This window comes from Phyllostomus discolor, chromosome 4, assembly GCF_004126475.2.
Source record: "Phyllostomus discolor isolate MPI-MPIP mPhyDis1 chromosome 4, mPhyDis1.pri.v3, whole genome shotgun sequence".
Classification (NCBI taxonomy): Eukaryota; Metazoa; Chordata; class Mammalia; order Chiroptera; family Phyllostomidae; genus Phyllostomus; species Phyllostomus discolor.
In genome coordinates, this window is record NC_040906.2 from 91200380 (window position 1) to 91272468 (window position 72089).

Genomic DNA, 72089 nt, shown 5'->3' on the forward strand with positions numbered 1-72089 from the left:
GTATGAAATTCCAACTTGACTAATATTTTCTTTCCACACTCTAAAGGTGACATTCCAAGATCAGGAACAAGACAAGGTTGTCCACTTTCAGCACTTCTATTCAACATAGTATTGGAAATTTTAGTCACAGCAATCAGACAAGAAAAGGAAATAAAAGGCATCCAAATTGGAAAAGAGGAAACAAAACAGTCATTCTTTGAAGAAGACATGATAGTGTACATAGAAAATACTATAGACTCCATAAAAGAAACTGCTCAACCTAATAAATGGGTTTGGCAAAACAACAGGATACAAACTCAATATCTAGAAGTCAAAGGCATTTGTACACCAACAATGAAACATAAGAAGCAGAAATAAGGAAAAAATCCCATTTGATATTGTAACAAGAAAAATAAAATACCTAGGAAGGAACATAACCAAGCAGGTAAAAGACCTGTACTCAGAAAACTACACAACACTGAAGAAAGAAATCAAAAAAGACACAAACAAAAGGAAACATATACTGTGTTCATGGATCAGAAGAATTAACATCATCAAAATGTCCATACTACCCAAAACAATGTACAGATTCAATGTAATACCTATTAAAGTGCTAATGGAATATTTCACAGATATAGAACAAATACTTCAAAAGTTTATATGGAATGATAAATGATCCTGAATATCTGCTGCAGTTTTGAGAAAGAAGAGCAAAGTAGAAGGGATCACAATACCTGATATCAAACTGTATTACAAGGCCACTGTAATCAAAACAGCCTGGTACTGGCATAAAAAAAACAGACAGATAGACCAATGGAATAGAACAGAGAGCCCAGAAATAAACCTAAATCTCTATGGTCAATTAATATTTGGCAAAGAAGGAAGAAGCATAAAATGAAATAAAAATAGCCTTTTCAACAAATGGTGTTGGAGATCTGGGCAGCTACATGCAAAAACATGAAACTTGAGCACCAAATTACACCATATACAAAAATAAATTCAAGGTGGATGAAAGACTTAAATATAAGTCGTGACACCATTAAATTCCTAAAAAAGAACATAGGCAGGGAAATCTCCGATAGTTCATGCAGCAATATTTTCACTGATATGTCCCCTAGAGCAAGGGACATAAAGGAAAGAATAAACAAATGGGATCTCATCAAAATAAAAAAGCTTCTGCATGGCTAAAGAAAACAGTATTAAAATGAAAAGGGGACCAATTGTATGGGAAAACATATTTGCCAATGATACCTCAGACAAGGGTTTAATCTCCAAAATATACAAAGAACTTACACAACTCAACTCTAAGAAGACAAGCAACCCAATTAAAAAATGGGCAAAGGACTTGGACAGACATTTCTCCAAGGAGGACATACAGAGGACCCAGAGAAATGAAAAGATGCTTAGCATCACTAGCCATCAGAGAGATGTAAATTAAAACCACAATGAGATACCACCTCACACCAGTCAGAATGGTCATCATAAACAAAGCAACAAACAAGTGTTGGAGAGGTTTTGTAGAAAAGGGGACCCTAGTGCACTGCTGGTGGGACTGCAGACTGGTGCAGCCACTGTAAAACAGTATGAAATTTCCTCAGGAAACTAAAAATGGAACTGCCTTTTGACCCAGCAATTCCACTGCTGGGATTATGTCCTAAGAACCCTGAAACACCAATCCAAAAGAACCTATGCACCCCAATGTTTATAGCAGCACAATTTACAATAGCCAAGTTTTGGAAGCAACCTAGGTGCCCATCAGTAAATTGATGGATCAAAAAACTCTGGTACATTTGCACAATGGAATTCTATGCAGCAGGAAGAAAGAAGGAGCTTCTACCCTTTGCAACAGTATGGATGGAACTGGAAAACATTATGCTAAGCAAAATAAGCCAGGCAGTGAAAGACAAATTCCATATGATCTCACCTTTAACAGGAACCTAATAAAAAAAAAAAAAAAAGCAACATATAACCAAAGACACTGAAATTGAGAACAGGCTGACAGTGACCAGAGGAGAGAGGAGAGGGAAGTTCTGGGGAAAAGGGGAAGGGTTTACAGGCACAATTATAAAGGACACATGGACAATAACGGGGGGGGGGGGGGTGGAAACAGGGGAGGGAGGTGGGAGGGGCTGGGGTGGGGGAAAAGAGCAGAAAACTGTACTTGAACAATATTTTTTTTAAAAAGTGACATATTAATCTCACCTTACTTCCACAAATCCTGTTTAGAAGTCAGCATAAATTCATTTTGTGACTTCTTTGTAGGAAATTAGTCCTTTTCCTCTGGTGTTTGTTTGATTGTTTCAGTGTTCAGTTTTTTTAAATCCTCACCCAAGGATGTTTATTGATTTTAGAGAGAGAGGAAGGTGAAAGAGAGTCAGAGAGAGAAACATCAATGTGAGGAAGAAACAATCAGTTGCATCCCCACTACATCATACGTGCCCTCACCAGGGATCAAACCAGCAACCCAGGTATTTGTCCTGATTGGGAACCAAACCCATAACCTTTTGGTGTACAAGGCAACACTCCAATCAACTGAACCACCTGACTATGGCAGAAATTTTTCTTACTATAATGTGCCCATATATGGGTTTCTTTTGACTTTATAAAGATTCTTGAATCTTTGGAGTTGTTGAGCTATTATCTCTTCTAATGTTGCTATGATCCAACTATTGCTGTCTTCCGTTTTTGTAATTCTGATTAAACACACATGTTCTTTCTCATATTTTCCATCTTTTTTTCTTTATGCTTTTATCTGAGTATTTTCTGCTGACATCTTTCCATTCATGAATCCTCTTTTGCTGTCCCTAATTTGTTGTTATTGAATTAATCATTTCAGTTATTGTATGGTTCAATTTTAGTGTCCCCGTTTAATTATGATAGTAAACCTCCATTTTATCCTTCTGTAACTTTGTGCTATTATCGTACATTTTCCCTCTCCATATGTTATAAAGTTCACAGTACAGTGTTACTCTTTATTTGTGTTAGAGTCAGTTTTTTCTTTTTTTCTTTTTACAATTGTATCGAGGTGTAATTCATATGCCATATAATTCATCCATTTAAAGTGTAATATTAAATAATTTTTTGTGTACTCAAAGATATGTGCAACCATCACCAAAGTACATTTTAGAACATTTTTATCACTTCAAGAGAAACTCTGTGTCCTTTGGCTATTACCTTCCTAGCAGCTCCATCTCCCAGCCCTAAGTGACCACCAATCTGCTTCTGTCTCTATAGATTTGTGTACTGTCTGAAATTCATATAGGTGGAATTATATAATACATCATCTTTTGTGACTAGCTTCTTTCACTAAGTGTAATATTTTTAAAATTCACCTTTATTGCAGCATGTATTGATGAATACTATTTTATCATATAGATATAACATATTTGCTTACCTACTTGTCAGGTGATGAACATTTAAACTGTTTCCAACTTTTAAATATTAATGAGTAATGTTGCTGTTAACATTCATGTACAAGACTTTGTGTGAGCATGTTATCATTTCTCTTATACACATTCCAGGTATACACTTGGAAGTGGAATTGCTGGGTCACATGGCAGTTTCATGTTTAGTTGTTTGCAGAATTGCTAAACTGTTTTCCAGAGTGGCAGCACCATCTTACATTTCCACCATCACTGTGTAGGGATTCTAATTCTCCTATATCTTCCCAACACATCTTATCATCAAACTTTTTAACTAGCCATTTTATTGTCTGTGAAATGGCATTTCATTGTGATTTTATTTAACATGTCTTTATGACTAATGATGTCAGGCATCTTTTTCATGTGCCCTTAGTTATTCTTTAGAACAATTAAAACTAAATAAAAGTGTATTTTGTATTTGTCTTCATTTTTATACTTTTAAGTATATTTTTCATTCCTTTCTGTAGAACAAAATTTCCATCTAGTATTATATTTTTCTGCTTCAAGTAGTTTATTTAATATTTCTCCCATTCGAGAACTAACTAGGCCCCATCCTGCCTAGTTTCAAGATAAGATGTAATCAGGTCCATTTGGAAGAAATGTCCACAGACATACATAATTTAATGTTTTTTAATGTGTACTTCAGGTCAGCTGGTAATAAATTATTTCAGCTTTTGTTTGTGTGAAAAAAATACCTATTATTGTAAAGATCTGTTTACTGAGTATAAAAAAAGTTAACTGTTTTTTCTTTTTTTTTCTTTTTCTAGTACTTTAAACATGTCCCACTATTGTCTTCTGCCTTGTCCCATTTTTTTCTTCCCTTTATTCGCCTCCAACCTGTACCCCCTCCACCATCATTTCCCCACCTTAGTTCATGTGCATGGATCATAAATATAAGTTCTTTGGCTTCCCCATTTCCCATACTATTCTTAACCTCCCCCTGTCTATTTGGTACCTACCATTTTATGCTTCTTATTCACTGTACCTTTTACCTCATCCTCTCTCCGCCTCCTCCCCTCTGATAACACTCCATGTGATATCCATTTATGTGGTTCTGTTCCTGTTCTAGTTGTCTGCTTAGTTAGTTTTCCTTTTTGTTTTTTGTGTTTTTTTTTAGGTTCAGTTATTGATAGTTGTGAGTTTGTTGCCATTTTACTGTTCATAGTTTTGATCCTCTTCTTTTTCTTAGGTAAGTCCCTTTAACATTTCATGTAATAAGAGCTTGGTGATGATGAACACCTTCACCTAACCTTATCTGGGAAGCACTTTATCTGCCCTTCCATTCTAAATGAAAGCTTTGATGGATAGAGCAATCTTGGATGTAGGTTCTTGCCTTTCATGACTTGGAATACCTCTTTCCAGTCCCTTCTTGCCTGCAGGGTTTCTTTTGAGAAATCAGCTGATAGTGTTATGGGAACTCCTTGGTAAGTAACTGTCTCCTTTTCTCTTGCTGCTTTTAAGATTCTCTCCTTCTCTTTCATCTTGGGTAATGTAATTATGATGTACCTTAGTGTGTGCTTCCTCGGGTCTAACTTCTTTGGGATGCTCTGGGCTTTCTGAACTTCCTGGGGGTCTATTTTCTTTGCCAGATTGGGGAAGTTCTCCATTATGTTTTCAAATAAGTTTTCAGCTTCTTGCTCTTCCTCTTGTCTTTCTGGCACCCCTATGATTCAGATGTTGGAACATTTGAAGTTGTCCCAGAGGTTCCTCAGCCTCTCCTCATTTGTTTGAATTCTTGTTTCTTAATTTTGTCCTGGTTGAACATTTATTTCTTCTTTCTGGTTCAAATTGTTGATTTGAGTCCTGGTTTCCTTCCCTTCACTGGTGGTTCCATGTACACTTTTCTTTATTTCGCTTTTCATAGCCTCCACTTTTCCTCTATTTTGTGACCATTCTCAACCAATTCTGTGAACATCCTGATTACCAATGTTTTGAACTCTGCATCTGATGGTTTGGCTATCAGATGTTCATTGCTTAGTTGTGTTTCTTCTGGAGCTTTGATCTGTCTTTCACTTGAGCCATATATTTTTTGTCTCAGTGTACCTGTTATGTAGTAAGGGGCAGAGTCTTGTGTATTCACCAGTGCCTGGCAACCCAGGCCACTGCATTGTGGCACTGTATTTGGGGGAGGGGTCCAAGAAGGAACAATGGTGCTTGCTCAGCACTCCACTGGCTTTCTGTCACTTCCTCCAGTACCCACAAGCAAATTGGGCACTTCTGGTGCTGGTCCCTACGTGGGTGGGTTTTTTACATTCTAGGACCCTGTGGGTCTCTCCAACAAACTCTCCTGTGAGGCTGGGAGTTTCTCCTGTTGCCTCAATGCCCACAGGTTTTTTCAGTCAGAAGTTTTGAGGCTTTATTTCCCTGCACTGGAACCCCGGGTTGTGTGGTCTGTCTCCCTAGTTGTTCCTCCCAGTTTATCTGTATGCAAAAGTGGGACTGCCCACTTTGCCAGCCACTGCCTCACTGGGTCCACCAGCTTCTGCCTTGCTGTGAGTCCTCTCCACCCTGGCTGCTGGTCTCTGCCCCTCCTACCAGTCTGGATGAATGTTTCTTCTTTAACTCCTTGGTTGTTGGACTTCCACACAGTTCAATTTTCTGGCAGTTCTAGTTTTTTTTTTTTTTATTTTAAATTTGTTGTTGTCCTTCTTTTGGTTGTGCAAGGAGGCAAGTTATATCTACATATGCCTCCATCTTGGCCAGAAGTTATATGAACATTTTAATGATGTTAATTCTTCCTATCCATGAACATGGTGATGTGTTCCTTTTATTTGTATGATCCCCAATTTCTTTTTCAGTGTCTTATAATTTTCTTAGTACAGGCCTTTTACTCAACATAAATTCTTATAGTTATTCTAAAGTCTGTTTGTCCCTTTAACATCTGTGTTATCTCTGAGTTTCTGAATACAGTTCTGTCAATGCCTTTACCTCTTAACACAGTCCAAGTGTGGGCATGAGATGGGGATGTTATCTGAATTTGTGTTTGGGTATTGCAGAATAACTACAAACTTCAAGTTTCTCTTTCAGTGGGCTGCTGTTAACCTGTGCTTGGAATGAGGTCCAAGGTATGGAAGGATCTTTCTCAATGTTCTTGCTGCACTCTCAGCTTTCAGCATTCTCTGCATGCCTATACCATTCTCTTACCTCTCCTGTAGGAGTAGATGGACATTGCTTTTTATTTACTGCCTTAGTCTTACATATACTCTGTGCACCTGGGCCTCAGGGGTGGACCATTTTTCTGTGTTGCTAACCCCCACCCCACCAATCCATGACACTAAAACCCTTCCTTGTATTTATGGAGGCCCTTGGACAAGAGATAATTTCTTGCCCCTCCCTCAATGACAGTAGACTTCTGCTTTATATCTATGAAGTATTCTAGGACTAAAAATGCTTTCTGCCTTTCCTCCAGGAAAGACAGCTTTTACTTCTATACCCTTTTTTTTTCCTGGAAGTTATAGATTTTGCCTGAGCCCTGGACAGAAAGTTTTTCTACCTCTCCTTCAGTCACTTGAGTCTTTGCTTCATATGAGAAAGTGGTTCAGGGAAGTATATAGTGTTTCATGTCTGTCTTCTCACTCCACAGCTACCAATAGTTTTCTACATGCCTGCATTATGGAGAGCAGTCCTCTTGTTCTCTTGATCTACCCCAAATCTTTGCTGGGAACACCCAGTGGAGGCTCATAAAATGTTGTTTGCAAGTGAGTCAAGATTCATCTTATGTGTGGGGCTTTCAGTCATTCTAAATTGTCACACTAGCCTACACTTGGCCTTTAAGAGTTAATTAAAATAATAGAGGCCATCTCTTTTTCTCACACTCTGTCAAACACAGTTTGTGTGCTCATCTTCCTTTTAAGAGATTTATCACATTTTAGACTTTAGTTTGCTTATTGTCTTGCAATCTCAGTCTGTAATGGGCTCAAGGAAAGTTTGATTTTGTAGATTATCCAGCTTTTTCTTACTGCCATGTGGGGAGCTATATTCTTCTCTGGTTTCCTACATTTTAAGAGTGGGCACATACTCTGTGCCAGACTTTCTTCTGGAAAAGACTGGTACATATTCTTTTGGCGAATTTATAGTTTAATAAGGGAGATCAACAATATGCAAATAGATAAATAAGTTAAACAAATAGGAGATATATGGTGATACATGGCTGAACTTTAGGCAGTAAAAAAATCTATAAGAGAAAACAAAGCATACAGTCCAATGACTGGGAATGATTTTGAAATGCTACTTTCCATTAATTACTGAAAAAGGGTTTGAGAATTAACCAGCTATGAAAAGATGTGGGAGAATATTCCAGGCATAGTAAACTAAGAAGTGAAAAGTACATGAATGAAGTAAGTCACAGACTTGTTACTTTCAAAGAATTAATGGAAGACTGATATAGATGGAACACAAAAAATGATTGAAAGAGTGGCAGGAGATAAGATGGGAGAAACTGATGGAGGCATGATGTAAGACTTTATAGTCCACAGTAAAATTTATGGATTCTATTCTAAATAAGCTGATATCCACTTGAGTAGTTTAAGTCAATTATACATGATGTTCAGTCACTTGACTAGATACAGCACTCCTAATAATTGGGAATTAAATGAAGTTGGTTTCTTTCTATGATCAGAATCCTTAGCACATGTTGATCATTAATTAATATATTCCTCAAATTTTTTGACATAGAAAAAATCACCTAGTCTCACCTGATTAGTAGAGCTTTTATCCTGTCCCTTCCTATGAAGAAACTGACTTCTCTATTCCACTGAAGCAGTTTCATGCATTTATTTCTGGAAGAAAAAATATCAAAATTTAGTCTGTAACTTTGAATTCAGAATTCTTAGAGATCTAGATGAATCTCATATCCAAGACAAAATGCCTCTAGTGGAATTGCACCACATTCCAAATTAACTTCAAGAACAGTTTCCACAAGGGTAGTGTTCAAAGTTCAATGACATGTATCAAATTTTAAAATGATAATGCATTTTTACCCTACCCCAACCCAGAGACCTTACAGAAATGTGCATTTCCAGGGGATTGTCTGATTTTTCTATCTTTTGAATAAAGAAAAAAGGCATCATTATTTATATATTTGATATTCAAAACAACTGAGACTCAAATGCCAGCTATCTCACTTTTTAAATGTAGCTAACAGTATTAGACACCACTTACAGGCTATATACTAAACTCTTCAAAAATATGAGGAACAGATTTTCAGAGAAGGCACATGTTTCAAATGCCATGAAATCCACTATGGTCATTAAAGGCCATAGAACTCAAAGCTGAGGTTCTCTTACAATAATGTCTTGGCCTGTCCATTTGTTCATTCTTCTATTTCTCTCTCTCTCTCTCTCTCTCTCTCTCTCTCTCTCTCTCTGTGTGTGTGTGTGTGTGTGTGTGTGATTATCTGCTAATGAAGGTTCATCTTTTAATTTAGGAAAAAGTAATCAAAACACAATGGTAAAATACTACTAGCTTTTCTGTTTTATTGAATTTACTGGGGTGATGTTGGTTAATAAAATTATATAAGTTTCAAGTGTACAGTTCTATAATATATCATCTGTATATCATATTGTGTGTTCACCACCCAAAGTCAAGTCTCCTTCCATCACCATTTATCCCCACATACCCTATTTTACCTCCCCCACCCCCTTTCATTCTCCTATTTATTCTTTAATCAAGTACTTACTAAGCATCTACTACAACATTACTATTTGATGTTCTGTGGGCACACAAAAAGATAAGCAACACAATCCCTGCACTGAAGTAACTCACACAGTCTAAAACAGGGGATAAAACAGGACAAATAGTTTTAGCTGTAACATGGGGGCCATTTTCATGTTGCAAAAGCTACTTAGTTTTTGGACACATTAAAGTATGTGGACTCAATTTTTTTGCTGTAAACAGCATTGGAATATTTAGGACTACTTCTTATTGCATGATTCTTCTTAATGTGAGGGTTTTCTTCTTAAAGGCACCATTTACAAAAGAGAATTGAGAGAAAAAGTAGTTTTTGCTTGTGGTGGGAGTTACGTGCTTGGGTAACTGAGATGGTAGAAATGTACTATGCAGCTGACATGGGCCTCAGAATCACTGTTCCACAGATAGCAAAAGATGGAAATTTCAGCTCTGGAAGGCTGTTCACATTGAAGTAGTAATTAAAATCAGGAGGCCAGATGAGCCCTCAGATGGAGAGAGAGTCTGAAATGAAAACACTGAGGCCCACTCTTGGAGCTTTGGGAAATACATATTTTTGCATAAAAGCTGCAGCCATGGAAGAGCCCTGCCTGTGTGGGAATCACATTCAGAGCCTGAAGTCATTAACTCAAGTCTAACTAACTGCACTTGTGCCTGCTACAGACAAATCACGGTACAAAGCCATTATGCACCATTGACTCCAGGCTGGGTGTTTATCTGAAGGCTAGACATGAATTCCAAGTTATTTAATTTGACCTTTTGTATTTAAAAGACCTGTGTCAAAGGTTGACTGTTCATTTTTATTTAGTATAAAGCAGAATTCCCATTGTAAGGACCTCTCCTTCTTTTCACTCCTAGGTAACTTTATCCTCCTGGTCCTCTAGGGAATCACCAGGTAAATTGACAAAGCACATAAACCCAAACTGCCTGAGTCAAGTTTTGGTTTCTGTTCTTTCTTCAATTATAAGTAGCTATCTCAGGGGGGCCTGGGGCTCAGAAGACAGATAGAATTTATCTAACTGCTGCCAGAATGTAATTAAAATGAGTCCAATAGGAAAAGAGCTTTTCCAAATATTCCCACTGTGGGACAAGGAGCGGGAGGGTGCTTGCTAGAGCCAGGCATGAGGGGTAAGGGCTTGTGAGTATGTTTCTGCTAACAGCCTTTCACAGGCTTTGTAAAAGTAGGTAACATTACTAACGATATCTTTTGCCCTTCTATCTTGCAGAGTAAGTTCTTTCTCTCAAACTGACCCTATCGGACATATATTTAGTTCAAATTGTGCAGGATTTTGCAATTTACAGACAGATCCAGTGTTTAGGTATGGTTGTAGCACAACTCTTTCTAAACAGACTTAGTAAACATCTATAAAGACTTCCCAACTGCCTTGTGACTGAGCCAGGACTTAAATCCAGGCTTACACTTTTCCAATGCTCTGCAATTTGACTCTGAGCAACGTGAAGCCTTCGACCTAGAGCATGCAAATTGCTGGTAGGAGAGTGACTGAAAAGTCATTTATTATTTGTCTCAGCCATTGATGGGCCAGAGAGAACAGACAGAAGGTAGCAATCCAGGAAGAAGGTAGAAAGGCTGAGAAAATACAGAAGGAGAAAGCAAGAGGGAAGAGTCATGCCTAAATGGGACCTCAGAGAGTGTTAAACCCTGAACATTTGTGCTCTCCATGGTGGTGTGGAATTTGCATAATCCTGAAGCATGAGGCCAGATGATGCTGTGGACCAGACAAGAAGCTCCTCCTCTTAGTTCACAGAGGAATTTATTAAGGCAGAGCTGCTCAGAGAGGAGTTGACAGTGAGATTTGCACACTTCATTCTCTCTCATGCTGGAGGCAACCCAAATGGGGAGGAGGAAAGGGGGAGGACATCCTAATGGCTTGCTGGAAAAGAAGAGATCAAACCATCCAACAAACAAAATGAAACCTGCCTTCTAGATTTCCCTCTGAGACTGAGGATTGCCAAAATGAGCTGAAGTAGAACTCAGGAAAGGGTAAGTTCCCCTTACCCAACCACAAAGTGTAGGAAATGAGAATGTGTTTTGAAGCCACTCTGAAAGTTTGCTCCTAGAATTGTGTGACTGGGGCACCCACATCCCTACAGACCAAGAGGGCTACCCACAGGGGCCTCCAGACATATATTACTTCCATGAAACATAGGGTGGTCTAGTACTAGAAGAACCTGATGAGAAGCTGAGGGGAGTACAGAGAAGACAAATGTGACCAGCAGGAATTCTAATTGAGAGTAATTCTGGTTTAGAGATAAATTTATATTTATAAATATTTTGTCTTTTTTCCCTTCACAAAACATACAGCAATCACTTAACTGGAAGGTGAGTCTTTATTCTGACACTTTCCAATGGAAGGTGATTGATACAGAATGCTTATACTTACGTATGATCCATATATTTGACTTCAGACTGCAAAACTTTAAAAATATAGTGATTGATCTCTAATATATTTAGAAGTGGTTCATAAGAAAAACTATTAAAATTACCTTTAAAATGAAAAAAATCAGTGGATGGAGGAATTTACAAAAAGTAAAATGTGATTGCTAAGTGTCTTATAGGTATTAACTGAGGGTACAATATTTGCTAGGATAGGAAGACAAAGGGAATAAGATATCACTGTTTTATTTTGATACTATTTATAATAAAATTAATAGTATTTAATAAAAAGGGTATTAAAGGTGTTGTATAAAGATACTTATTGAAAATTAATGAGTAAAACAAAACAAAACAAAATGAACCTTCTTAAGTAGCAAGAGAAATATCAAAAACAGAATGAAAAACAAACAGACCACATACCATAATACACATATACATGCAAAGTGCTAGCCAAGAAACATTTTTGAAAGTACATTTAAATCTCATAGACTTAAATCCAGGATCCCACACAATGTCAAAAAGCTCTTTATCACTTGGTCTAGCTTTGTTCTGTTTTGATTTGATTCTCAGGCAGGTGTTTTCCAAGAGATGGCAAAGATGACCACAAAGGTCTGGCTTGCATTGACTTGATAGTTAGGGATTGAGGCTCTGTCCTCTAACATCCATAACAGACTCTAAAAAGAACTCTGATAAGTTATTTATCCATACCAGCCCAAAAATCACTGAAAACAAAATTCTCCAGTTGTTCAACCTGACTCATATATCAATCTCAAAAACAAAGAGATAAATCCATGTGATTGAAGGCCCCTCCAGCATCAAACAAATTAGGAGAGGAGACTCCTAAAAGCAAAACAAGAGCCTTCAAATTATGAGACAGAAACATTTGAGCAAACAAAAATAATAGTTTCCTGCCTCACTTATAATAAAATGTGATGATTATTATAATAAAGAAATAGGATGCAGAGAACACAAAGGAGTGATTATATTTTAGAAAGGTTTAGCAAAACTTTAACATAAAAGATAATGAGTTAGGTTTTGAAAGATAAACATAAGTTCTTTAATCAGATCAAGAGGAGGAAGACATTATAAGTCAATTCACCCACAATGAAAGAGATTGATATTTAGTAGTTCAATATTGCTGGAGGGAGAGAAGAAGTTGGGGAAATAGTGAAACATGACAATGGAGATGTAAGCAGATTCATACCACAAAGATCTTATAAGTTATTGCACTAGTCACTTTCCTCTTTGCTTTCAGTTCTATTTTTCTTTTTTCAAAAAATATTTTACTTATTTGTTTTTAAAGAGCTGGGAAGGGAAGGAGAAAGAAGTGGAGAGAAACATCAATGTGTGGCCCCCATATGGGGTCTTGGCTCACAACCCAGGCATGTGCTCTGACTGGGAATTGAACCGGCAACCCTTTGGTTCACAGGCAAGCACTCAACCTGCTGAACCACACAAGCCAGGGCTGGTTCTATTTCTACTCTTCCTCCACTCTACAGGGAACTACAGAGTATGATCCTTTGCTGATTGAATTTTTGGGAAGTATTTTTTAATGCTCATCGAAAGATATTTTTTCATTGCTTTTTTTTTTAGACAGAAAGAGGAAGGGAGAGAAAAACATCAATGTGAGAGAGAAGCATTGATTGGTTGCCTCCCATATATGCCAAGACCAGGGATAACTATGCTCTAGGACATGGGACCACACCCACAACCTAAACATGTACCCTGACCAGGAATAGAACCAGCAACCTTTTGGTTAGAGGACAATGCTCCAACTGAGTCACACTAGCCAGGGCCAATTTTGGGGAAGTCTAAGCAATGGATGACATTGGTAGAAAACAGGATGGTAGAAGCAGGACAAAGCCAGGGTATTGCTGCATTCAGTGGCCTCTCCAACATCAGTCCCACTACTTTAATGCCTGAAGCTCCTGCAAGAACCCCCCTCTCAGTGACCTCAGATACCACGTCTAACTCCCACCTCCTTCTTGCTAATGTCTATATTGCCTTATCATCCTCTATTTGGTTTCTTAGCAATTCCGTTAGCTGTATAACCAATTTCTTCTAACAAGACCCATATATTTGAAAACCTAGAATAGTAGCTCTTTACCTCATTGGCCTACAACTGATATAGTAATATTACAGAATGTAGACTTTATTTTGTTCACAATAAGAAGGGTCTTATTCAGAAGATATGTTTGATTTCTGCCTTAGAAAAAACCCTCAGGCAATCATTGGGGGAAATTGGAAGAAGGAAGATTAGTCAGAAAGCAAATGTTATATAAGAGAAAGATGCTGGGTCTGAGCTATAGCAGTAATTGAGAGAATGTATTGAATTAGTGATATATTTAGGAAGTGACATTGTCAATTTCTAATGACTAATTGGATAAGAGAGTGTTTGCACATCAGCATCAGCCAATTTAATGTGAGCCTGTGAGGACTATGAGGGAATGGCACATTCTCTCTTATTCTGCATCTTTTAATTCATATCAAAATTTAGCATCAAGTGATTTGTGCTTGTGCTCACTTGGAGGGCAGCGTGGGAGCACAGTGAATAGGAAGTTCCCAGAGCTTGCCAAGAAGGAAGTTTATGCCTGATGAATACATTTTTTGATGTAATATGTACACAGGGAAGAAACTGGAAGATTAATCAGATGTAAAGATGAGGTAACTAATGGATCATTAGAATATCATTGGATGGAACACACTGAGAGCAAAATCTTAAAGGAAATGAATCAAGCAACTAGGGTTTTATGGTGTCCCCTCAATTTACTATAATACTGTACTCTTTCCATTAGTGCTGATAATTGAGCTTTAGTGAAGAGAAAGAGTGATATCCCTCACTTTCCAAATACAATAGTTTGAGAATTGACTGATAATCAAGGAAAACTACTCTGACCCTTTCAGCCATGAATTTCCTTAACTACTGTCACTTTTTTCTCCCCATATGCAAAAGAATATTAGAGTCTTCTCTATGTTTTATCCAATCCATGGTATGTCTTTAACAGAGGCACCAAGACACTTAGGTAGGAGGGTATGGTTGATTCCTTGATTTCTATGTTAGAAGTTTTAGTTCCATGAGAAAAAATTGTTTTTTCTGTCTTGGCCTAGTACATTCATTACTAAGCAATGCATCCTGCAAGGTATGGCACCCCGAAGATATTCTCATTTCTAACTTGCTCTTGCTTTGATCACACTTTTGCTTAGTGCTAAACCAATGTCTACATTTATTAAACCCAATTAAAGTGCTAATCTTTGGGTGCCCCATATTCTAAGATTTTCCTAATGGGATGTGGTCATTCTAGCTTTAAAATATCTCAGAGAAGACACTCAGGTTTCTCTTTCACACCTAGGAACTCAACCATCCCTGTCCAGGTTATCTGTTGCTATGTAACAAACTAGCCCTAAACTTAGAAGTTTAAATAATTATTTTATTATTTCTCATGATTTTGTGGGTTAGGAATTTAAGATTCAAGCAAACCTTACCTGGGATATCTTTCTACTTCCATGACATCAGATCCCTTGGGGGTATTCAGCTGATTCATAAGCTGAATCTGGTGGATCCAAGATGATTTCACTTATATGCTGGCACCTTGGAGAGGATAGCTGGACAACTGGGCTTCTAGCTCATCATCATTGTAGTCTCAGCATAGACATCTTACATGGTTGTTTCAGACACCAAAAGTGACATAGTAGAATCTACATGAGCATGTATGGTCTATTCACAGTACACTTCTGCTATACTCCATTGGTTAAAGCTGTCACTATCCCACCCAGATACAGGGAAAGTGGACGTAGACCCTCAATTCTTGAAGGAAAGAGTGTCAAAGAATTTGAGGCCATATTTTAAAACTACCACACTCTCTTTAGACACAAATCTTCTATCTAAGCTCAGTCCTAGAAATAAGTTAAACACCTGCACCAACTCTACAATTCAGGGGGTAGTGTGAGTTTGGCAAGATCTAGTTGCAAAATGTTACACAGTTTTCTTAATTCTCCATGATTCTCAGAGTCTTTAAAAGACTCATATGCATTGGAAGTCTCTAAGAGTAGGGTATGATATGTGTCATTTTGCAAAGTATTTTGACATTGGAATGTCCTTGGACTAGTCTTTATAAGACATCTTGAAAAGGCTAACTTAACGATGATCAAAACAAAGAGAAAAAACAATGTTATCACTTATATTCTAGAAGTTTTAGGGGGACAGAAGCAAGAATAAAATTTTAAAGAATAAAGTAGACATCATTTTCAAAGATGACTTAAGGAACTGGAAAGCACTTAAAGCTGAGTGGGCAAAAAGAGTGTTATCATGTGTTAAAGAAGCAAGCTCATAGGTGTTCCAGTTAATATGGAAGTAAAATAAGTACCTGCTTCAAGAAATATTAGTCATAAATTACACAGAATTTTATAGGCTTTTTATTCTTTCTGAACATCTTAATTAAAATTTAAAATGACCAACAATGCTAGCTTCCTTGAGAATAAAGGAAACCCATGGAATGTGCAATGTCTTGCAATCCTTGCTGGAGGCAAAGCAACCACATAAAACAGTAAGATGTTAATTATTTATTATAGGGATATGGAAGAGGCCAAAATATAGGGCTTCTTTCACTTTAGGGAATTGGGTTTCCAAGTTACAGGACAGAATGGAAATAACTTTGAAATTACAGGAAATCAGACAGGAAATTTTGGTTTTGATCAAAAGCCACAATGTCTTTTGGTGAACTCTATTTGACGGACCTCAACAATAACTGAAGGGGGTAGGGGGATCTATTAAGCTGTTTCAGGACCTGGATATATTTATGTGGAAAGATATATGGCTTCATATTACTTTCGGCATATTAAGGTGCCATTCACAAACAAGATGATCTATGATGTTCATCATTCACAACTCACTTCCATACAGATTGGGAACACTATCCCTAAAGGATCCCACCATGTAGCCAAAACTCAACATACAAAGACCTGAAGGGTCTGTTTTTGATTTGAGAATAGGATGAGGCTGCAGGAAGCTGTCCTGACACTGAGAGGACCTCTGTGCTCTTACTGCCTTGATAGGAACAGGCACAGAGGGTGAGGGAAGAGCTAGTCCAGGGAAGGCTGGCAAGCAGCATGGTAAGAAACACAAGCCCTCAGTCCCTTTCTTTCTTTATCCTCATAAAGTGGACATTTTTGTGTTGCTGCTCCCATTCAGATAATGAGTGAAAGCTAAGTAGGAAACCTGGAACAAGCGCTTGCAAAGTAAAGTCTTTGTTTCACATATTTCTCTTTGGTGAAGGAAGTAACTTCTACAAGCCCTCTTTATTATTTGTCCACTTCTCTCCTTCTTCCTAACCGAGTCCTAAGGGATCACTGGGTCAGCATTTCCCAAATGTGAAACAGTACCTGCTCCAGACATTTGCAAGATGATTGGAGACAGTATGCAGGCAAGAAATAAATAACATTAGCTTGAACTGTAAGAAAGTGAGTCCCTTTTGAATACACATTAACCTTCTCATTACATCAAGGGGGTCTGTAGCATTTTTAATCTCCCTTTTGACTTTCACACTCCACAAGACCTTCTTAACATAGTTTTGTTTACATTGTATTTATTGTTACATTTACCTTCCTTTTAAAGCTTATTATTTAATATTTTTTAATTTTATTGTTGTTCAAGTACAGTTTTCTGCCTTTTCCCTGATTCTAACCCTTCTTGGTTTTGTCCATGTGTCCTTTATAGTAGTTCCTGAAAACCCTTTACCCTTTTCCTTCCATTATCCCCTCCCATATCCACTCTGATTACTGTCCATTTGTTCTTAATTTCAATGTCTCTGGTTATTATTTAATATTTTTTGTCACTTTTTAAATTTTTCAATTACAGTAGACATGCATTGTTATAATTTTCAGGTGCACACTCCAGTGATTTGACATTACATAACTTATTAAGAGATCATCCTGATAAATCTCACACCTATCTGGCTTCACAAATAATTATTAGAATATTATTGGCTATATTCTCTATCCTGTACTTTATATCTCCATGACTATTTTGTAACAACCAGTTTGTACTTGTTAATCCCTTCGTCTTTTTCATGTTCCCCAACCTCCCAACCATCTGGCAACTGTCAAATTGTTCTCTATATCTATTAGTCTGTTTCTGTTCTGCTTGTTCATTTATTTTGTTTTTTAGATTCAATTGTTGATATATATGTATTCATTTCAATTTTATTGTTATTACTTTTAATTTTCCTTTTCAAAAAATACCATTTAATTTTTCATTTGATATTGGTTTGGTGGTGATGAGCTCCTTTAGTTTTTCTTGTCTGGGAAGCTCTTTATGTGTTCTTTGATTTTACATGATAGCATTTCAGAGTAGAGCAATCTTGGTTGTAGGTCCTTGCTTTTCTTTCTTTTTTTATTGTTATTCAAGTACAGTTTTCTGCCTTTTCCCCCCACCCCAGCCCAACACTCCAGCCCTCCCCACCTCCTTCCCATTTCCACACCCTCCACCCTGTTATTGTCCATGTGTCCTTTGCTTTTCAACACTCTGAATATTTCTTGCCAATCCTTTAAGACCTGCAAAGTTTCTGTTGAGAAATCAGCTGATAGTCTTATAGGAGCTACCTTGTAGATAACTGCCTGCTTTTCTCTTGCTGATTTTAGAATCCATCTTTGTCTTTAACCTTGGGCATTTTAATTATGATGTGACTTGGTGAAGGCCTCATTAGGTTCATCTTGTTTGGGATTCTCTATACTTTCTGCACTTGTATATCTATTTCCTTCACCAAGTTAGGGAAGTTTTCTGTCATTATTTTTTCAAATAAGTTTTTAATTTCTTGCACTCTGTCTTATTCCATCACACCCATGATGCAAATGTTGGTACACTTGAAGTTGTCCCAGAGGCTCCATACTCTATCCTCATTTTTATTTTTTTTTTTCTTTTTGCTGTTCTGAGTGGGTCTTTTGTTTCCCTATATTCCAAATTGCTGATTTGATTCTTGGCTTCATCTACTCTGCTGTTGATTCCCTGTAAATTATTCTTCATTTCAGTTAGTGTATCCTTCATTTGTGACTATTTTTTATTCTTTTGAAGTTTTCACTAAGTTCATTGAGCATCCTTATAACCAATTATTTTCAACTCTGTATCTAGTAGATTACTTGTCTCCATTTTGTTTAGTTCTTTTTTTAGAGTTTTGTTTTGTTCTTTCATTTGGGGCTTTGTTTCTTCTCATTTTGGCAGCCTCCCTGTGTCTGTTTCTATGTATTAGATAGAGCTGCTACTTCTCCCAGACTTGGCAGAGTGGCCTAATGTAGCAGATTGTCTGTAGAGTCTAGTGGTGCAGCCTACCCAATCACCCAAGCTGGAATCTCAAGGTGAACCCCATATACACCCACCCTCCTTTTGTATTTGAGACTTAATTGTTGTTGGCATATCAATTGGAGGTATTTAACCCCAGGCAGATCAGCTGAAAAGACTGGCTAAGACCATCAACCACTGACCTCTGACAACCATGGGAGATCAGCTGTGCACAGGCCCACCCGACAGAGCAGGACTTACTTCAATGTGGCTCTGGTGCCCACCAAGTCTACCCCTTGGCTCTATTGCTTATGGAGGCGTTTGGATGGTGATACTTTGACATGGTCTAAAGCTGTCCACTAGCTCTGGGGCCTCCCAGAAGATGTAGGCCAAGGTCAGCTGCTGCCTGTATACTGCCCAAGGCTACCCATCATGAACTAAAAAGTGATCTGTAGTTGCCTGCCACTTGTGCTGGGCTTGGAGGTGCCCAGGTGAGAATGGCCATCATAAACAAATCAACAAACAATAAGTGCTGGTGGGGTTGTGGAGAAAAAGGAACCCTAGTACACTGTTGGTGGGAATGAAAACTGGTGCAGCCTTTGTGGAAACACAGTATGGAATTTCCTCAAAAGACTAAAAATGGAATTGCCTTTCAACCCAGCAATTCCACTGCTGGGTTTATACCCTCAGAATCCTGAAACACTAATTCAAAAGAACCTATGCACCCCAGTGTGCATAGCAGCACAATTTACAATAGCCAAGTGCCGGGAGCAGCCTAGGTGCCCATCAGTAAATGTGTGGATCAATAACCTATAGTACATTTACACTGGAATGCTACCAGTGTATATACTGGAATGGAATACCACGTAGCAGAAAGAAAGAAGGAACTCCTACCCATGACAACATGATGGAACTGGAAAGTATTGTGCTGAGGTGAGACAGGTGGTGAACAACAAATACTATATGATCTCACGTGTAAGTAGAACCTAATTAACAAAACAAACTGGCAAGGAAAATATAGCCAGAAACATTGAAATAAAGAAAAAACTGACAGTAACCAGAGGGTAGGGGAGAGGGAAATAACATGGGACAGAAGGGAAAGGGATGTAAATGAATATGAATGAGGGACCTATGGATGGAGCCCAGGTGGGTGGGATTGAGGATGAGAGGTGGGCGTGGGTAGGTTGGGGGAAAGTGGTGGTGGGAAAATGGAGATAACTGTATTCAAACATCAATTTAAAAAGTAAAAAAATAATAAAAAATAAAAAACAAAACCATTTTGGGTATTTCCAAAAAAAATAAAATAATGCTGGGAACCAAGACTGACTGCTGCTAGTGCCAGGCCTGGGGCCATTTAGCAAGAGGTATAATGCTGTGGCCAGGTGCTGCTTGTTTGAGAGATTTTAGGAAAGTCTGAAGCATGAGCAAAGACAGGCCATTTTTCCAGTGAAGAAATCACTGGGAACAGCTTGCTTGGGTGGGCCCACAACTGGGTGGGGTAGGGCTTCAGGGAATCAGGGTAGGCGAAGAGTGTGAGCCAGGTCTCAGACATAGCACCTGCCTTCCAGCTTTGGTGGGGGAAGTCTCATCAAAGAAATAATGGCCTCTGCCAGCATTCTCTCTTGAAAAAAGCTGCTGCTCCTCCCCTACATCTTGTGCTGATGCTAGACAATTCAGTCACAGTTCCAGAGCTGGAACTCAGATGGAATAAGTCTAAGTAAACCTTTTAAGAGGAACTGCCTGGGCCTCCAGAAGCTGTCTCACTCAACCTCAATCCTCACTAGTTTTTACAGCCAGAAGTTATGGAGACTTCTCTTTCTGGCACTGGAACCCTGGCCTGAGAGACCTTTGTGGGTCTGGGGCCCCTCACTCCTTAGTGGGGTTCTCTGCAGCCATGATATCCCTCCCAATTTTATCCACCACATGCGGATATGGGCCCAGCCCCTTCTAGTTGTAGGTCTTACTAACAAGTTCAATGTGGCTTCCTCTTTAATTCTTTAGTAGTAGGACTTGCATTCAGCCTGATTTCAAGAACTTCTCAATATGGTTGTTCTGTAGTTTAGTTGTAATTTTGTTGTAGTTGTAGGAGATGGCAAATACCATGGTTACTTATGCTGCCCTCTTGACCAGAAGTCCCAGTCACTTTCTTTATGTTGTAAATAACTCTGATTTTTTAAATTTAGATTAGTGATATATTTTTCCTTATAAAATAAATTTAAGTTTGTAAAAGGGAATCAATTTAAATGTAAAATAGTGAAGTTCAGGTGGCATGTTTATACAGTCCTGCATTGCTTAATAATAAAGATGTATTTTGAGAAATGCACTGCTAGGCAATTTTATCATTGTGTAAACATCAGAGTGCAATCACACAAACCTAGATGGTACAATCTACTGCACACCTAGGCTATATGCTACAACTCAGCCTAGGGTTTTTAACCAGTGTGCCACGGGAATTTAAAAAATATACAATACCTGACAATTTAGTCAGGGGTACTGACCTCTTCTCTCTTAGGTTGTCAAAAAGTGACAACAGCCAACAGAACAACAGCTGTCTAACGTGAATGAATAAAAATTACACCTATTTTTGTCAGATGGCAAAAAATTATATTTTTTGGTATGTCATAGCATTTTAGTAATTAGTTCATATGTGTCAAAAGATGAAAAAGTTTGGGAATTTGCTGGTATATCCTATTGGTCCTGGGCTACTACCTTTACAGCATTTACTGTACCAATACTGTATGCAGTTGTGACATAATTGTAACTATTGGTATATTTAAGCATATCTAAACACAGAAAAGGTACAGTAAAAATCTGATATGAAAGACTAAAAAAATGGTGTACTTATATAGGATATTTACTATGCATGGAGCTTGTAGAACTGGAAGTTGCTCTGGGTGAGTCAGTGAGTGAGTAGTGAGTGAATATGAAGGCCTAGGACATCACTGCACACTGCTATAGACTTAATAAACATTGTCCCACACACCCTCTGCCTGCCTTCCTGCATCAGGGTTAGAAATACAACACCAAAGCTGTCAATGTTATTCCATGAACAGGATTGAAAATATTTTTTTCAGGCTGGGTAAGGTGTAGATCACCATAATAGTGACTGTCAGGAGGGAGTGAAAGGTGGTCTGAGGATCAGTAGGAAGAAGAAATCCAGATGGAGTGATAAATGAACATCAGAGATAGTCATGGCTTATGTGGTTTTGGCTATTGCATGTTGGAGCAGTGGTCAGATTAAGGAATTTTATGGTATTAATAAAAATGAGAAGAGGGTATTTAACTTGGAAAGGGTGTAGAAATGAGGACTCAATATTTTAATCATTACAACCTGAAAATATTTCCAGAGCATAGGGACAGGCTGGCTCCACAGTATCACAGAAAGCATTTACTAATGTGGCACTGGCACTTAATACTTGTTAAGGTAGTTCCTGTGGATCTGTGTCTTTGTACAAGATTTTAGGTCCCCAACAAAAAATCTACCGCAGTGTAATCTGAAGACCATTAAGCTAGATCAGTGAGGGCTGTTGTGCCTCTGAGTATATAGCATTAGGAGCCACAGTCTTCTCTGTGCTGACTGATTGGATGTAATCTGTGCACTCAAAACTGAGTAAAAGAATCTGTTCCCATGCCCCACAGATATTGCTCCTAACAGAAAAGTAATGCCTTCTGAAACACATATCCTTCCACTTCTTATGAGAAATTCAATTCCATTATAATATTATGAGACCACCATTGGTCATCATTGACCAAAACTTTGTCATGAGGGACATGACTGTGTAACAAATATCGAGAAGATAGAAACCAAATGATTGAAAAAGTTAATATGTATGGAAACTGAAGTCCTTGGAGTACAAATAACCTGCCCAATATCATCTAAATATATTTTTATCTCTTCATTCACCCATTTGCTTATTTGCTTATTTGCTTCTTTTGCTATTAATTTGTTTTAATATAGAAAGGGTTGACACTATGCTACATAGACTGTTAGATTTCAGGCCTCTTGTCTGGGATCCTCTGTCTGCTTAGAATGCCATTTACTACCTCTTGTATAAGGAAACAAATTATCAAAGAGAAAGTGGCTGCTATCTCTATGCAGAACAGCACATACATATGGTGCCTGCAAATAACTGAATAGCCAGCTAAAAGCAGCTTAAATAATATGGGTTTATTGTTTTATAACATAACAAAAAACCTTAAGCAAGGATGTGGATACTGAGCTTTAGAAATATTCTAGGTAAGATCTTAGAGTAATAGATCATCTGTGACATCTTCATCTGTGACATAACATTGCTGTTATGAACATTCAGGTCCTTATTTTTGATGTATGAATATATGTTTTCTTGTGAGATATATACATAGAAGGAGAATGGCTGGATCATAAAATCTAGCCTCATTACACTATTCTTACCCTTACTTTGTTTTCCTTTTCTGGGTCTTCCCACACATGCCATTTTCCTTTCCTGGTACACATCCTCCTACCCTTCACCTGGGTAATCTCCACTTGCCATTGAGATTTGGCATGAAATGCACTTTCCTTAGGGATCCCTTTCCTCCTCTCCTATTTTGCATGCCTCAGTGGTCTTTAGTTGTGCTGCACATGACACAACCACTGTGTAACACCCATTTTATGCCACCCCCTGTGTAGAGTATAAGCTCTATGGCGAGGATGCATGAATGTACTATTGGGTCTCTAGGACCTAAAATAGTGGGTGGCATAATAATGGATACTAAATAAATACTAGGTAAGTAAGTGGTGCTGAAAGTTAGAACCCATGTAACCAACCAAGGCTTCAGCTTATGGAATAGCACATTTGCTGATGCCAAGCTCCATGTTGATTAGCTAGTTCCTCAAATCCCACTAACAATGAGACAGTTTGTTTCCAGGGCCTGAGAAGAGCTATCTATGTCTGCAGGCAGGAGTCAGATAGCTTTTGTGGAGGGACTGTGAGGGGAGGAGCAATCTGGACCTAGGACACCTGAGTTACAAAGCCCACAAAGCAGGGTCTGTCTCTGAGATGAGCCAAATTTTGTCTGAGGGAGGTGGTCCCCAGCACTCTTACTCCAACTTCTTCCTTTTCTCTTGGGATACTTATCTTTCTTCTTTGCACCCCTTCTCTTGCACTTAAGAGTTGGAGAACCCACCACACTTGCAAGTATTAGCAGTTCCCTTCCCCCAGATCACTGACATCTCCCACTCCTTCTTGGCATGAAGACACTAATCCATAAATATATGTTAATGTTTAATAGTTCTTTCATGTGTACAGGAACAAAAATACAATTACAAAAATGCCTTTTCAGAATTATAACCCAACTTCATTTTGAATAGATGTCAGTAACCACAGTAAAACATACTATATAAATGCTAAATAAAATGCTTATTTATTAGCATGTTATATGTCCTTAGATAATCATAGCAATCACTCTTTAATCACAAGATTTTCCCAGGGTGCTTGGGAGCTGACAGCACCAGGAAATTCCAGAAAAGGAAGAAATGGCGGATAGTGATTATTAGTTTGACACACAGTTCTTGCTAATTCCCAAAGCGTAGAAGTGTGGGCAGAGCCAGATACTGGGATGGGAGTGTTTAAGAAATGAGAATGCTGTAGGGAAGCCTCTTTGTCATCTCTTTCCAGCAGTGACTTCCTTATTATGGAGGAATAGCCACTCTGCTACCACCATTAACTATAAAGAAAAAATCAGCACCATGATGAAACCACAATCAAAGTAAGTTCATGGTAGGTAATGCTTTTTCTATTTTATAGGAAATATAGGTATTAGGCTAAGAAATTAAATAATGTATGTATTCCGAATCCATTATACATGCACAGTACAGGGTCTGGCAGAAGTGACACCATTGAGTATGGTTGGTGGGGTACATGAATACCTTGCATGAGATGGACGGCAATTTGAACTTTTCACTTAAAATTTCATATGGTGTGCTTGAGTATGATATTGTTATGCTACAGACTTACATGCTTATGATTTTGTAATAAAAAATTTTATGTAATTAAAAAGGGGTGTGATTTGTGCCAGACCCTGTATTTAAGTGCTGCAATTTTATTATTTTTAAGTTAAACATCAATTCACCAAACAAATTAAAGAGAATAAAGAAGGATTTTAACTTTAAAGAATAAAGAAAGATTTAGCACATAATGACAAAGATGTATGTGTCTTTGTGTTTCTAGCTTAGGAAATCTGTGTTGATGGATTTCTTTGTTCTTGCAAAAAGTAGAATACAAGAGACAAATTTTTCCTTTTTCCCCATCTTTAAGAGTGTATATCCACATCTCATTGAATATACTAGCCCATAATTTAACTATCTATAACATTCTAAGCTTCCAGTTAAGTGAAACAAGTAAAAAAAAGTCATTTCTAAGCCATTTCACAGTGTTCTGAATCACATATATGATTTTCAAGTCTACATCCAAAGTTCTCTTGTTTCCATGTGTCCCTCATGACTTCAGCAAAAAAGACTTACCGATCTTAAATTTAGAAAATTTGATAAATGTCTTATACAAGAAAAATTAATTTATCAATAGAGAAATATTGGCTCACCAAAATGGAACTTTCTTTTTATTGATAAATAGATTGATAAAGCCAGCACAGAACTGGACATACGGTAGCCACTCAATGACAGTTTCCTTCTCCTCTATTCTTATTAAATGATGCATTCATTCACCCATTTATTCACATTCATTGGGTACTTACTACATACCTGTTAGTCCTGCTCTCAAGAACTTGAGATAAAGAGATGACTTCAAGTTTTTATTTTCAAGATGCTCACAAATTTTTTGTTTAGATAATTACTTTTGCCTTCCATAATTTCTCTCCTTGAAGCAGTGAAATGGAGTTGAACTTTCCCAATTGATAATGGGTCCATCTGGCTCTTAGGTAGAGTCTGACCAGTAAATGTATCATAAATCTTAGCCTATAACAACTGCTTGTTTTAGGGTGTGGTATCAATCACATACTTTAAAAGTAAAAGAACACACATGACTTAAACATAAGAAAGTAAGTATAAATGACTTAAAGATAAGAGATACAAGAAAAGAATGCATTAGCCATTGAAAGGTGAGAAGTGTTTCATTTATTCTACAACTATCTGTTGATCTCTTACTATGTTCCAGTCATAGGTCCTGGGGAAAGAGTAGTGAGCAAACAGATTTTAAAAAACCTTGCCCTGATTGGTTTTACATCTAGAACATTTTTACTGTGGTGCACATCCTATTTGCCTGGAACTATATAATTTCACCTGTCCCCCACTAAACTCAGACAGGTTAAGCAGCTTGCCAGAAGTCTCACAGCTGAAAGGTGGCAGTGCTGGAATCAGAAACCAAACAATGCTCTGTCTCTTTCACCTGAATGCTTCCCAGATCATGAGGTTGTTTGGCAACTGGTCTGGGGAGTTAAAATAATCAATATATATCCTCCCTTCACAACTTTCTGCCTTAGTGACTTCTGTTTGAAAATACCTGCTTGAAACCAGGACAGTACCAGGTAACAACTCGAGGTGTCTTTTGGCATCCTGAAGACCTTCCCAGGAGATTGTTATGGGGATGCCTGTCCTGCTATCCTAATTGTCGAACTGACATCTTTCTCACAGGCCTACCAGAAGGTGTAACAACTACTGAACTTATTATGCCTCTGTGGCCCTGGGTCATGACTTTAAACCTCCCCCAAGTTTGTATACATCTGCCAGTCTGGAATACCCACCTGCTCCATCCCTGGTACTACTTTCTGTTTCAATCCAGGCCTTCTTCAGAACCAGGCAAGGACTCTCCTCCACAAAGACTCATGAAACCACTTCTTAGTCTGTCTACCTAGATCCTTTGTTTGGACTCCCCCAAATTTCATCTGCTTTAAAACACATCAAGGTTAGTTTCCTGTTTGTCTGCCCCATTTCATTGATAGCCTCAGAGGCAAGAACATGTCTAATTTGTCCTTCTTTCCCAAGGATCTGGCCCTTGAATCTAATACAAAGTCATGGCAGAACTTCTTTGTCACTGAATGAATGGATACATTAATCAAACAATGGAAGGTATGAAAAATGAATGAGTAATTGAGTAAGTAAGTGAATGGTTGAAGGAGTGAGGAATGACATAGGCTATTAAAGCAGGAGAAGTTCTTATGATAGTGACCCATGTTAATGTGAAGAAGGTGATTCTTTCTATGAACAGTCCCTTTCTAAATTCCTTTGTATTTGTTTTCTTATTTGTAAAGTCAAGTGGTGGGCTGTTTCTGAATAGAGCAGTATACATGTATACACCTAAAGCTGTACCTCAGAAAGGAATACCCAGGCCAAAAACAGTGTCCAAAATATCTTATGTCCTCCATAGAACCAGGATGGGTTGCATTCATTTAAAATATTAAAATATAAAAATAATAAATTATCTTAGACCTAAACAGAAATAGGAACACATTTAATGAGGTCAAGGGCTAAGCTGTTATAGATCCATAATCCTTTATTCACAATTCCAAAACTTTAAAAACTTTGACAATCAAGTTTTGTCATAGCTCACTTAGTGACATTAAGTTATACATAATTGTAATGACCTCACTTAGTGGAAAATAGTCATATGTTTTGCTGCACAAATGCTTCCACATTTGATTGTGGGTGCTGACCAGATCCTGCTGCACAGTTTACTTGATATGAAATATGTGGACAATATTACTTTTCTAAAATCCAAAGCTGATTTCTGAAATACATCATGATGACAGACAAGGGACTGTTGTGAGCCTGTCCTATATTTAGGAGCCAAGGAATAAAAGCCCAGTGGATGTCCAAAGTTAAGAGGTTCCAAATGGAATGGATGGAAAATCCAGGGCTATCTCAAATTGTTGATGCCAGGAGAGAGACCAGGATATAGTGGCACCAAACAAGAATACTGCCCTCCTGTGGATGGACATGAGTATGTGCAAAGATTTTCCCCAGACACTAACAAAAATGGTTTTCCATACACAGGCTTCCAGGTGATCATTGTGACCAGGATCCTCATATGGCCCCACACCCTCCTCACCACTGCTAGTCTTGTTCACTTTCAAATGTCAGCTTATTATTACTCATACTGATGAGAATATTATGAGGATGCACTGTATTTTAGGTGCCTATGTCCCCAGTGCCTAGCTCAGGGTCTGGCATAGAATAAACACTCAATAAATAGGCTCAATAAATCTTTAATGAACATGTACAATGTGTTTCTGTTCATAATGTGTTTTTATATGCATTATCTCATTTAATCTTAGAAATGACCCTGTGAGTCAGGCAAGTGAAATGAGTCCCAGGGATATTAAGGTACTTGCCCAAGATCATAACAAGCAAATAGCTCTGCTAGGACTTGCACAAGAATTGTCTAGTTAAAGAGTCTTATCCTCTTTCATTGGTATCATATGCTTATGTAGACTGAACCCTCAGGATCAAAAATGGTCTAGTAAAAATTCTAGGTCATGGGAAAATCCTGGGAATTAGAGAAGCAGCTAATGAACTATTAGCAGGAGTCTCATGGCATTTAACTAGAGCCATCAGGAAATAATACACTTAGCTGTGTATGTCCTCTTGGGAGGTTAATCTGGTGAGAAGCCCAGGACTGCCAGGAGGAGAACGAGGTGCCATGAATTCATAGATGGAGGCCCTAAAAGTGTCAAACCCTGTCCCAGGCACCCCATATTTCAGCACCAATGCACCTCTGAGCAGCCTGTGAGTGGAGCTGACCTTGGGACCATGAAGGGATGGAGATTTCTGAAGGTTAATGGAGAAAGCAAGGACTACTTTAAATAGACACTTTGGGACCAGCACCCACTTCAGATAATGAGAAAGTTGGCTTGCTTCAAGAACACATAGCATCTATGGCAGATAAACCTACCCATTAGGATGTCTCCTCCCCATGTGAGAACAAACCTCTGAGGGAAGTACTAGTACTGTGTGAAGGCATCTCGACTCTCTTCCAAGGGAAGGATAATTCAGCCTGGGTCCTCATCCCTTCTCCAAAACTTCTGCTTGACATCCTGAGAATATGTGCTGAGTCCAAAGGGAGTGAAAATTGGTAGGGAGGGAGGGGTGCTGTGTATCAGGATCCTCCACATTCCTCAGCAGTAAGCAGGATCCTGGGAGCCACTCTGCCCCTTAACATCTACCCAAGGGAGAGAACAGGTATTCCACACTCAGAATGTCTCTGCTTTTTAGTAATATCACACGAACTCCTTCCTTTCTACAAGCACCTCAAAAGCTGGTCAGAAATGTACTGTGTGAGTTCCAGGTCAGGCATCTAATCCCTTGGTGTTGGCATGTGAGAAACTAGGCTAGGCCTTGGTCTCAGTCTTACCTTTTATTCTTGGCCTGGCCAAGACTATACTTCAGGAGGCACTTCATGGGATCTTCTTGTTTCCACTCCACTTACTGATGCCTTGTTCTGTCTCTTTATCCTAAACTGTGGATCATGTTTGCCTACTGGTGTCGTACTCACCACAGGGCTGTATGCTCCAGAGTAGTGATTCTTAGGATGTAGTGAACATTGTCCCAGGGAGTTTGTTAAATGCAAATTCCTTTTCTATCAGGTCTATTCTAGACTCACTAAACTAGGATGTTAGGATATACATTTAACAAACCCTTCAGTGGATTTTGGTGCAGGCACAGAGAACATTCTTTGGGAAACACCTTTATAGACTTTGGGAGTCAAGCCTAAGTTCAAACCCTAGTCCCATTGGGTGACCCTGGGTGAATTAATTCCTGTGAGTCTCTTATGTAGAAAGAGGCTAATAATATCTACTTTGCATGGTTGTGTAGACTAAAGGGAATACTTGTATGTATATAAAATGGCCAGCAGAGAGTTGGCAATACACAGCAACTATACCAATCCAGTTTGCCTGGTCCAGCAACTTTCTTCAGTTCTTTCTTTTTGAGGTGGCTCCAAGTGCTAGACTCTGCTTCTAGGCTTGAACCCAGTGAGAAGAGCTTGTATATCTGTGTGGTAGACAAAGTAATGCCCCTCTCCCAAATGCCCCTGTCCTATTCCACATAACTGAAGGAATTTAGGGTGCAGATGAAATTAAAATCATAAAATCACTAATCAGTTCACCTTAAGATAGGAAAATTATCCTGGATTATCTGGATGTACCCAATATAATCACAAAGGCCCTTAAAAGTGGAGAAAGTGGACAAAAGAGGTATAGAGTGATGCAATGTGAGAAGGACTCAACCTGCTTTTCTTGTTTTGATGATAAATGAAGGTGGGCAGGAGCAAGGGAATGCAGGAGCCTCCAGAAGCTGGAAAATGCCAGGAAACCAATTCTCCCTAGAGCGTCTAGGAAAGAATACAGCTCTTCTGATACCTGGATTTTGGCCATGACACCCACATCAGATTTCTGACCCACAGAACAGTAAGATAATATTTGTTGTTTTAAGCCACTAAGTTTGTGGTAACTTGTTAGAGCAGCCATAGGAAACTAATATAATACCAAAGGCTGAGCTTCCAAGTTCTGGAAATGTCACTCAGTTCCATGCTTACGAAGCTTTATGACTTTGTAATGGTATCATTATTTCTGCCAACTTTGGGACCCACATGACTGAGACCAAAGACACTAATGGGGCCTCTAGAGGAATTTCTATCCTACCTGCTGATAATAATATTACTGTTCATTATGGTCAAGATGTACTGAGTCCTTGCTATGTTCTCAGTGCTCTATATCTCATTTAATTATTAAAATCATCTCTGCAATGTGTTCTATTATCTAACAAATTTTACATGGGGAATAGGCTGAGAGAGGTAATTTTCCTGAGGTCACAAGAGTCAGAGCTTGAATTTAAAGCCAGGTTTGCTGTTCCCATAGCCCAAGATCCTAAATGCATCATTAAATATCCTCTTTCTGCCCTATGGCCAATGGAGGAGGTAGTGTGTCCTCACTAAATCTCAGGCTGAGCCATCTGTTAAACTTATTAGTACATGAAAACATGCCTCCCACTGGCCTAGCAGCCCATGACCTCCAAGGTTTTGTTATAAAGTCTGGGAGGGTTAGATATAATGGGAGAGTGCTTTGGAGCCACACTCTTGCCACAGTGTATGGCATAGCAAAAGATAAAAGTTAAGAGAAGCAACCTTAGAATTCTACAGCCAGGTACAGGGGAAGCCATGTCTGTCCCAAGTGTTCTGGAAAAGATGAGGAGCTATTAATGCTGGGACCCAGACTCTTCCTCTCTATCATCTTGAGAAAGATACCTAACCTCTCTCCATCACTCCTGGAAATGGAATCAATATCTCCAATGCTTCTCCATCTCATCTGGCTATTGTAGAAATCCAATGAGATCATGTTTGTGAGTGTACTCTGGTAATTACAAAAGTAGCACATCCTTACAGAATCGTATGATGGCTCTTATTTAACTTTTACAACTCAAGGTGAATGTGGTTCATTATTGCAGTGATTAGTAATAATTATTATACTAAACCACAGCATAGAAGAGAATGTTCTCCCATAGCCTTCTTCTGCAGAAGTTGTGTAAGCATTTCTTTAAGAAATATGGATGTGAAGCTGTAATGTTCTGGCACATCATCATGCAGAATGGTTTTTTTTTCATTTTTAAAAAGAATATTTGCAAAGATGACACCTTGAATATTAGGTTAAAATCTGCTCCTGCCAAAAAAGAATTTCTTAAGTGAAAATTTGCTTCCCAAATTGTTTTTTATTAGAGACATGGATGAAAGTTCACCATGGCTGCCACAGTGATTCCAACCGGAAATGAAGGGCAGGTATAGCCTAGACAACAAGGTAGGAGACATCCAATGCACACCCCACATGGAGGAGTGCTCACCACTACCCAAAAGGTTCAGGGCTATTGACAATTGTCCCAGAGTCACCAGGAGCCCCTGAGATCCACTACAAAGCTCCAGACTTTAGGAAACGTGGTCTTCTATGCAGAAATGGAGTTGCTTCCCACCAGGTGCAGGCCAGCCTCTCCTGGAGACATTCTATTTGACTCTGCCACACTATTAATTCATATCTGTAGTAAAGCATATGATCACAGGCAATTACCTGGAAAAGTCACAGTGCTCTTCAGAGCCCCATGGCAAATTATGGAACCAGATTCAAGTCCATTATTCCCTCCTCCAGTCATATCTCCCCTTCTTCTTCACCTCCCTCTCTCTTTCCCTACTTTCCTTTTGTTAGCAATATTTAATGAAAACCTATTATAATACCAGGCACTGCACACAGGTAAGTCAAGTACCATTCCCACTCCCAAGAAATGAGGAGACTAGTGTGGAGACTGACATTCATACACTTGCCTATATATTGGCTTTGTTGTTGTCACAGTGTTAGGTGCTGAGTACAGTGCAAACAGAAGAAAAGGGGGCACTGTGCCAGCCAGGTCAAGTACGAGGTCTTCAACAATCTGTGGAGTGATGTATAAAATCAGAGTAAGCAAAACTCAAGCACTGCGTCAGATTCATTGGATTCAGGACTCAGGTCTGCTCACTCACTCGCTAGTAAGTCTGGGTCTCAGTGACCTTATTAGTGACACAAGGTTTATGCCCCTGATACAATACTGCCTTGCATAGCAATATGAGATAGTATCCAGATCCTGATACCCTGAGGTAAGGCAGACCTCCAGTTAATACAGATTTGCAAATTGTGACTGTAAATTGATTCTCTGCAGTCTCACAGGCTTGGCCCAGTCATTTCACAAAACTTGCAAATAGCAATCTCATACTGGACTGAATTGGATTAAGTTGGATATTTATGAGCTCATTTCTCACACCGTCACCACTAGGAATGGTAATAATAGCAGAATAGTAGTGACACTGCTTCCAAGTCACATCTCTCTCAATTGTTATGAACCAATATTTAGAGGCAAGTGTCTCCCATTTTTCTGAACAGCACCTGGACAAATGTTTACATTACATAGAGTCCTGGGTGTCAAAGAACCTTGTGAACATTTTTAATGAATATGTGCATGATTTCCACCAAGCTTTCCTTGGGAAGTTTTTAGTGAATTATCAACAGAGTCCACACTTAATTTAAAATATAAGAACTAAAAAGGATTGTAAAAATTTTAATGCTAATTTTAACTCTGGAGACTATGTACAGAAATGTGTATCCTCATGGAAGTAGGTTTGAAACAAACTCACTGGAGAGAAATTTGGCCATGCATGTCAAAAGCCTTATCAATGTTTTTATCTTAAACTTTGCTAACTAAATTTTAATTTAAATTTTATAAATTTAAAATCCTACTTGTTAAAACTTATCCTAATAATTATGGATGTGCACAAAAATTAGTCTTCAAGAAGGCTTCTTGATTGATCCTTTACAATAAAGAAAATTTGGAGACAACATAAATGTATAATAATAAAGTATCATTAAGTACATTATGATGTAATAAAAAATGTCATGTACTTTGTAGAAATTATCTTGTAGAGGATTATGTAACAAAATAAAAAGTGTTTATGATATTAGAGAATGAAAGATAATGTAGTCCCCCCTTATCCTCAGGAGATGCGTTCTGAGTCTCCCAGTAGATATCTGAATCCATGGACAGTCCCAAACCCTATATATATATAGGGCCTCATATACAGTGGGGAAAAATTAGGTTTATAGTTATTTTTATAAAAATATATTAATAAATAATAATATAAGAAAACTCTGTTTTGCATACTCACAACTGTAAACCTACTTTTGTCCCACCCTGTACATTTTTTCCTATACATACATACCTATGATAAAGTTTAATTCATAAATTAGGCACAGTGAGAAATTAACAATAATTAACAATAAAATAGAATAATATAATAATACACTAATAAAATTATGTAAATGTGGTTTATTTCTCATAACTGATCTAATAATTGAGACAGCTACTAAGTGACTAATGAAGAGAATATACATAATAATGAAGGGACAAAGGGATGATTCATATCTCAGACACAGCAGAGTGGGACAGCATGAGCTTTCATCATGCTAGTCAGAACAGAGCACAATTAGAAGTTATGAATTGTTTATTTCTGGAATGTCCCATTTAATATTTTTGGACTGCAACTAACCACATGTAACTGAAACCAGGGAAAGTGAAGCCATGGATAAATGGTGACAACTATAATTTTAAAAAAAGTTTTTATAGTCTAATTTGATTTTACAAATTTTTTAAAAAGCTTTAAAAAGGCACTAAAAATATCTAATCTAAAATGTTAGCAGTGGTTATATCCAAATTATGGGTTACTAACCATTTGTGTGTGTATATTCCTCAACTCCCCAAATTTTCCACAATTAATGTTTTGGAGAGTAAAAAAAGAAAAACAGCCCTGGCTGGCATGACTCAATTGTTTGAGCATTATTCTGTAAGCTGAAAAGTTGCAGATTCGATTCCCAGTCAGGGCACATACCTAGGTTGCAGGTTTGGTTCCTGATTGGGGTGCCTATAAAAAACAATCAGTTGATGTTTCTGTCTCACATCAGTGTTTCTCTCCCTGTATTTCTCCCTCCCTCCCCTCTCTCAAATATCAGTAAGAATGTTTTCAGGTGATGATGGATGGGATAGGTAGATAGATATTTTTAATGAAAAACAGAAAATTTAAAATCTAAAGGTTAAAATTCAGGTTTGAATTCAAATGATCACTTTGCTATGTGTCCTATGATAAACTACTTAATTACTCTGAGCTTTATTTTTGCCATCTATAACAAGTAAATAGGCACTGGCCAGGTAACTCAGTTTATTAAAACATTATCCTGATACACCAAGGTTGTGAGTTTGATTCCCAGTCAGGGCACATGCAAGAATCAACCAATGAATGCATCAACAAGTGGAACAAAAGTGATGTTTCTCTCTTTCTCTTCTTTACTCTCTCTCTCTAAAATCAATAAATTAGAAAAAAATTAAACAAAAAAGTGAATAATACCTAGCCTACAGGGTTATAGGAAGTTACATTAGATACTGTGTATAAATAGATGTGCCAAAAAATATAAACTCAATAAATTTATGTTCCCCTTGCTTTCTCCTTCATGAGTTCAGTAACAAGAAAAATGTTAAATACTTACTGTAGGAGATAGGTCTGGTCCTAGATGATATCTAAATGCTAACTCCTTGTCTTTAGCAATCCTGTGGAAACATTTTTTTCACTACTGTACTTGTTATGTGCATAACAAATTACTCCAAGATTTAGTGACTTAAGATAACATTTATTATCATACAGTTTCTGTGGGTGAGGAAGACAAGCAGCTTGTCTTGATAGTTCTGTCTTGGGGAATCTCTCATGAGACTGCAGTTAAGATATAAGCCAGGGCTGCAGTCCCTGAAGTTTTTAGGATCTGATTCCAAGATGGCGCACGTATATGGTTGGCAAGTCAGTGATGGCTATTGGTTGGAAGCCCCATTTCCTAGCTATGTAGACCCCTTCATAGAATCTCTTGAGCATCCTCATGACATGGTAGCCAGGTTCTCCTAAAATGACCGATCAAAGAAAGGGCAAGGAGGAAGCTGTAATACCTTTTATACCATTACCCTGGGAGTCACATGGTCATTTGCACAATGTTCTACTGGTTTACAGGTCAGCTCTATTCAATGTGGAAAGAGACTCCATGAGGATGTGGATACTAGGAGGCAAGAGTCTTCAAGGGTCATCTCTGAGGCTGACTATCACAATTATCCTCACAGTCCCTCTGCCTGAAGGGTTCTTCCCCAAATGTCAGCATAGCCCACACCCTCACTTCATCCAGGTCTCTGCTCAAAAGCCACCTTACCAGACAGGCTCTCCCTCAACTCTGTCCTAAAATGGCACCCCTCCCACCATTCTCCTCCTAGCCTGCTTCATTTTTCCTAGAGTACATATTACAAACTTACTTGTTCATAATCTGTTCTCTGCCACCCACACCCCACCAGTAAACTAGAAGCATCACAAAAGGTCTATCATGTTTCCTACTTGTCCCCAGGAGGTGCTCAGGTAATAAATGAATGAAGTATGACATCACTTGACACTTACAATACTTTTCATTAAGCAGCTATTTATATCATCCATGAAAAAATCAAAAATTGCCTCATTGGTGCCACCACCCTAACTTGTAAATCCTTCTAAAATTGATGAATCTGGTTTTCTGAATGCCATATTTTGCTTTATAGCCCTTCTAACCCAGTGTCATGAGCCATCCTTGCTTGCCCTATCCCTTTTAATGTTTTACCTTCTCAATAAAGACCACACTAGCCAGATATTCCTCTTCTCTGGCCACCTCAGTGTCCTACCCCTGAAATCCACACTGTCCACATTTGTTGTACTTATTCTGGTCCTAACTATCTAAAGGCCTACAGAAAAGGTTGACAACTAAGTAGCATATGTGCACCTACTTCTCTCATATCCATGGTGAATATTTCTAAGAGATCAGGCCATTTCTGACTGTGTCTGGGACAATGAACTACTGATACTTTGTTGGGAAGATAACTTGTCTTTGTTGCTTATTTGGGTGTGGGAAGGACAAATGAAACCATAGAGGTAACACATACTAACACCTGCCACAAGATCGATACCAAGCATCGATCTTAAGCAATTAATGTGAATTATTGCCAAGATTTAATTGTCACAATTATCTATAAGGAAATTACTATTATATTCATTTTATATATGGGGAAATTGGGGCTCAGAGAGGTAAATAACGTATACAGTATCACTTAGTTAAGAATCAGTACACTATTCAACATTTATTAGGCAGCTGGGTCTGGAGTCTTCTCTTTAACCATTATATGATATTGACTTAAGGTCTTCAATGACCAACAACAGGCTTCGCAGAATTTTGGGAATAAAAGCCTAGTTGTAAGTCTAAGTTCCTGGGAAATTTCCTCTATTTGAAATTGTCCCCAGAGAACTATCACTCATCCTTAAAGATTCAATTCAGTTCTTACCACCTCTATGAAGTTTTCATTGATATATTTATGCTAGCACTGCTTGTACATCATCCTATTATTTCACTTCCCAACCTACAGTGAAAGTCTGTGTTTTCTCATAGGTTTCCTTCACTGCATCATGGGAGTAAAGTTCCATGGCTTCCTTATTTCTTATTCTCACAGTTTAACAAAGTATCTGGCCTATGATAAGCCAAGTAGATAAATAAATGCTGTCTCTACTTTGATGATATGCTTCCCCAGGCTAATTTTCAAAACCTAGAACTTCTCAAAGATAGGCTAAGTTGTACTTTGTTTATTGAATGTATAATTATGGTTTTCAGTAAGGACCATTTTCATATCAAAATGAAGAAGTTGAGCAAATGATATCTTCCCAATAAATCCAGCACTGAAATCTTCTCTAGGACTATACTTCATGAAGAGTCCCAGCCCAAATAAGTGAGAGTGAGCATTGTAATTCTGTCCTAGTAAGGAGGTGAGACACTATATTTAAATACCATTTGCCATGCCCCACCCAAGTAGAGTTTCTCTACTACTGAGCTTATAAATTAACTGTTTCCAGCCTTTCTAGTTGCTTTGATAAAAGGAAGTTTAGGGAGTCCCTCTTTGGGAGTTAATAAAACTATACTGCAGCAAGAAATCAGCACTAACTTCTACAAGCTCTTTCTGACCACAGGGTTCTGCAGCACTTGGAAGTGCTCACAGGCTTGCTGAAGGAGTTGACAGGCACAGTGATGCAATTGGAAAGCTGTGAAGGATGAGTGTTACATTCTTTTAAAAAGTTGGAAAATCTTCCAGACTTACTAGAAGAAGGTATACTTAATGCATAAATGAATATGGAATTAGTGCCAACCTGCCCAGGAGGGTCATCAGGAGGCATGATATGGTGTCCTTTAAGTGACATCTATGTGGAATAAAAAATGCTGTGGCCTGGAGAGCAAGAGCTTTGACCTTCTATAAGGCCCTCCTTGTCTCAGGACCTGGGGTCCTTCACTGTAAAGTAAAAGGATGGGAGCATGTGATCACCTTGCTATCTTCCTCCTCAAATGTTCCAATGGTTTTGGATACTGTCTGGGTGGCAATATCCAAATGAGGTATCAGGTTTTACTTGTTCATTTTAGAAGTGTAAGTTGAAAATATCAACACTATAAGAGGTTTAATGAGACATATATGTTTTACTTGCTTACTTTAATGAGGGCCTATAGAATACAGTCAGTCATTTATGATATCAGAGCCATAATTCTAATGGTAGCCCCACTTGGCCATGGTCTGCTTCTCTCTGCTCCAGGATAGGTGTTTGACTCACCTTTGTATGTAGCCCTCACTGTACCTTTGGCAGTGCTTGGCACAATGTAGATGAACCTATCTATCTTATTTGGTAGATTAATAGTGAGCTACTTTGGATTGAATTGAAATCTATTCTAAAACACTCTTTCCTATTGGACACCCCACTGCAGTTAACATGGGCCCAAAATATCTTTGCTAACATGAGCTCCCTCTCAAGTATGAGATGGATTAGATGAAAAAATGTGATGAGGGTTCTGTTTACCCAGAAATATCAGAAGAAATGGATCATTGAGAACACTTAGCTTTCCTAAGGTATCTCTCCAGCAAATGGTAAAACAAACCCAAGAACAGTTCTATTAGACTCCCAAACATGGGGTTTTCTATTGCACAAAGAAAGATCATCTTCCATAGTCATTGTGAGTCCAATGTTCTAAGTGCAGTCTACAGAGCAATTGGAAGATGCTCAATGCTTGAGTGACTCTACAAACAAGTTCTCCATTACAACATAGGAGGGAATTTGCAATACCAAAATGATCATTGGACAGAGTCATGGAACCCCAAAGACCTTTCTTGGCTGCCCCCAATGTCAATAAAATGGACCAGCCATCTCCTCTACACATGTTCAATTCTTTCTTCAGTCTCCCTGGTGAAACAAAGTAAGAAACCAAATGAAGAGCCTTCCAAATGGCTATTTGTCAGAAATGATGTCACCATAATGACCTGTGAACTCTTCATTGCTTTTACTGTATGGCTGTGAAGATATTGATGAGATGTAGACGAAAGCTCTGTATTGGAAAGTGATGAGCTAGCTGGTTGCAGTGAGCAAGCACATGGCATTGAGGGATGAGGACCCTAAAACTTGTTAGCACTGAAATTTGACCTAAAAAATGGTTTCCGATACTTTAAAAAGTTACAGTAACCTTTTGCAAATAAGATTTTAATAGAGCCCTAATATGTAAAACAGATACTAGCAAACCTGACTAAAACTTGGATAGGGAATCTGTGGTTCCACCACCTTATTTGTTCCTTCCCTCCCAGACAGGCTCAAGGCATTTCCTTGAAAATCTAGGACTTTCCAGAGCACAGTATAAAAACTGGCCCAAAAGATACAGCTCTAAAATTACTTTTTTGTCAAGATGTAATTCTATTTTGATTGTCATTATAAAATTAGCAATGTATTCTTTGGTAAACAAATTGACAATATAAAAAAATCATACTTAAGAATGGGCTAAGCCTTTTCAACTTAATGAAAGAGGACAATGTGAAATATTTCTCAAAACTTTTCTTGATCATTGCAAAGTGCCTGGGGATATTTTCTGGTGACCAACAGTCTAAAGGTCCAGGGGAGAAACAACAATGTCAGGTTAGCTGAAGCATACACACAGGAGAGAAGAGTGCTTTGGCATCTAGCTATCTCTCTGCTCAACATTCAACAGGAGGACAGCATAGAATGCCATCTAGTACAGTGTTAACAGAATTAACCAGGTTACACTTTTCATCTTTGTTTTGCTCCCTGGGCTAAGAAATTAGAAGGCTCTAGTAGAATTAGATACATTTTGAGATTTTTCCAGAAACATAGTTTTCCTAGGGAAATAAGGCTAATGAAAGGAGAGGTCAACTATGTTTGATTTCCTCAAAACCCACTGTCTGATTTTATGTGAACTGTCTGATTTCTTTCATACCTTAAGCACATGGCTCAGTGATATTGAATTGCTCGGATAGGACAGAGGGAAAATATTTGTGAATAAACTGAAATACCAATGTATGAATGCTTTGCACATGGATGGCATTCATCTAATGTCAAGCCCTTGCACAGATTATTTTGATAATTAGTAATAAATATCTACCATTTATTAAATTTTATCTCTCATCCTCATTGTGATCAGTGAGTTAGATATTATCCCTCAATTTCACTCAGGAAACTGAGCCAGAACAATAGATGACTTGCCCATAAATGGAAGACTTTGATTTTAAATTCAGGACTTCAACATCTAAGCCCTGAGTCTGATGCCTTTTCAGGCTGCTTTTCAAATGTCAATCCTTCCCTGGCACAATGCAACATTATAAAGTCACCTTCTAAGTTGTGCATCCAGATCTATCCAAGGTACATTCTCTTCAAATAAGAGACTAAAAAAGTGTGTTCCCTTGACTGGTGTGGCTCAGTGGTTTGGGCATTGTCCGGCAGGCTGAAGGGTTGCTGATTCAAATTCCTAGTCAGGGCTTATGCCTAGGTTTTGGGCCACCCCAGAATGGGGTATATGAGAGGCAACCAATGTTTCTCTCTTGCACATCAGTGTTTCCCTCCCTTTCTTTTCCCTTCGTTTGCCCCTCTCTAAAAATAAATGAATAAAAATATTTTTTAAAAAGTGTGTTGATCTTCAGAACTCAGAGTTGGAAGCAAGTATGATCCCTGCTCAGGAATAGGGAAACTGGCAAATTTAAGCTTTTGGGGTATTGGGGAGGAATGGTGGTTGGTGTAAGCACAGTTCAATTTTAAGTATTGATTCTGCAGATCAGGTTAAGAATGGATTAGACAAGAAAGATATAAGAATCAGAGAAACCAACAATGAGAAAGAGCTGCTGCAATAACCTAGAAACTTTGAGTTCTGTGATTAAGATAGAGAAACGGAGTTCAGAAGAAGGCAGATTATGGAGACAGGTGGGGCTGAGTAGGAGCACAAGGCAAAAGATACACTTTCCCTCAATGAGTTCTCACCTAGTGACAGAAGTGAATGAGGAAATGGTTCATGACGACATAGTGTAACGTATGCATGAGGTCAGCAAGGGCAGGGAAGCATAGAGAAGGATCTGCTAAGTTATTCTGAGGCTGAGAAGAGGAAAGTCAAGGAAAATGCTCTGTCAGGGGCAATGCCTGAGCAGAATTTGAAAGAAAATGGAAGGGACTAAGAAAGAGGGTGGGAGAGCACAGCACAGGCAGCATGTGCTCACAGGGAGCTCCAAGAGGTTGCAATGAAGACCCTCAGGCAATGGAAGGAGAAGATGGCTAGTGGGGTAGATCCCCAGGGTGCACAAGAAGAAGCTGGTCTGTTACGCTAAAGGAACAGGGAGGAAGTTACTGTTCTGCAATATTTCACGGAGGTGGGAATCTAAGGCCTGAAAAGGCTTAGCACCTTATCCAAGAGGCAGGTATCAACCCTGACCACAACATGTGGTCCATATTCCTGCAGCATCAGCATCAGCTGGTTAGAAATGCAAACTCTCAGACCCAGACCCAGTGAATCAGAGACTGGGTTAAGCTAGAGTCCCAGGTGATTCGTAGGTGTTCTAAAATATGTGCACTTTCCAGAATGCTGGGCCTCTGCCTGCTGTCAAATATCTGATATCTGGGCTTCTTGCACGTCAAATAGGCATAGGGTGAGAGGGAATACGTGGTCTCATTTAGAGATGGCTGTGTCAACACCCTCAGCTACAGGCCCCGCCCCCGCCAGCCAAACAATTATCAGCTCCAGAGCAGGTGGACCCCCAGCAACCCAGATTGGCCCACTGGTAGTACAATACAGGTTTGATTAATCACTGTTTCCAGAGGTGCCTCATCAATCATCACCTCCCAGCGCCCTGGAGAAAAGTGTCCTGGTAGAGCACTGTGTGCTGAGAAGGACCTAGGCTCCAGGTCTTGGATAAGATGGGCACGTGGAGCTGGAATGAAGTAGGTGGGGACTAAGGAGCATTAGACATTCACCCTGGCTGCTCTGATTGGTAATTAAGTGACTCGTCTACTGGCGGACAGTCCTGCATGTTCCCCCAGGCATCTGTTAGTTCTTGGAAAACCACTACTGACAAAATGAGGTTTGCCCTTGGTACACAGATAATGAGACTGAGCTTGACAGGTGTGGCGCGATTAGAAAATTTCTACATGAAGCTCATTCTGCTAGCCACTCCACAGTAAACAGACTCATTAGGACTTGCAGGTCCCTGGAGGCAAAGCATGTTTGACATTATTAATTGGCTTTTCTGTATAAGGAGTCAAATAGATGAAAAGGTTTATCAAGCTGAAATAATTAATTTTGCCTGAATTCGCTGACAGTTCATTTCTTCGGTAAAAGACCATTTTAAGGTCCTTTTTTTTTCAAATTTCAAAGTTCAAAAGACATAATAGTGACAAAAGTGAAGCTTTTTAGTAAATTATAATTAAAGGGAATTTAATTAACTTAGACCTGGGGAAGAGGAAAAAATGGAATTGCTATCTGTGTCTATACAGAGGTCTAGATGGTTGAACATATCATGACTTAATAATGCATTAATTTTAATCTAATCAGAACATAATAAAAGAGGTAATTATATGTTTAAAAATTACCAGGCTCCAATAGTGGGGTTTTTAAATACTTAATAGTTACCCAGCTTCTCGTTAGCAAAGTTATAATCGTTGTCCTCAGATTCTGCTTATTTAAAGATGGGGGCTTACAGGCAAGAGGTTAATTGAATAAAATATTGTAAGAACCCATGTTGAAACTATGATAAACTAAAAAGTTTGCATTCCCTGGCTGCAAAAGAGTTTTCTTCCCTTTATTCTCTGTCTTTCTGTGTTTCTAAAAATAACAAATTATTTCCAGCATTCCTTCATATGTCCTCCTGAATGCTCCCACGCCCACTCTCTGCCCCACAAAGTCAAAATACAATTCACATGAGATTTTTATACAGTTTTCTCTCATCTTACAAAATTTGCCACTTTCATCTTCAATAAGACATGTTGTAGTTCTACTGCAAGACTTCTCAACCCAAAGCAAGGGATGATAAAGAGAACAGTACTTCTCTTCTTGCTGAGATTGGGTGCTTGGTGAAAAGAACCATGATCTCTCTCAGTGGTCTTAAAACATTGGGATTTTGACTTCCTTCAAGGCCAATGTTTCTGGCCATTTTACTAATAAAAGACTAAGAATTCTTAGAAATGTCTTAAAGAATATAGCTATTTTGCAGCAAAGAAGTATTTAGCCACACAAACCAAAATATTTTGAAGTTCAAAGATTATCCATTATTTCCCAAGTCTCTCTCACCCTGATGAAATAAATAATCTAGAGGGAGAGGAGGTCTGGGTAGATAGATTGTGGAGAGTGTTCTGCCTCACCCAGTAATATGTCTTGGACCAGTTTCTCAAAGCCTTCACCTCCTTCCAGCACAGACTCAGCTCAGGCAGCCTGAACACCCTCAGCCAACTTCCTCCACCCCCCACCCCACCCCATCATGACTGGCCCCCTGAAAACTTATGACAACAATGGTCCTTTTCAGCTTTTCATTGATGTTTTTCTAATCTAGAAATACCTGTTGGCTTCATCCACTAAACAGTTAGGGCATTCATGAGTCACCCTATTTATTCCCCTTCCTCAATTGGAGGCAAGAGTTTGGTTACCTGAGAGTCATTTTTATCATTCCTTCAAGTAGGGTCTTGAAAAAATGACTTCATTCGAGTGAAAATCAACACAGAAAAATCCACATCCTATTGTGCTATTTTGAAAAACACAAGTTCACTTCTGCCCTTTGCTGAAACATACTTAGCTGCATTCTTCTGAGTGAAAGAGGAGAGAGGTGGGGCCATATAGCAGCCACTTTACACATGCCATCCCCATTCTCAGAACAACTAAGTGAGATTGTCCCCATATTAAAGATGAAAAAAATGAGACTCAGAGATAGGAAGAAAGTTACCTAAGGTCACACATTTCAGCAGCAGAATTTGTCTGCCTGACCTCCAGGCCCATGAAATTTCCATTATAAAGGAGTACCCCAAAAAGTAACAGACATCAAATTCCCAAACCATAAACACTTATAACATTTACCAGAGAGTTAACATTTAGGAAGAAATGTCACAACCCAAAGAACAAATATCTACTTCCTTGCATGAAGGACTACTTTTTAAAAAGTATTAAAAAACTGGGAAACTTGAGACCTTCCAGTTCAACACTCACAAACTTATTGCTCATCATATTTCCCACTCCTGCTTCCTTATATTAGTTCCTTAATTAACCACATATTAATGTCCAGGGGCCATTATGATTAAATAAAGTGGAAGACATGACTGTGGAGAGAAAGGGGAGAAAATTGTTAAGTGCCAAGATTCAGGCCTTGAGCTGTCATCACTCACCAGCATGTTTTCTTCTGAAGTCAATAAGTTGTTTCATTTCAAACATGCTTAAAGAAAACAAAAATTGATTTATTTACAATTCAGAACTACTTATCAAATGGTAATGATCACTGCCTGGTAAAACACAGGCTGAAATTATGCCATGCAATGCTTAGTTCTGTTGATGGGACAATTAGATCTTCCCCATTTTTCTTACTCCCTTGTTCTACTCCCTCTCTGTGTCTCTCCTTATTTCTTTCTATAATATTGCCCAATAAGACTTAGCAACCCAGGAGGCATCCTGTTGGTGTGGTCAGTTCTAAAGACTCCAGAGAAAGCCCACATCTACCCAGCACCTCCCTTTCATTCATTCACCCACCAGGGGCCAAGACTAATTAGATCAGCCTGCTCATTTTGAGCCGATAATTGATTTAAATAGGTTGCTCATTTAAAATAGAAGAAAAGCCTGCTAAACATTTGGTGCTTGGATTTTTTTCTTCTTTCCCTGCAACTTTCAATTGCTTGTGCAATGTAGCATAAAATGTAGAGGTCTCCCTTTTCTTTTCTTTTGCTTTTTTTAAAGGGGCCATAAAATTAATTACAATAAGTAGGCAATGGGCTGGGGCAGGGGGTTAACTGATGGCTCTAATGAGCAGCGGAGCTTTGGGAAAGCTAGCCCACTCATGCTGTTTGTTGGCTGTAAGGGTGCTGTGGCTTCCAAGAGAAGCATGGCTTTAAAAAGTCCTTAGTACTGATTCTGTTTTCATGGCAACCAAAGTAACTCTGCTAAGCTTCAAACAAAAGGATTCTTCCTTTCCTAAGGTAGGGATATTCTGGGATTGTTTCCTTACAATTAAGCAAGAAAAGACTTTCAAGACTTCATTCCATGATACCCACCCTGTACCCTGCCCCTGGTTTTTACGCAATTTGTGACTGGGAAAGCTAAGTGAAGACTTGGCCCCACTCTATATTCTAAAGACCTTTCCCTTCTCAAAGGGTCTTTCATGACCTGTCCTGCACTATATTGATTTATTTCAAGTGTGGATCAAAAAAGTTTAGACTAGGCTTCTCTTTGGAAACTAAATCGTCCTGCTAGTTTATACTATTCAGCTGACTGTATCCCTTTGACACAATGAAAAGAGCTTTTGTCTACAGCCTGGAGGGCAAGAGGTGGAAGCCATGCTTGTAATTTGCTGTGTAAAAAAAATATATTTTTTGCAGTGTTTCCTATTGCTGGAAGATGGGAGTCCAGGGCCTGGTGAGGGGTGCTGAGGAACACAGCAAAATTTTTAAAGGTAAATAATATACTGGAAATAGAAAAGTTACCTCCAAACTGCATGTGCACTATTTCAGATCTCTGTAATTGCCAACTCTGCAAAACAACATGATTCAGGTGAGAAGTGGAAGCTTTGGAGTCAGACAGACACACCTGGGTTTCTACCCTGATTCAGTCATGTAGAAGCTCTGAGCAGTCACTCACTCTCTAAAACTCAGTTTCTTTACCTGTAAAATGGAGACACTGAAGGCTATTTGGGAGGCATGTCATAAAGGTTAGAGGTAATGTCAGAGCCTAGCATAGGGCCTAGCTCTGATAAACACACAAGAAATAACTGTAATGCAAACTTGGTTTCCTAATAACCAAGAAGGGCAACTCATCTCTGTTTTGTTGTCTGAGGCTGGGCAGTTAGGGAGAAGGTAAGCAATTTATTACACACAAGGCCAGCCTAAAGGGCATGCAACCTGGATGGTGGTACAGGGTGTTATACTGAGAAAGACACTGCTGCTGCTTTCTTGAAATTCTTAATTTTTGAATAGGTAGCCCTGTTTTCATATTGCACTGGGTCCCACAAAGTATGTGGCTCATCTTGGTGATACATTTGGCCTCTATGAGTGCTGTGAGGCCTTGAAGAACCTAGTTATATGAGGTCATGTCTGTGTTGGTGGCACAATGCTTTCATATTTATAAATCACATTCTTTCTGCCTCTTCCACAAATTAGAACCAGAGGTGTATGTAGCCTTTCAGTTCCTGTAGGCCCAGGGCCTGACTATCAGGAAAAACTATTCAAGAGCACATGCTAGTGGCAGAAGGTCAGAATGGCACCTCTGCAGTCCCCATCGGACACACTGAGAAAGCTCACGTCTCTTAGGTAGGTGATGGAGTGTGGAGCTAGGAGATGATAACTGCACAGAGCATCTCTGTGTTGATTCAGCATTCAAGTGGCAGATCATTTTCACCATTAATGACATACAAATTTAATCCCAGGTAATTTTTTTCAAGGCAACCAGTTGTGAAATATATTGAGAAAACATTGCCAATTTCCAGTCCTAATGACAGAGACACTTGAAGGTAAATAAGATGAATATTTATGGGATACCTGATTGCCTAAATGAGTTCCCTAAGGTATGAATAATTGAACGTGTGTATGCTAATTGAGAAAAGCCAGTAGGTAACTCCTTTTTATTTAAGTTGGCCTCATTTTATTTCATTACTTAGAATTATGGTTTTCAGTTATTTCCTATGCTTCAGTAAAGTTTAGCATCATTGAGAGAATTTTTAATACATGTCATGATTTTTAATTTCAATAACTGTATAAACCAAGATAGACTAAGTAAAAATGGTTTTTAGAACATAGTTATTTGGATTTGCCTAACAGAAACTATTGTGCATTGGTGCCTACTGCTGGTTTGTCTTTTATGTAGATCTCCTCTGTTTAATCCTTACAGCAACCATATGGGGTTCCATAACAGACAACAATCTCTATTTTATAGGTAAAGAAACTGAGACTAACACAGTTAAGTGAGTTGCTCATGGTCATATGGCAGTAAGTATTGGAACCCAGATTAGAATCTGACCTGCTTACAAGGCTCATGTCTTTCTAGAAAGGAAACCCAATCTTTTACCTGGAATAAAGTATTTGAAAAACACAGTCTTTTCCTCATGGTGTTGAAGATCTGCCCCACCAGAATGTTAACCTGGCATTTGTCATCCTTCCCAAATGATGACTGTCAACCCCAGTTGATGAAACTTTTTTTTTAGAGTCTGTGCCTTTTAAATAGATTTTACTTTTCACAGCAGTTTCAGGTTAACAGAAAAACCAAAAGTACATAGAGTTCTCATATACTGCCCCACTTTTCCTCACCCAGTTTCCCCTATTATTAACATGTTGCATTCCTGTGGTAATTTTGTTATAATTGGCAAACCACTATTGATACATTATTATTAAGTAAAGTCCAGAGTTTAGATTTCACTCTTTGCCTTGTACATTCTGTGGGTTTTGACAAATGCATGCCATGTATCCACTGTTAGGGTATCATACAGAATCACTATGCTCTAAAAATGTGTTCTGCTCCACCTACTCATTTCTCCACCCAGCTTCCCTCTCTCTCCCATCTGAAACCCTTGCAACCACAGATATTTCTATTGTCTATAGTTCTGCCTTTTCCACAATGTCATATAGTTGGAGTCATACAATATGCAGCCTTTTCAGATTGTCTTCTTTCACTTGCAAAAATGAATTTAAGTTTTCTCTTTTTATTTTGTGGCTCAATAGCTCATTTTTATCATGTATTAATAATTCATTGTATTAATTACCATAGAGTATGCATTCACATATTGAGGAACATCTTGGTTGCTTCCAAGTTTGAGCAATAAATAAATAAAGCTGCTACAAACATTCATGCATGTGCTTTTGTTTGGACATAAGTTTTTATCTCATTTTAAACACCTAGGAGCATGATTTCTGGATCATATAATAAGCCTGTGTTTAGTTTTATGAAAAACTGTCTTCCAGAGTGGCTTTACTATTTTGCATTTCCACCAGCAATGAATGAGAGTTTCTCTACATCATTCACTGGTATTTCCTGTCATTCTAGTAGCTCAGCAGTAGTACCTTATTGTTGTTTTAGCAAACCATTATTTGTGTTCAACTAAGAGTAAGCAGTGATCTCCAAAGCAGCATGTGTGCATTCCATTATGTGGACAAGATAATCCACTGGAATACATGTGGAAAAAATGGCATCCACTATTTTTATTCATTCATTAAATAACTTTCTATACTTGGTACATATTCCTAATGTATAGAATATATTATTATCATAGAAATTGTGCATATTTTCTAAATAAAAATAGTTATCTGATTAAGATTCATGTCCTCCCATTTTTGAAATTGACAAGTTTTCCATCAAAAGAAGACTCCACTACCATAGAATACCCCAGATCTATGAACACATCAAAACCAGAGACCTAATATTTTCTACAACAAGTGAAGCTTGATTTCCATTAAGTACTGAAATTAATGTTTAAAAAGCATGAATTATGCCTAATATGAAGTTTATTCATTCTATTTTGAACTGTATATATCTACTGGAGTGACAGACATATTGAGTATTTTCCCAGAGATGGAGTTGTCTGAATCCATCTGCAGAAAGAATACATATAGGTATGTATTAGTGAGTGGTCTTAGCTTTGCAAAATATTTTCACCTATACCATTTCACTTCACACATTAACACAATGACTATGCTGTTTTAGACTTCATTCCAAAATTAGTTTTTGAGTATGGCCACAAGGACCAGTGTTGAACTGACAACCCTTATAAAGTTGGTTCTATTGTTATCCTCATTTTATAGATGAGGAAAGTGAATCTTAGATAATTTAAATAACCTATGAAATGTCCCCTCATTTCATAAATGGCATAACCATTATTCACACCAGGTTCAGATGCTGGAGCCTGACTCTTACCCATTAGCTCAACCTGTCTAAAACCATCTATGTGCTATATGAGAAGCCCTGTGTCTACATGACCTAGAAAAAAACCTGCTCATTTTAGTAAAAGGAAAATAAAATTGTGGATAGTAACATCCATGTAGACCTTTGTTTTAAAGTACAAATATATACTTTTTTTTCAAAGTATATGTTTGCAGGGCAGATGCTAGCAAAAATTCTAATTGCTACACATTTTTTGTATTTGATGGCAAATACTAAATATTCTCTGTATGTACAAACTAGATCTGAACTAAGAAGACCATATTTATAAGAACATCACTTGTCACTTCATGGTGAGAACTTTTCAAAAAACACCAAAAAACAAATTGATATAACCAGTAGAAGAAGAAATGTAAGTATGGAAATCATTAATGGGCCTAGTCCTTTCAAATACAATACTGAAAAAGACTATCTTCAGTGTGACAACCAGAGCCCCAGAATACTTTAAGAACAAAAATCAAAAACCTTAAGTAGAATTTTTCCTCCCTTCTTCCTTAATTCTTTTTTCTTTCTTCTCTTCTCTTCCCTTCCTTCTAAAATAAGAAAGGCTAGTAAGGATTGCATAAATAGGATAATCATTTCTAGAACCATTGTTTAACAGCTTTGAAGAAAGTCAAAGAGAAAGATACTTTTTTAAAGTACAGGAGAACATTTTTTCCCCTGAAATATGTAGCTGATAGCAGAGCTAGTCAGTATTTTAGATTTACCTACTCTAGAAAACTCAGTGAAGAAAGGTGATGGTGTGATCAGCATGGTTTTTAATAATTTAGTATTTTCTAGTATCTTTCCTCTGTGTAGACTCTTTAGAGGCCTGCTATTGTGGCCAACAGAATATGGGGGAACTGACGAATTTATTCCTTAGGTCACAGCAGGCATTGAAGCTTCTTCCTTAATCTTTTGGATCTTTTGCTTTGAGGGAAAACAGTCACTATGCTACTAGGAGACTCAAAAGCCCTGTGTAAAAGCCCATATGCTAAGGAGATGAGGCCTCCTCTCAATAACCAATACCAACTTGTCAGCCATGTGAGTGAGCCACCATGGAAGTAGAGCCTTCAGTTCCAGTCAAGCCTTCAGATAAATACAGCCCCAGCTGACAGCTGATTGCAACCTCATGCGGGATCCCAAGGCAGAACAACACAATCAAGCTGCTCATGAATCTCTAACCCACCAAAACTGTGAGAAATAATAAATAAATATTGTTGTTTTAAGCTACTAAACATTAGGGTGATTTTTTATGCAGCAGTAGATAACTACTTCTCCTGGTACACTTAATTTAAAGTGTACCAGGTCAGAAATACGCAGGATCTGAGGCTTCCACTGAGCTAATGAGGTTTGGACTACTTAGTAGAAGGCTGTTTGGTGGGAGACATAAGGCATACATGTATGAAACTGACCATAGAGCAAAAAAGTAAAGTCAAGGATGCCCTGAAGACTAGAAGTCTAAAACACTTGAGGTCAAAAATTAAATGTCAGCATGAAATCAACACTCAAAAAATGCCTGAACTAAAAAATAAGTGACTAAATTAATGTAAAGCAAAGTAGATAGTATTTTGTTTTTCAAATATTTCTTGGAAATGGTAGATTATCAAGTTAGTGAAATAAGAGAAAGGGAAATAAAGAAAGGTAAGAAATAGAACATTCCTAGGAGCATTTTAGTTTTAGCAAGCAAGCATTTCTCCAAGTCTATGCTCTTTAGATAACTAATAATAATAAAGTCATTCAATACTCCAAATTGCAAAGACTTCTAAAGTAGAGAGGAAGCATGACTAATTGAGGATGTCAAAATGAAGTAGACTCATCTGTTGTGCATGAGATACAAATTGTGGAATTAATGTTTTTCCCTGAGGGGGACAACCATTCCAAAGATGGTTTACCAACAGGAGAGTACCAGGACCTAAACCAAGACTTGACAAACACCTTTCTCTAAGAGTGATGAGAGGGATGTTAGGTGAAGCCACATGTCTAAATAATAACAGATACAATAACAATAATAATAATAAGTAACATTTATTTAATGCTTTTTATGGGGAAAAGTCCTGTTCCAATCTTCTTAGAAGCATAAACCCACGTTATTAACTTAGTTAACTTAATAATTCAAATTTATGTCAGTTTGCTATTACAGCTTTCTTCCTTTGAGATCTGATCACATTTCAATGTCTAAGAATACTCCTCTTATTAGAGAAGAGGACTCCTAATTACCATCATTCACATGCTTATTGTGTGCCAAGAATTGTGCTATTTATACAAGAACATTACCACATGCAGTTGTGTAGGTTGTGCAGATACACATATGGACACAAGTCCACATATTAGCATATCTCATCCTCCCAAAAACCCTATGTCAGAATTATCTTCATACAGAATAGTAAACCTTGACTCAGAAAGGTGAAATCATTTAACATAACATCATAGCTTATAAATGGCAAAAATATATTTTAATAACACCCCCAGGTGTAAGAATTTTACACCCCCAAAATGTATGCTCTTTCCTCTCTGGAATATAAATTTAACAAGAAAAAGACATAATATGAGGGAGTGTCATTTTAAACAGGGACTAGTTTCTGAGGTCAGCTACATAGATGAAAATTGCTTATAGTCTAAAGCACTCATGAAGATATATTAAATAATTGTCTGAGATAAATAATGTGGCAATGCTGCATAACCACTCTCCCTCTAACCCCTCAAAAATTCTTAATGACTGAAAACAACAACTATTTTGTTTGCTACTAATTCTACAGTTTGGTCAGAGCTCAGGGAAGGCTAACATAGGTGTCATCAGGGCTCATCTGGGAAGCCTTGGTGACCCTCCATATATCCTGTCTCTCTCCATGTGGTCTCTCACAGTTCAGGGCTTAACCTAAGATTCTTAACACAATGGACAAATTATAGATTAAAAGTGAAAGATATAAGATTTTATAAGGTCCTGGTTTGGTTGCCCAAAACATCACTTTAACTGCATTACAATGGTTCAAACAATTTATAAGGCTTAGGCTAATCAAAGAAAGAGAAAATATACTACACCTCTAGATGGAAGAATGAGTATGTACGTATGAGTAAGACAGAACTTCTTTTTGGCCATTTTTGAAACTATCTACCATAGTATATTCTCTGTCAAAAGCCTTTTATGTTTCTCCCACATGTGAAATACTACTCCTTCAAAAGTCTCATTCCATTATAGCAACAGCTCAAAGTTCAATTCCCCTTGTTTGCATCAGGTGTGGATATATATGAAGCTCCTTGGTGCAATACTCTTGATTTAGAGATCTGTATACTAAAAGATGTTATTTGCCCTCAAATACCTAATATGTGGTGGTAAAACATGGATTGCATAACTACTGGATGCTGTCATTCAAAATGGAGAAAACTGAGTGATGTGAGAAAAATGGTGAATTAAAAAGTATCAAACCATTTCCCCCCACCTCATAGAAACAGTTTAAAAAGCCCAGAAACTGGTGGCTGAATTAACTTTATAAGAACTCTGGAAAAGAGTATAACATCTATAGTAACCAAGCAAATACCCAATAAGGAAAAATTCACATACAAAATGGTAGGAAATTTTGATTTACTTTTATCCAATGTTTTCCATCCCTTCTCAGCATGATATGATCTTGGTCAGAATGAAAGAGTTACATAATTCCCAGTTTACTCCCTTGATCTGGACAAAGCAGACTAGATTATTAACTTGCAATGTTCTAACTTGTCTGGGGGCTGCCTGAAGGACTGGTCTCTGTTTTGCCTAACTTGGATCGTGGGTGGGGAAGTGTGGTGGCCACTGCTTGTGAAAGCTGCAGGGAGATTATAGACACACATATATCTGGAAAAGAGGTTATGGGTGGAGGCACTCAGTAGACCATGTGTAAGGCTCAGAAGAATCTGAGTGAAACCCTTTGGAAAATTAAGATGTTCAAAAGCAGGTACGCATAAAAGAAATTGAGAGTCACATGTAAGCCCAGGCAAGAAAGAGGCTCAGAAAAGACCTGAGAAAACATTAAGATTTCACCTCAGGCAGATTCTTAGACTCACAGCATATGCCTACTTAGTGAATGACTGGCCAAAAACAAATCCAGTGTGCAAAAACTGGGAGAAGTGTTTATTGGTTTTACAAATGCCATATTTTCACCAAGAAGATATCAATGCATATAAAAATGGAAAGTCAAAGTTCATTGAAAGAAACAATTTTAAAAATTGTAAAAAAAAATTCTGAAGAAGCATACACATCATACTAACTAGACAAATAAACTAAAACTTTAAATATACTCAAAGATCTTTTTAAAAACCCACAAAAAAACCCAAAATAAAGTCAGTATAGCAAAACAAGTATGAACAAAGTAAGGATATCAACAATGAGATAGAAATTATTACAAGGAATCAGATTCTAGAACTGAAAAAAAAGCAATAACTAAATTGTAATAAACAGTTTGACAACAGATTGGAGCAGGCACCAAAAAAGGTCCACGTAAAACAGAAAAATTAAAATGATCAAGTTTGAGGGACAGAAGCCAAAAAGAATGAAGAAAAGGAATGAACCAAAGGGTCATGTAGAATACCATCAAGCAGAACAATATATGCATCATGGGAGAAGAAGGAGGAGGAGGAAGGTAAAAGGGGATATAAAGAAAGAGGAGAAAGAAAAGGGGGCAGAGAGGTTATTTGAAGAACTACATTTAATTACATGAATCTGCAAATCCAAGAAGCTGAACTAACTCCAAGTAGGATGAATCCCAAAGAGATCCATACAGAGACACTTCATAATCAAACTGTCAAGAGACAATGACAAAGAGAGAATTTGAAAACAGTAAGAGAGAAGCAGCTTGTCAAATACAAGGGAGCTTCAATAATATTTTCAGCTGATTTATCAGAAGAAATCTTACAAACCAGAATGTAATGGAATAATATATTTGAAGCATTAAGAGGAAAAACAGTCAAGCAGAAATTCTATATCTAACACAACTGTTCTTCAAATATGAGGAAAAATCAAGACATTACCAGATAAACATAAATTGAGAGAGTTTATGAACATTAGACTTGTTCAATAAAAAATACTAAAGGGAGTCCTTCCAGTTGAAATAAAAGGATACTGAGCAGTAACTTAGTCATATAAAGATATAAAGATTTCTAGTCAAGATAAATACATGGAAAAATATAAAAACTGGTATTATTGTAATTTTGACTTATAGCTCCACTTATATATTCTGCAGGATTTAAAAATAAATGCAAAAATCATAAGTCTGTGTTAATGGATATAGAATGTATAAAGTTGTAATTTATCACATTACTAATATAAGTAGGAAGGGAGAAGCTGTATAGAACTAGAATTTTTATATGCAATTAAAGTTAAGTTGGGCCCTGACTGGTATGGCTCAGTTGATTGGGCATCATCCTGCAAAGTGAAAGGTCATCAGTTCAATTCCCAGTCAGTGGTACATGCCAGAGGCAACCAAATGATGGTTATCTCACACATCAATGTTTCTCTCCCTCTATTCCTATCTCCCTTCCCATCTGTCTAAAAGAAATAAAGAAAATATTTTTAAAGTAACTTTAGGATATTATGTATAATTGCTATGATAATCACCAAAAAATCTATAAAATATGTACAAAGAGAAATGACAAGAAAAATCAAAATGACACTCCAAAAATCAACTAAACAAAAAATAAAGCAGTAATTGAAAAAATGAGGACAAAAGAAGCAATGACATACAGAAAACAAATAACAAAATAGCCAAACTAAGTGCTTTTTCATAAGCAATTACTTTATTTTTTTACATTATTTTAATTGTATTTTTGTTACTATTCATCTTCCCATACCCTCTTCTACCTCCACCCATCCACCTACCCCCTACCCCCCCACAATCACCACTTTAAATATTAGTGAATTAAATTCCCTAATTAAAAGGTATAGATTTATATCATGAATTTTTAAAACATGACAAAAGCATATCCTGTCTACATGAGATTCACTTTTTTCTTTTTACATTTTTTATTTTTTATTGAATTTTGAGGGGTCATTGGTTAATAAAATTATATAGTTTTCAGGTGCACAACTCTACAGCATCTATATATTATATTGTATGTTTATCACCCCAAATCAAGTCTCCTTCTATCACCTTTTATTCCCCTTTATTCCCTCTTCAACCTCCTCCCATACCCCTTCTCTCCACTAATTGCCATATTGTTGTCTGTGCCTATGAGTTGTTGTTGTTGTTTTTTTTTGGGGGCTTAATCTCTTTACCTTTTTTACCCAGCCCCTCAACCTCCCTCTTTTCTGACAGCTGTCAGTCTCTTTTCTGTCTATAAGCCTTTTTCTATTTTGTTTGCTAATTTCTTTTGTTCATAGATTCCACATGTGAGTGAAGTCATATGCTATTTGTCCTTCTCCAACTAGCTTATTTTACTTAACACACTACTTTCTAGGTTCATACATGCTATTTCAAATGGTAAGATTTTCTTTTTTTACGGTCAACTAGTATTCCATTGTGTAAATGTACCACAGCTTTTTTATCCATTTATCTATTGATGGACACTTGGGCAGCTTCCAAATATTAGCTATTTAATGACACAATGGGATTGAAAGTGAAATAATAGATAAGGATATTCCATATATATAGTAACCAAAAGAGAGTTTGATAACTATATTAATATTAGATAAAATAAACTTTAAGTAAAAAATTGTTAAGTGGACAAAGAAGGATATTATATGTTTATAAGAGTTAATACTCCAAGAAAATATAATAATTATAACATGTATGTGCCAAATGTCTGAGCTTAAAAATATATAAAGCAAACACTGGCAAAATTTAAGAGACAAATACACATGTACAGTGATCCCTCATCTATCACCAGAGTTATGTTCCAGGGACCCCTGAGATAAGTGAAAATCTGAGCAGTAGTGGTGTTATATTTATTTTATTATTTATATACATTTTAAGGTTTTATAAACCCTTCCCACACTCCTATAAACCTTTCCCACTCTCTTATTAACCTTTCCCACACTCTTATAAACACTTCATATGCTCTTAAACACTTTCTACACTCTTAAACTTACATAATTTTAACAACATATAAAATTCTATGTGGGTACTCACCAGTGAAGTATACTACAACTTGAATGATGAAGATCATGAATTATCTAGCTGTGCAGTACTGATGGCGATGAAGGTGATGATGATGAAAGAATGTACTGCACAGCCAAGAAGAGCATTACAGCTTGATCAGGAGCTTTATCAGGTGGTGCAGTATCTTTGCCCTGGGCCATAACTTCTATTTCCGCTAAAGGCATAGGCATAACTGATCTCTTCATCTGAGTGATGAACATAGTTATGAGGAGTTGCTGGTGCTGCTTTTTATCCACAGAGGCAGCTTCTCCATGCAGAGAAATGCTCTTTAGTCCAAAGCATCTCTGAAATTTGTCAAACCAGCCCTTGCTGGCATTGAATGGGGTTGGTCTGTTGGGAGAAGCACTTGACTGTCCTGCTTCTGTATTGTCATCCTCATCTTCATCCTTATCACTGTCATGAACATCTGTGCATTCTGAAAAATTATCATAAAGTTTCTTGGCCTTCATCTGGATGGTGTTGGTATCCAGTGAGATATTCTTCTTCTTGCAGTCATTTATCCACAGGGCCAATGCAGACTCCATCCTCACAATGGCCTTATTGCAGGAAGTGAGCACCCTCTTTGCAGTCATGTTAAAAGTCATTGTTGCTGTAGACCTAATATTCTTCTTGTCTTTCTTTATGTAGTGAACAGTAGATTGGCTGATCCCATAATGGAGGCCTACAGCCATGTAGCTTTTAGCTTTTGCCTCCCTTTAACATGTTGAGAAATTCCACCTTTTCTTTGATGGTAAACATATTCCTCTGGCACTTGGGTTCACTACCAGAAGCTTAGAAGGCACGGAACGTTTAGGTGGCATCATTGGGCTTCAAACAAATTCAAAGTTTTTCAAAAATTTTACAACACAACACTGCAGAGCAACACTACACGCAGTGATCAGACATCTATGTGAAGTGGACAAGAAGAGATGCTGAATGTATGGGCATAGTGCGGGAGAGCAAACAGACTGATGCTGCGGTCAGTGAGCCAATCAGCATCCAGGATACAGAACACAGTGTTGTGGTTGGTCACCTTCCATTCCATCAGCCAATAATGTGCCATGTACAATCTCATGTTGGCAAACTTGTGAAAGCAATAGTGGTGTACTGCATTTCCATTGTGTACAGTATGGTATTCATCCACTGATGAAATACATACTGTATTTTATTTCAATTTAATATTCTTTTAATATGTTTGAATTAACTTTTAATATTTTTATATTGTTTTAAAATTTTAGGCAAAAATAATTAAAATCATAAATATTATATAAATACCTATATACCACAAAATCCCATGATATAGCGAAAATTCTGCAATACAGAATTAGATGTATATATTTTTTAAAACCCACGATACAGTGAAGCCTCAATAAGTGAACCACAATATAGCAAGGGATGACTGTACAATAATAGTTGGAGACTTCAATACCCCACTTTTAAATAGATAGAACAACCAGCGCAGGCTGGTGTGGTTCAGTGGATTGAATCCTGGCCAACAAACCAAATGGTTGCCAGTTCAATTCTCACTCAGGGCATATGCCTGGGTTGCCAGCCAGGTCCCCAGTGGGAGACACGTGAGAAGCAACCACACATTGATGTTTCTGTCCTTCCCTTTCTCCCTCCCTTCCCCTCTGGCTAAAACTAAATAAAGCCTTTTTAAAAAAATAAATTCATATTTTTTTTTTAAAAAGTGATAGAACAACCAGACACAAGATCAATAAAGAGAGGACTTGAGAACACTAAAAGTCAATAAATTTAACGGACATGTAAGAGGCACTGCACCAAACAACAGCACAATACATATTTTCTTTAGTTTTACATGAAACATTCTCCAAGATAGACCATATGTTAGGCCACAATTATTACTGAATTTTAAAAACTTATAATTATTCAAAGTATCTTTTCCAACCACAACAGAACAAAAACTAGAAGTCAATAAAAGAATAAAAACTAAAAATTTTAAAAATATGTAAAAACTAAACAACACACTATTAAGCAACCAATGGATTAAAAAATCATAAGGAAAATTAGAAAATATCTTGATACAAATGAAAGTAAAACTAAAACAACAAAATTTCTGAGATGCAGCACAAGCTGTGCTAAAAGGAAAATTTATAGTTGTAAACATTCACATTAAAGATGAAGAAAGATCTCAAATCCACAACTTAAATTTACACATTAAGGGACTAGAATAAAACAAATTACCTAAAGCCAAAGCTAATAGAAGGAATAAAATCAAAGCATAGACACATGAATAGAGAATAAAAACAACAGAGAAAAAATAAACAAAACAAACCACCGGTTCTTTGAAAAATGTCACCAAAATAATATTTACCTAGACTGACTAAGAAAAACAAAGAAGTTTCAATTACTAAAATCAAAAATGAAAGTATAAACATTAGTATAAATGTTGCAAAAATTAAAAAGATTATAAAGGACATAACTATAAAAACCATGAACAATTACTACTAAACTACTAGATAAAATAGACAAATTCCTAAAAATAGACAACCTACCAAGGCTGAATCGTGAGGAAATAGAAAATTGGTTAGACATATAATTATGAAAGAGATTGAGTCAGTAGCTAGAATCAAATCAGTAATCAAACTTCACTGGTGAATTCTACCAAACAGTTAAAGAATAATTAACATCAATTAACATCTTTCTTAAACTCTTCCCAAAACTTAAAGAGAACACTTCTAAACTCATTTTATGAGGCCAGTATTACTTAGATACTAAAACCAGACAAAGAAACCACAAGAAATGAAAATTACATGTAGACCAACATCTCATGTGAATAATGATAAGAAATCCTCAACAAAATACTAGTAAACCAAATTTAGGAGCATATTAAAAGGCTTATATACCATGACAAAGTGGGATTTATTTCTAGATTGCAAGAATTATTCAACATACATAAATCAACCAATGTAATATACCATTAACAGAATGAAGGGCACAAAATCATTTCAGTTGTTGCAGAAAAAGCATTTAACAACATTTAACACATTTCAAATTAACACACTGAAACAAGTAAGAATAAAAGTAAACTATTTCAACATTTCATATATATGACAAACCCATAGGAAACATTATACTCATTTGTGAAAGACTGAAAGCTTTCCCTCTAAGACCAGAAACAAAACAAGGGTGACCACTCTCATCACTTTTATGTAACATTTATTGGAAGTTACAGCCAGAACAATTAGGCCAGAAAAAGAAACAAAAGGCATATAAATTGGAGTAGAGGGAAGTAAAATATTATCTGTCTCCAGATGTTATAATCTTATATATAAACCAAAAAAAATCCATCAAAAAAAGTTAATAAATTCATCAAAGTTGCAGGATAAAAAGTTAATGCACAGAAATAAGTTGTGTTTCTGTACACTAATAATGAACAATAAAAAAGATACCAATTCTATTTACAATAGCATAAAAAAGAATAAAATACTTATGGATGAACTTAGCTAAGAAGACAAGAGACCTACATAATAAATACTATGAATCATTGCTGAAAGGAATTAATGTAGACCTGAATAAATGAAAAGGCACCCCATATTTATGGATTAGAAGACTTAACATTTTTGAAATGAACAATACTACCAAAGTAATCTATAAATTCAATGTAATTTCTGTTAAAAATAATTGTCTGTTTTATATTAATAGAAAAACCCATCCTGAAATCCATATGGAATGCATGAAACCCTGAATAGCCAATCTTGAAAAAAGAAAAACAATGGGAGAACTCATACTTCCTGATTTTAAAACTTAATACAAAGCTACAATAATCAAAACAATGTGATGCTGGCATAAAGACAGACATATAGTCTAATAGAATAGAATAGAGAACCAAGAAATAAATCCTCACATATATTGTCAAGTAATTTTTATTTTATTATTTATTTTTATTTTTCCAATTTTATTGAGGTATAACTGACAAAATTTGTATATATATAAAATGTACAACATGATAATTTGATGTATGTATATATTGTGAAATGATTACCACAATCAAGCCATTATCACCTCACATACTTACCTTTTTGTTGTTGTTGTTGTTGTTATTCAAGTACAATTGTCTCCATTTTACCGCCACCACTCCCCCGGTCCCACCCTCAATCCTACCCCCCTTTGGTTTTGCTCATGGGTCCTTTATATATGTTCTTTAACAACCCTTCCCCTACTTTTCCCTGTTATCCCCCTCTCTCCTCCTCTCTAGTTACTGTCAGTTTGTTCTTTATTTCAATGTCTCTGATTATATTTGCTTGCTTGTTTGTTTTGTTGATTAGTTTCCACTTATAGGTGAGATCATAAGGTATTTTTTATTTTTAATTTTTTGGTAGTGAAAGCATGTAAGATATATTAGCTTAGCAAATTTCAAGTAAATAATGTATTTATAATTATATTCACCATGCTATATATTAGATTCCCCAGACTTATTTATAATATAAAATTTTGTACCCTTTGATTTCCCCATGCACCCCAGCCCTTAGCAACAACATTCTACTCTGTTTCTATAAATTTGACTTTTTTAGATTCCATATAAGTGAGATCATATATGTCTGTTAGATGCATTGATGAAGTAAATGTACTATGTAAAAACAATGAAATATTGTCATAAAAAAGTAAACTCTGCCATTTGAAGAACATAAATAAACATGGAGAACATTATCCTAAATGAAATAAGCCAGACATAGACAGTCAAATTATTTTTGACAAATATCTTTCTACAGGGAAAGACAATGTTTGAAACAAATAGTGTTGAAAAATCTGGATATCCACATGAAAAAGAATGCAGTTGAATCTTTACCTTACACAATATATTAACTCAAAGTGAATCAAAGATATAGATGTAAGTACTAAACTGTAAAACACTAAGAGGAAAACATAAAGCAAAAAGCTTCATAACTTTAGATTTGGCAATGATTTCTTACATATGACTCCAAAATCAAAGGCAATAAAAAAATTAGACTCATAGAGATTAAACATTTGGGGGCACCAAAAACATCATGAACAGAGCAAAAAAGAACTCAGAAATGGGAAAAATATTTACAAATCATATATCAGATAAGAGATTAACACAGAGAATACTAAAAAACCTTTCAAAGCCCAATAACAAAAAACAAACAACCTAATTAAAAGTGGGTGAGGACTTAAATAGACAGTTCTCCAAAGAAAATATGCAAATGGTCGATAAGTACATGAAAATATCCTTAATATCACTAGTCATCAGTTAAATGCAAATTAAAATGACAATAAGATATCACTTCATACCTATTAGAATGTGTATTGAAAGAAAAGAGAGTGAGAGAAGGGAAGGGAAGGGAGGGGAAGGGAAGGAAATTAAAAAGTGGAGAAATTGAAACACTTGTGCATTTCTTGCTAGTGGAAATATAAAATGGTGTAGACACTGCAGAAAAAAATATAGCAGTTTCTCAAAAAATATTAACTATATAGTTCCAGCTAAGATGGAAGTGTAAGTAGAAACCCTTTGCTTCCTTGCACAACCAAAGGGAAGATAACAGCCAATCTAAAATTAATAAGCAACCAGAAGTGCCAGAAAATCAAACTTCATGGAACTCCAACAACCAAGGAATTGAAGAAATAGTCAACCACACTAACCAGACCAGTAAGATGGGCAGACAGAAAACCCACAGCAAGGAGGTGGACCATGTGGGTGTGGCCGCCTGAATGGGAAACTGAGACTCAGAGCTGACTGGACTATGGCATTGCCTCAGTGGGAGAAACTCCCAGTATCACATGAGGGATCATTCGAAAGTGGGGTTAGAGCCAAGCAGGTGAGCTGCATTGTTCTCTCTCAGGCCCCTCCACCACAGACAGCACCACAGAGCAGCAAGGAAGGTTGCCCTGCCCAGGTGAATACCTAAGGCCCCATCCCCTTATAACTTAACAGGTACATCATGACAAAGAAATAGGGCTGAAATGAAAGAACAGAGTAAAACTACAGAAAGAGAGCTAAGGGATGAGGAGATAGCTAACCTATCTGATGGAGAGTTCAAAGCCCTGGTAATCAAAATGCTCACAGAACTGACTGAGTTTGGCTGCAAAATGAAGGAACAAATGAAGGATACCCAGAGTGAAGTAAAGCAAAATATTCAGGGAACCAACAGTGACAGGAAGGAAACCAGGACTCAAACAAACAATTTAGAACAAAAAGAAGAAATAAACATCCAACCTGAACAGAATGAAGACAAAACAATTTTAAAAAGATGAAGAGAGGCTTAGGAACCTCTGGGGCAACTTTAAATGTTCCAATATTCAAATTATAGGGGTGCTAGAAGGAGAAGAACAAGAGCAAGAAATTGAAAACTTACTTGAACAAATAATGAAGGAAAACTTCCCCAATCCGGCAAAGGAAATGGACTTCCAGGAAATACAGGAAGCTCAGAGAGCCCCAAAGAAGTTGGACCCAAAGAGGAACACACCAAGGTACACCATCATTAAGTTACCCAAGATTAAAGATAATGAGGGAATCTTAAAAGCAGCAAGAGAAAAGGAGACAGTTACCTACAAAGGAGTTCCCATAAGGCCATCAGCTGATTTCTCCAAAGAAACCTTGCAGGCAAGAAGAGCCTTGGAAAGAAGTATTTGAAGTCATGGAAGGCAAGGACCTACATCCAAGATTACTCTATCCAGCAAAGCTGTCATTTAGAATGAAAGGGCAGATAAAATGTGTCCCAGATAAAGTCAAGCTAAAGGAGTTTATCATCACCAAGCCCTTATTATATGACATGTTAAATGGGCTTACCTAACAAATAGAAGAATATCAAAAACTATGAATGGCAAAGTGACAACAAACTCACAACTGTCAACAACTGAACCTAAAAAAAAGAAAAAACAATGAAAACAAAAACTAAGCAAACAACTAAAACAAGAACAGAATCAGAGGAAGGGACATCACATGGAGGGTTGTCAGTGTGGGGGAAGGAATGGGGGAAAAGGTACAGGGAATAAGAAGCATAAGTGGTAGGCATAAAATAGAGGAGGAGAGGTCAAAAATGGTATAGGAAACAGAGAACTCAACAAACTTATATGTATATGAACTAAGAGGGAGGAATGCAGGAGGGAAAACTGGAAAAACTGTAATACAATAATCAATAAAATATACTTTTAGAAAAGAAAATATATACTAAATATAAAATTACCAAATGAGCTAGAAATTCTACTCTCAGATGTGTATACAAAAGAATTGTAAAACAGGGAATCAAACAGATACTTATATACCAATGTTTATATTGTCATTATTCACATTCACCTTAAAGGAGGAAACAAGCCAATGTCAATCAATGGAAGAATATATAAACAAAATGTAATATATACATACAGTGGAATACTATTCAGCCTTAAAAAGGAATGACATTCTTTTTTTTAAATATTTCAATATACATTTCTTAAGAGGAAGTGAATTTGACATTATTTAGAAATCTACAATCATAAAGTAATGCAAATGAAATCATTGGTTCTTTTTTTAAATTGCTTTTCAAGTACAATTGTCTCCATTTTTCCCCATCCCCTCCCCTCACCCCATCCATTCCAATATTCCACCCTCTATCCTACCCCCCTTTGGCTTTCTCAATGGGTCCTTTGTACATATTCCTTGATAACTTTTCCCTTTCCTTTCTTCATTATCCCCCTCCTCCATCTCCTGTGGTTACCACCAGTTTGTTCTTCATTTCAATGTCTCTGTTTATATTTTGCTTGCTTGTTTCTTTTGTTGATCAGGTTCCACTTATAGGTGAGATCATATGGTATTTGTCTTTTACCAGCTGGTTTATTTCACTTAGCATAATGTTCTGCAGCTCCATCCATGCTGTCACAAAGAGTAGGATCTCCTTTCTTTCTGATGTGTAGTATTCTACTGTGTAAATGTATCACAGCTTTTTGATCCACTCATTTACTAATCAGTATATACATTGCCTCCAACACTTGGCTATTGTAAATTGTGCTGCTATGAGCATTGGGGTGCATAAATTCTTTTGAACTGATGTTTGAGGATTCTTACAGTATAGTTCTACCAGTGGAATTTCCAGGTTAAAAGGTACTTTCATTGAGTTTTCTGAGAAAATTCCATACTGTTTTCCACAATGGTTGCACCAATCTGTAGTCCCATAAACAACATGCTAGGGTTCCCTTTTCTCCACAACCTCTTCAACCAACACTTATTGTTCATTGATTTGGTTATGATGTTCATTCTGACAGGTATGAAGTGGTGTTTCATTGTGATTTTAATTGGCATGTCTCTTATGGCTAGTGATGCTGAGCATCCTTTCCTATGTCTCTGAGCCCCCTATATGTCCTCTTTGGAAAAGTATCTGTTCAGGTCCTTTGCCCATTTCTTAGTTGGGTTGTTTGTCTTCCTGGAGTGGCGTCATGTGAGTTCTTTATATATGTTGTAAATCAAACCCTTGTCTGACGTATCATTGGCAAATATATTTTCCCATATGGATGACTCCCTCTTCACTTTGCTGATGCTATCTTTAGCTGTACAGACACTTTTTATTTTGATGAATTCCATTTGTTTATTCTTTCCTTGATGTCCCTTGCTCAAGTGGACATATCAGTGAAAATATAGCTGCATAGAATATCAGAGATTTTCCTTCCTATGTTCTCTTCTAGGACTTTTATGGTGCCAAGACTTATATTTAAGTCTTTTATCCACCTTGAGTTTATTTTTGTGTATGGAATAAGTTGGTGGTTGAGTTTCATTTCTTTGCATGTAGTTGTCCAGTTCTACCAACAAGAGGCTATTTTTACTCCAGTTTGTTCTTCTGCTCCCTTTGTGAATATTAATTGACCATAGAGACTTGGGTTTATTTCTGGGCTCTCTATTCTGTTCCATTGATATATGTCTATCCTTATGCCTGTACCACACTGTTCTGATTACAGTGGCCTTGTAATACAGTTTATCAGATACTGTGATCCCTCTTACTATGTTCTTCTTACTAAAATTTCTGAAGCTATTTGAGGTCATTTATGGTTCCATATAAGTTTTTCAAACACTTGCTCTATATCTGTAAGGTATGTCATCGGTATTTTAATAAGGATTGCATTGTATCTGAAAATTGCTTTAGTAGTAAGGACATTTTGATGATGTTAATTCTTCCAATCCATGAACATAGTATATGCTTCCATTTATGTGTCTCCCTCAATTTTTTTCTTTAGTGTTTTGTAGTTTTCTGAATAAAGGTCTTTTACCTCCATGGTTAGGTTTATTACTAGGTGCTTTATTTTTCTTGTTGCTATAGCACATGGGCTTTTTTTCCTGATTTCTGTTTTTGATATTTCATTGTTGGGGTATTAAAAAGCCTTCAATTTGTGGATATTGACTCTATATCCCCCTGTTTTGACAAATGCATTTATTAATTCTAGTAGTTTTTTCATGGAGTCTATAGGGTTTTCTATGTATACTATCATGTCATCTGCAAACAATGACAGTTTTACTTCCTTCTTCCCAATTTAGATGCCTTTTATTTCTTTTTCTTGTAAGATTGATGTGGCTAGGACTTCCAATACATGTTGAATAGGAGTGGTGAAAGCGGGCATCCTTGCCTTGTTCCTGATCTTAATGAGAATGCTTTTAGTTTTTGCCTGTTGAGTATGATGTTGCATTTAGATTTCTTGTATGTGGCCTTTATCATGTTGAGATATGCTCCGTCTACTCCCACACTGCTAAGTGTTTTTAGCATAAATGGGTGCTGCACTTTATCAAATGCTTTTTCCACATCTACTGATATGATTATGTGACTGTCTTTCCTTTTGTTTATAAGATGTATTAGTTTTATTGATTTGAGAATATTGTACCATCCTTACATCTCTGGGATGAATCCCACTTGATCATGGTGTATGATCTTTATCATGTATTGTTGGATATGGTTTGCCAATATTTTGTTGAGGATTTTAGCATCTATGTTCATTAATGATATTAGCCTACAGTTTTGTTTCTGTGGCAGATTCCAGCCAGCAGTATCCATCTCAGCTGCAGAAGCTTGTCAAAACATGAGAAAAACATACACAGAGACAACCAGGTCCTGTGGGGAAATAGGGACAGAAGGGCCACTCTCTCTAGTGGGGAGAATGCCATGGCCACTCTCTCTAGTGGAGAGCACACCGTTTCCATTCCCAAGCAGATTTTTATTGAGAATACAGACTTAGTTTGTGGATTCACAGTCTGGCAGAAAAGATCAAAAGAAGTAGGTGACTTACAAAGGTGCAAACAGAACCCCCCCTGTAATTCTGGGCAAAGTTTGGAGTTTTAACATATGAAAGGACTACAGGTTCCAAGGGTTTCCTGTCTGTGCCTTTAAATTCCAAGTTAATAACATCCTCCAGAAAACAGATCTCACGGGATCTTGCATATTCTATGTCCCAGGCCTGATTACCCCAGGGTTCTGCCGTTTCTGGTCTGGGCTTCACCACCCCTGCTATTTCTGCAGGCCTGAGTTAACAGAGAAGACAAAGTCAGCCAGGAGACTTGGATTTCTCAAAAGGACTCAGGCTTTGACAAAGCCGAGGGGGCAGGGGTTGATGTCCATCACCCCTTCATTTTCACAGCCCCAAGTCTCTTCCCTTAGGGCATTCCCAGGTGATCGCATCTGTCTTAGATTTATTCTCTTTCTTAGAGAATTGTTACCTATCTTTGACTGCTAATCATGCAAGGGAGCCAGGTATTAGAACAGGCAGTGTTCATGCCAGGGAAATAAGTTTTGTCTCCTTAGTGGCTCCTGGTCTGGAGGTCTTTCACTCAGCCTAAGTCATGAGGTGTTACAGCTTCCTAAGACCAGGCAGGGCAGTCCTCAACAGTTTCTTTGTTGTGTCTTTATCTGGTTTTGGCATTAGGATGATGCTGGCTTCTTAAAAATGTCTGAAAGTCTTCTCTCTTCTTGGATTTTTTTTGGAATAGTATGAGAAAGATAGAGGTTAGCTCCTCCTTAAGTGTTTGGTAACATTCTTGTGAAACTGTCTGGTTCAGGGCTTTTGTGTGCTGGGAGTTTTCTTAGAACTACTTCAATTTCACTAGCTGTTTTTGGTCTGTTCAAACTTTTTGTTTCTTCTTCATTCAGTTCTGGAGGATTATATTTTTCTAGAAATTTGTCCATTTCACCCAGGTTTTCAAATTTCTTGGCCTATAGTTCTTCATAGTAATTTCTTATAATCCTTTTTATTTCTGTAGTATCAATTGTAATCTCTCCTCTTTCATTTCTGATTTTATTTATTCGGGTCCTTTCTCTCTCTCTCTCTCTCTCTCTCTCTCTCTCTCTCTCTCTCTCTCTCTCTCTCTCTCTCTCTCTCTCTCTCTCTCTCTTATGAGTCTGCTTAAATGCTTGCAGACTTTGTTTATCTTTCCAAAGAACCAACTCCTGCATTTATTGATCCTTTAAATTGTTCTTTCAGTCTCTATATCATTTAATTCTGAGTTGATCTGGGTTATTTCACTCCTTTTACTTACTCTGGGCTTTGCTTGTTGTTGTTCCTCCAGTTCTTATACATGTAGAGTTAGGTTGGTTGTTTGAAATATTTCTATCTTTTTTAGGTAGGCCTGTATTGCTATGAACTTCCCTTTTAGGACTGCCTTTGCTGTGTCTCATAAGTTTTGGACTGTTATGTGTTCATTTTCATTTATTTCCAGAAATTCTTTGACTTCTTCCTTGAACTCATTAACCCATTCATTGTTTAATAGCACACTATTCAATGTCCATGATTTTGAATGCTTTCCAGTTTTTTCCTTGAGGTTGGTTTCTAGTTTTAGGCCCTTGTGGTCAGAGAAAATGCTTGATATGATTTCAATTTTCTTGAATTTGTTGAGGTTTGTTTTGTGTCCCATCATGTGGTCTATCTTTGAGAATGTTCCATGTGCATTTGAAAAGAATGTGTATTTAGCTTCTTTGGGATATACATATATATATATATATAATCAGTTAGGTCCATTTGGTCTAGGGCACTGCTCAATGCTGCAATATCCTTGTTGATATTTTGTTTGGAAGTGCTATCAATTTTGACAGTGGGGAATAAAAATCCCCTAGTATAAGTGTCTTGCTGTCTATATGTTTCTTGAGGTCCTCCAAGATTTTCCTTATATATTTGGGTGCTCCTGTGTTGGGTGCATTTATGTTTATAACATTCATGTCTTCTTGATAAATTCTTCCCTTGAGTATTATGAAGTGCCCATCTGTGTCTCCTTTTACAGCCTTTGTTTTGAAGTCTATTTTGTCTGATATAAGTATCACTTCACCAGCTATTTTTCCTGTCCATTTGCTTGGAATATTTTTTCCAACCATATACTATCAGTCTGTGTAGGTCTTTTTTTTTAAGATTTTTTTTTTATTTAGTTTTTAGACAAAGGGAAAGGGAGGGAAAAAGAGAGGGAGAGGAACATCAATGTGTGGTTGCCTCTTATGCACCCCCAACTGGGGACCTGGCCTGCAACCCAGGCATGTGCCCTTAGAATCAAACCAGTGACTCTTGGGTTTGCAGGTCAGTGCTCTGTCCACTGATCCCCACCAGCCACAGCTTCTTCTTCTTAAAACAGTCCCTTTAGCATATCTTGCAGTGCTGGTTTGGTGGAGGTGTATTTTTTCAGCCTGCTTTTGTCTGCAAAACTCCTTATTTCACTTTCCATTTTAATTGAGAGCCTTGCTGGGTAGAATAGTCTTGGTTGCAGGCCTTTACTTTTCATTATTTGGAGTATTTATTGCCACTTCATTCTGGCTTGCAACGTTTCTGTTGAGAAATTAGCTGCTAGCCTTATCAGAGTTCCCTTGCATGTTACTTCTTGTTTCTCCTTTGCTGCTTTTAAGATTATCTCTTTGTCTTTAAAACGGGGTTTTGGACTTCCGGCAAGATGGAGGCATAGGTGGACGCACCGTACCTCCACGCACAACCAAGATTAGAACAACAATTTAGAGGCAGAATAACACCCAGAATTTATCTGAATAAGAGAATTTATTTATTCTCTAAAGAGAATAAATAAGGATTTATTTATTCTCTAAAGAGGATTTATTTATTCTCTAAAGAGAATTTATCTGACAGAGAATTTATCTGAATGGAAGTCAGACAGCCAAGAAGTTGAAGTAGACCCTTACATCCAGACCAGTAAGAGGGGTGGAGATGACCGTGTGGGTTGCAGCACATGGAGTTCAGAGTTTGGGGAGAGCTGGGCCCCTAAGCCAACCAGGAGCGAGTAAGCCATCCGGGGCACACAGCAGGTGGACCCTGAGTATGCAAGCGGCAACTGGAGGACCCAGTGAGGCTGCGATTGTGGACCAGGACAGAGCACGCAGCCCAGAATCCCAGGGGAGGGATTGAGATCCCAGGAGACTGGGGCTGCCGCCATTGTTCCCTCCTGCCCCCAGCCCCGCCCCCACATACAATGTCACAACCTAGCAACTGGGGTGCCCAGCCCCGGTGAACACCTAAGGCTCAGCCCCTCACCGTAACAAGAGCAACCAGACTGGGGAAAAAAGAGAGAGTGATAGCTCAAATAGAAGAACAAATCAGTGCCCCAGAACTCATCCTTTTGAGCGACCAAGAAATAGCTAACCTATCAGATGCACAGTTCAAAACACTGGTGATCAGGAAGCTCACAGAATTGGTTGATTTGGGGTGCAAATTAGATGAAAAAATGCATGTTACCATAAAAGAGATGAAGGAAGATGCACAGGGAAACTGGGACTCAAAACAACAGAGTGGACCAGAAGGAAGAAAAAAGAAACCAAACAGGAAATAATGAAAAAATAAGAATTCTAAAAAATGAGGAGAAGCTTAGGAACCTCCAGGACATCTTTAAACGTTCCAACATCTGAATTATAGGGGTACCAGAAGGGGAAGAGGTAGAGCAACAGATTGAAAACGTATTTGAACAAATAATAAAGGAGAACTTCCCCATTCTGGCAAAGGAAATAGACTTCCAGGAAATACAGGAAGCTCAGAGAGCCCCAAAGAAGTTGGACCCAAGAAGAAACACACCAAGGCACATCATAATTACATTAGCCAAGGTAAAAATGAAGGAGAGAATCCTAGAAGCAGCAAGAGATAAGGGGACAGTAACCTACAAAGGAGTTCCCATCAGACTGGCAGCTGATTTCTCAAAAGGGACCTTACAGGCAAGAAGGGGCTGGAAAGAATTATTCCAAGTCATGAAAGACAAGGACCTATATCCCAGACTGCTCTATCCAGCAAAGCTCTCATTTAGAATGGAAGGGCAGCTCAAGTGCTGCTCAGATAAGGTCAAGTTAAAGGAGTTCATCATCACCAAGCCCTTACTTTGTGAAATGTTAAAGGGACTTATCTAAGAAAAGAAGATTAAAAAAAAAACATGTATAGTAAAAGGACAGCAAACTCACAATTATTAACAAACACACCTAAAGCAAAACCAAAAGAAACTAAGCAAACAACTAGAACAGGAACAGAACCACAGAAATAGAAATCACATGGAGGGTTAGCAACAGGGAAGTGGGAAGAGGAGAGAGGGGGAAAAGGCACAGAGTATAAGTAGCATAGGTTGTAGGTTGAAAATAGATAGGGGGAGGGTAAGGATAGTATGAGAAATGTAGAAGCTAAAGAACTTATAAGTGTGACACATGGACATGAACTAAAGGGGGGAATGTGGGTGGAAGAGGGTGTACAGGGTGGAGGGGAGTGAAGGGGGAAAATGGGACAACTGTAATAGCATAATCAATAAAATATATTAAAAAAATAATAATGTTAGACTTCACCGGATATTTCAACTGAGAATATCAACATTTCATGTACAAAGTTTTCTATTTAGAAGAAAAATAAAGTCTTCCTTCTCTATAGAAAAAAAAAAAACTTGGGGTTTTAATTGTGATGTACCTTGGAGGACTTTTTTGGAGTCATCTTGTTTGGGACCCTCTGTGCTTCCTGAACCTGCATGGCTTTTCCCTACTCCTGGTTCAGGAAGTTTTTTGTCCTTATTTTTCAAACAGGGTTTCTATCCTTGCTCCTTTTCTTCTCCTTCTAGTATTCCTATGATTTTCATGTTGTTGCATTTCATGTTGTCTTGCAGTTCCCTTAAGCTATCTTCATATTTTTTTGCATCTTTTTTTCATGTAGCTGCTCTACCTGGTTGTTTCTTTCTACCTTGTCCTTCAGTTTGTTAATTCAGGCCCCTGCCCCATCCAGCCTGCTTGTAATTCCTTCTAGTGCATTTTTTATCTCAGAAATTATATTCTTCATTTCTTCCTGGTTCTTGTTTATAGTTTCTATTTCCTTTTTCACATTGTTGTTGTTTCCACTGAGTTCCTTGTAGTTGTCTTGAGTTCCTTGAGCATCCTTATCACCATTGTTTTGAATTCTATATCTGATAGTTTGCTTACCTCCATTTCATTTAGCTCTTTTATTGGGGAGTCTTCCATTCCTTTTGATTGTGGATTCTCTCTTTGTCTCCTCACTTGAGCTGACTCTTTGTTTGCTTCTGTGATTCCCAGTGTTGTGCTTTGCTGGCTATCTTCATAGAGTGAACTTCTGTGGAAGGAATTCTATGTGACTCAGTATTGCTCTCTTTGATCTCTTTGGCTAGATACTCTAGGTTTACCCTTCCTTCCATTTGTTGGACTCTCTTTTTATACTTGGGCTTTACTTGTTGGTGGCTTCTTTGTTGGTGGGTTCTCCCATCCAGCAGGTTTACTGGTACTCACAATTCCCACCTTGTCTTATATGTAATCAGGGGCAGGGTGAAGGTGAAATGGGTTAGACAGGGGGAGTGTATTCTATGAGCTTTAAAGTACTAACTAGCAGAGAACAGATAGGAGGTTTTTTGGAAAAGTATAGAATAATGGTGGTATTTCACCCAACTAGCCACTTTTTATAAAATATGAAAAAGGGGTAAGACTCTTGTTAGAAGGGAGAAAGAATCTGAGCTGATTTTAGAAAACAGCACTTATGTGAAGTTAGATGGTGAGATATAGTGAGAGTAAAGTATAGAAACTTGGCAGAGTGTGTGAGTATAAAGTTAACCACAACAGTAATTAAGCTCAGGAAGATGACAAAATGGATTAAGACCAGGGTAGAGTGCTGTGTGGGATTTGGAATAACAATAATATGATTAAAGATATATAATTTGAATAAAAAGAATAAAAAGTAAAAGATCAAGTGTAGTATGTTTTGAGGATATGAGTAAAGTGAAAGAAGAAAAATTAAAATGAAATATGAAGGGGAAAGGAAAGAAAACCAAACAATGATATCAAACAAACAAACAAAAACAGAAAGAAGAGAAA